At 43.2% G+C, this 72,089-nt stretch overlaps 1 long non-coding RNA gene across 1 annotated transcript; it reads right to left on the bottom strand.

The window, feature by feature from the left end:
- Positions 1-31,747: 31,747 nt before the first annotated feature.
- Positions 31,748-55,555, bottom strand: LOC133484788 (uncharacterized). Its single transcript, XR_009790495.1, has 3 exons — positions 55,154-55,555; positions 32,429-32,511; positions 31,748-32,332 (listed from the first exon to the last, which is right to left on the bottom strand). It is a non-coding gene; the product is annotated as an uncharacterized LOC133484788 (long non-coding RNA).
- Between the last annotated feature and the right edge of the window lie 16,534 nt (positions 55,556-72,089).

Here is a 72,089-nt window from a genome sequence, read left to right as displayed (position 1 = left end):
AGACTCCATCTTCGACTTCCGCATAGGGCGCCCGTTGCGCAAATAGAACGTGATCACTAATGTTATTTGACTCTAATTCACCAATAAGATGACGCAAGGCAGTCACATGACCGCGTAGCCTTCGCGAGCCAATCAAAATGACTCTTTTTTGCACACACAATTACCAAGTCTGGTCAGCAAACAGTTTCTTCATTAAGTCATTTAAGTGAATAAATCAAATCATGTTTCTGTAGAGTTTGCATGTTCTGCGTGGGTTTTCTCCGGGCACTCCGGTTTCCTCCCACATCCCAAAAACATGCATTAATTGGAGACTCTAAATTGCCCGTAGGCATGACTGTGAGTGCGAATGGTTGTTTGTTTCTGTGTGCCCTGCGATTGGCTGGCGGCCAGTTCAGGGTGTCATGAACATGGTTAGGGCGACGGCGAGGAACGCAAGGCAAGAACATGGTGGACCCAATTGCAGGGAAGCAGGGAGGCAAGGCAGGAGTGCGGGAATTTCAAAATAATAATATTTAATCCCAATGATAAAACAACAGGCGACTATGACAAAAACAACTGGCGACTATGACAAAAACAACTGGCGACTATGACATGGCAAGACATGTGACAACGACAATGAACCGACAAGGACTGAAAGAACCCAGGGAACTAAATACAAACAAATTGACGAGACAACGAGGAACACCTGGACAAGACACGAGTGGCTGGAGAGAGCTGATTGGTCGACACAAAATAGACGAGAACAGGTGGACACAACAACCTAATGAGCACACGACAAACATGGAACACAGGAAAACATGGAACAAAACTAAACACAACCCAAACCCAAAACACAGACCATGACACAGGGTGTACCCCGCCTCCTGCCCGATGACAGCTGGGATAGGCTCCAGCACGCCCGCGACCCTAGTGAGGAGAAGCGGCTCAGAAAATGGATGGATGGATGTTTCTGTAGAGCCCAATGCATTTGTTGCTGGTTTTTGGGCAGTTAAAAATTCTAATGGTGGCAGGTGTGTGTCGACTCCCATATATTATTATTTTTGTATTTTATTTGATGTTCATGCTCTGATTAAAAACAAAAAATCTGAATACTAAATACTCTTTATTTGAGTATTTTTATCATTGAGTACTTTCTTAGTCTTAAGTAAATATTTGGATGACTACTTTTTACTTTTACTTGAGTCATATTATTCTAAAGCAACAGTGCTCTTACTTGAGTACAGTATTTGACAACTCTACCCACCTCTGGCTCTGAATCAGTGTCATTTTCATATTTAAAAAAAAAGGTGCATACCAGGAAAATAACAGTACTCTTGCATAATGTCACACATTTGTGGAGCCATCTGTGACTATCTAAATTTTCCTGAGAGAAATGAAAACAAATAGTGGTGTTGTGTTGTAAAAGGGTAATATGGAGTCGCTGTTTCTTATTCCTTTGGCCTGAATGCAACTTTGCATTGGCCTGATACAACATGTTGCCTACAATCACTGGCTCAACCTGACAGCTGCTGTACACTAAAGAATGGAATACAAGTTGACAGTTTAAGTCTGTGAGCACAAACTCAGGGACACGCACATTTCCTACCACAAGTTAAAATGTCTGCATGCAAATTGTGGATTACCACAGTCACTTAGAGAAGTGTTAATGCGTGTGAAGACCTGCAATCAATAGTTGTAGAAAATCACAAAAATGACGTTTTAAATATACAAGAACAGCGGTTATGACTGCATATCCAGTAGGATAGCTTTTGCAATAATTAATTGGGTAGAAAATGAGACTAATGTGCATCATTTATGTCTTTTGGGTGGGGGGGGAATTGACCTCCCCCATGGCTTGATGATGCCATTTGATCATATAATAGCTTTAGCCCTTATTTTGAATGCAAGTCAGAATATGCAAGGAGGGAGGAAAATATGAAAATGTATGCTTTTTCAGAGGATTTAATTTTGACTGGGGATTATTTCTAACCAGTCACCCACCGTGCCGCCCATAAAAATATCATTTTTCTAAATTCAAATATAAATGTTATTAGGGCATCGAGCAAAAAGGAGAAGGTGAGAAGACAGAACAAAAAAGGATATCACATAATTTTTGTGACCAGCGTAAATCCTGTGCGCCATGGAAACGGTTTGACAGATGGTCATAATTTCATAGACCAGCACACCCTGGCAGCTTCGTGGTTGAGCGACTTGCGCCATTGTGGGTGTGTACAGCCGACTTCATTCGCTGCCAATCAAAGCGGCTCGCTCATTCCCTTTAAATGTGGAGCACTTGCAGTCTCACATGGAGACGTCTCTCTATAATAATAATAATAATAATAATAATAATAATAAGAAGAAGAAGAAGAAGACAAAGAAGAAGAAGAAGAAGAGGCGGCATGGTGGATGACTGGTTAGTTTTAGATGACTAGTGGAGTTTGCATGTTCTCCCCGTGCCTGTTTTCTCCGGGCACTCTGGTTTCCTCCCATCCATCCATTCTCTGAGTCGCTTATCCTCACAAGGGTCGCGGGCGTGCTGTAGCCAATCCCAGCTATCATCGGGCAGGAGGCGGGGTACACCCTGAACTGGTTGCCAGCCAATCGCAGGGCACATACAAACAAACAACCATTCGCACTCGCATTCACACCTACGGGCAATTTAGAGTCCCAAATTAATGCATGTTTTTGGGATGTGGGAGGAAACCGGAGTGCCCGGAGAAAACCCACGCAGGCATGGGGAGAACATGCAAACTCCACACAGGCGGGACCGGGGATTGAACCCCGCTCCTCAGAACTGTGAGGATGACGCTCTGACCAGTCGCCCACCGTGCCGCTGGTTTCCTCCCACATTCCAAAAAACAAGCATGGTAGGTTGATTGAACATTCTAATTTGCCCTTGGCATGAATGTGAGTGTGAATGCCATCCATCCATTTTCTTTACCGCTTATCCTCACTTGGATCACGGGCTGCTGGAGCCTATCCCAGCTATCTTCGGGCGGGAGGTGGGGTACACCCTTAACCGGTGGCCAGCCAATCACAGGGAACATAGAAACAAACAGCCATTCGCACTCATAATCACACCTACGGACAGTTTAGAGTCTGCAATCAACCTACCACGTATGTTTTTGGGATGTGGGAGGAAACCGGAGTGCCTGGAGAAAACCCACGCAGGCACGGGGAGAACATGCAAACTCCACACAGGCGAGGCCGGGATTTGAACCCCGGTCCTCAGAACTGTGAGGCAGATGTGCTAACCAGTGAGTGTGAATGATTGTTTGTTTATATGTTCCCTCATGATTGGCTGGCAAGCCCTTCAGGATGTACCCCACCTCTCACCCAAAGTTAGCTGGGATAGGCTCCAGCACGCCCGCGACCCTAGTGAGGAGAAGCAGAGCAGAAAATTGAAATAACAACAATAATAATAATAATAATAAGAAGAAGAATGCATTCAATAAATTGATTTGTACAATGATTAAGAGGGTTTCATTCTCGCTGTTCACATAATTAAGAATGGAATACATCTGACATCCACCACACATGCCCACGGATCTCAATATGTGTTTGCCTTTGGCCAGATAAAATTCACCAAAATCGGGCTAGACCAGCTGTCTACCTAGTGTGCAAAATGTTAGACGTGGTCTGAGCAGGCTTAAATTTAGATCTACGTTGCACCAGATCGACCAACATGTCACAGACTGGTCTGGCAAATGAACGCAGCGATCTTTACATTTGCACGAAAATCAGGAAAAGCCATTATTTGCGGCCCGCCGCAGATGCGCTCTCTATGGACATAGACAACAAACAAACAAACAAACAAAAAACGCTTTTTCCCTTCTTTTTAAATTGTTGCACTTTAGAGGGCTGTATTGTGAATTTGACTTGTTTAATGGATGGTCTCTGGAGTGCCTGCCCACCGATCAAGTGTTAAATTAAACAACCAAGAAAATGTTTTGTCATCTGCCTATTTCTGAAAATGTCTTTGTGAGCGATCTGTTTTGCACTTCTGTTTGGCCTTGCAGTGTATTGAGCAGGGTTTACAGTCACTCACTTACATGAGACAGGGCCCTTAAGAGGACTCTAAAGGGACCCCAAAAAAAATTTACACCCCACAGAGGAGAGTGTTTTTTAAACGTGGGCTAGCAAATGTAATAAACAGTTAACTTACACCACAACAGATTAGCACAAATAACACACACCACTTCAGGTAAGATGGATTTTTCGGGTTGTAGGCAAAAGACACACATTAGTTTTAATATTATGTGTCCTTGTAATATTGCAATCTAATGAGGTTTAGATTAAAAAAAGCAAAATTAATTTACTTCTAAATCATGTGCTTAATATCATGGCTGTGATGGATGTTTTGTTTTGACACTTCAGCTTTAAGAAAGTACTTTTCACTCGTGATGTTACGAGATGTGCCGTGTCTTCGAACCGTGTGTCGGGTAAGGGAAGAGGAAGAGTGTAATCGATGCTTGCTTCATTTAGGGGAGAAGCCGGAAATGACGACGTCCGAAGCCTCGCTGCCCGCCTGAACTACTTGACCAATTAGGGAAGTTCTTCATATTTTGCCGCAAGGTTTGACAACAACATAAACCCTTCATGCGAGCTCCATTCAAAATGTGTTTATATATATATATAGTTTTGCAGTCAGCTCAGTTTGGGCATTTCATAGTTATAGGCTACTAGTTTGGAGAGTTTATAACATTTATTGAGTTTGGAGATATCTTAGACAGTAGAAAGAGCAGGCAAGTGTAACGGATTACAACTCGTGCGGTGCCGTCACTCCTCAGAATCCTTAGAAACAGGATACTGAGCCAGCACCCTGGGCTCGTAGCCCAGCGCTTCATGCACTCGAGCCTCAACCTCGAGGATGGAGTTCATCTGAGTTCAAACCACAGGCAGGACCGTGCTGGATAAATAGCTATCATGACTTGAGGCTTATTATTTTGGTTAGTTTATCAGTAACTGTTTTTCTTCAAAGGTGAGCTATTTATTGTGTTCCAAGGAAGTAGGGTATAACAAACAACACCGTACTGGGAGAGGGAAAATTACTGTACCCCAATTTATATAATCCTACCTCTTTAAAGTACCACTTACACAAAAAAAACAAAACAATAAAGCTGTTGAGAAACTGTTATTTCTGAATTTAAAAAAAAATACAAATTCTCCCATTCTATACACCATTGTCCAAGTTACACAAGCTAATGCAGAGCCTTCTTCCTGGTTCCACAAGCACTTTCACACCTTTGTCTGCTTAAAGTGACAGAAAAACATTATACAACCTGACATATCAGATGATCCTACCATTTTGCAAACATTCTATGCACACAAAATAGATAAATTCAATAATAATGTATCATACACTTTATGTCAAGAAATTATTTGGTCCAACATTATTTTGCAATACATTGTTACTGACAAGAAACAAAACAAAAACAAAAATGCCACGCATCACACATTATGTGGTTTAAATACAGCTGCCTGTGATTATACACATGGCTAGCAGATGGTTTTGTGTACACATGAAACATTAAGAAATGAAACCATTACTCAAAAAACTTGGCTGAAGTGCTACAATGCCTCACGAAGCTTTATCTCACCATCACTACTTTTCACCTTCCACGTGGACATCGACACATGAGCTGACTTCCGTAATGTAGTGAAACCTAGACAGGTCATGAGTCTAGAGGCCACTTTCACTCCTGGTGCAACATAATAATAATAATAATAATTTTAAAAAGTTAAGACGGAAGCAACAAGATGCAGAGGGGATAAACACACAAGGTCTAATTAGCAGTGGGCATGGGAGTTCTTTTGAGTGTACTGAATCACTAGAATCAGTTCGTGAAAAAAATCTGTTCAAAAGATTCATTGGCCGAATCGTTCTTTTTCACACAATCATTCAAGTGCTTCCTCATTTAGGTCATGATTCAGCCCCGAGGTTCACGTTCACGCAACACATTCACTGAAGTTGTTGTCACGTGTTGTAAACTAGGAAAGGCGGGAAGATTAGGAAAAAAAATAAAACTTTAGCTAAGTTATCACCTACCTATCGCTCTCTCAGGAAGCTCTCGAACACCGAGCTTTGGTCATGACTCGTGAACATGTGTGTGGCGAGCTCAGCTACAGCACATAACCTTCTGTGTCCCCTCTACTTCCACACAGGCTCTCGCCGGCTGGCGAGACTTTGTCTGCATTCCACTGCAGTGGACCGTCGCTGAGACCTTCCTGCTCACCCGCCTTACTGTTATTGTCGTCTGATTAGTGTAAAGCGTCTTTCAGCGTCTTGAGAAGCGCTATATGTTTGATTTATTATTATTATATTACATTATTATTCACAACAAACAAAAAGCTTCAATAATCACATTAGAGACACACGGGATGATATGAATGTGTAGATATATTGACCCTTTCAAAAAAAAATTTATATCATGGAAAAGTTTATGTATTTCCATAATTCCATTGAAAAAGTTTCATAAGATATAGATTTAGGGCCCACAATATAAACAATTTCAAGTATTTATTTATTTTTACATAATTTGGGCTTCCAGCTCATAAAACCGAAGAAATCAGGAATTCAAAAAATTGGAATACTGAGAAGAAATCATTTACTTCTCAGTCTTTGGCTCACATTAAATCAATCAAAATATGGTACTTTCAATCTTCAATACTTGGTTGGGAATCCCTTTGCTTTAATCACTCCCTCGATGCACCGTGGCATTGAGGCAATCACCCTGTGGCATTGCCTGGGAGTTATGGAAGCCCAGATTTCCTTGATGCTTGCTGTCAGTTATTTTTTTTGGCCTGGTGCCCATCATTTTCTTCTTGATAATACCCCATAGATTTTCAAAGGGGTTTAGATCCGGCGAGTTAGCTGGCCAGTCAAGCACTGTGATGGCATGGCCATCAAACCGGGTTTTGGTGCTTCTGGCGGTATGGGCAGGGGCCAGGTCCTGCTGGAAGATGAAATCTGCATCTCCATACAGATCCTCAGCAGAAGGAATCATGAAGTCCTCTAAAACATTCTGGTAGACTGTTGCGGTGACCTTGGATTTAAGAAAGCAGAGTTTACAAACACCTGCACTGGACATTGCACCCCAATTAATGACTGACTGTGGATATTTCACACTGGATCTCAAGCAGCTTGGATTATGTTCTTCACGCGTCTCACTCCAAATCCTTGGACCTTGATTCCTGAATGAAGGGCACACTTTACTTTCATCAGATAAGAGGACCTTGGACCACTGGTCAACAGTCCAGTCCTTCTTCTCCTTGGCCCAGTTGAGACGCTTCTTACATTGGCTCCGGCTCAGAAGTGGCTTGACACGAGGAACCCGACAGCTGTAGCCCCTCTCCCGGATGCGTCTGAATGTGGTGGTTTTGAAGCTATGACTCATAATCAGAATCATCTTTATTTGCCAAGTATGTCCAAAAACACACAAGGAATTGGTCTCCGGTAGTTGGAGCCGCTCTAGTACGACAACAGACAGTCAATTTACAGAGAACACTTTGGAGACATAAAGACATTGACAAAAAAAAAAACAGTCACTGAGCAGTAAAGGGTTGCTAGTTATCTGGTAATGCCGGTGCATTTATTTATTATATATTTTTTTTTGACAATTGTGCAAAAAGATGCAGAGTCCTCTAGCACTTAGAGCAGTTCGAATGACTAATATTGCAATAGTCCGGTGCAATGACCATTGTGCAAAGGGCGCCGAGACTTCAAGGAGTGTATGCGGTTTAAAGTGACGAGTAGTGCGATAATCTGGGACAATGTTGGTTGTGCAAATGTTTCAGATACTCCTCAATCAGTGTGCAAATGGAGCAGATGCTACTCTGGCATGAGTGGCCATTATATGCAAATAGTGCAGCATGGCGAGACAACTACAATGAGTGCACGAGTAATGTATGATTGGCCCCACAGAAATGTGACAACGAACTCAAGTCAAAAAATTGCCAGCATGTTGTAATGGAATTGTAGGTTATGTGTTTAAGAAGTTGATCGCAAGACGGAAGAAGCTGTTGGAATGTCTGCTAGTTCTAGTTTGCATTGATCGGTAGCGCCTACCTGAGGGAAGGAGCTGGAAGAGCTGGTGACTGGGATGCGCATGGTCCGAGAGGATTTTGCATGCTCTTGTCTTAGTTCTGGCAGCGTGCTGATCCTCAAAGGTGGGTAGGGGGTACCGACAATCTTTTCAGCAATTTTGATTGTTGCAGTCGGAGTTTGTCCTTTTTTGTAGCAGCACCAAACCAGACTGTAATGGAAGAACACAGGACTGATTCGATGATTGCTGTGTAGAACTGTCTCAGCAGCTCCGGTGGCAGGCTGTGCTTTCTCAGAGGCCGCAGGAAGTACATCCTCTGCTGGGCCTTTTTGAGGACGGAGTTGATGTTGGTCGCCCACTTCAGGTCCTGGGAGACTGTAATTCCCAGGAACTTGAAGGTCTCGACGGTTGACACAAGGCAGCTGGACAACGTGAGGGGCAGCTGTGGCAAAGGATGCCTCCTGAACTCCACGATCATCTCTACAGTCTTGAGCGTGTTCAGCTCCAGGTTGTGTCGGCCGCACCACAGCTCCAGCCGCTCCACTTCCTGTCGATATGCAGACTCGTCACTGTCCTTGATGAGGCCGATGACAGTGGTGTCATCTGCAAACTTCAGGAGTTTGACAGTCGGGTGCGCTGAGGTGCAGTCGTTCGTGTAGAGAGAGAAGAGCAGCGGAGAGAGGACACAACCTTGGGGCGCCCCAGTGCTGATGCTGCGTGTGGATGAGGTGGCCTCCCCCAGCCTGACCTGCTGTGTCCTGCCCGTCAGAAAGCTGTAAATCCAATGGCAGATGGCAGGTGAGACGCTGAGCTGGAGAAGCTTGGATGAAAGGAGTTCAGGGATGATGGTGTTGAACGCTGAGCTGAAGTCCACAAACAGGATCCTCGCGTAGGTCCCTGCACTGTCGAGGTGTTCTAGGATGAAGTGCAGTCCCATGTTGACTGAAACATCCGCAGACCTGTTCGCTTGGTAGGCAAACTGCAGGGGTTCCAGCAGGGGACCTGTGACACTCTTGAGGTGGTCCAGCACGAGATGTTCAAAGGACTTCATGACCACAGATGTCAAAGCGACAGGCCTGTCTGGAATGATGGTGGAGCGTTTGAAACAGGATGGAACTTCGCACAGTTCCAGAGATCTATTGAAGATCTGAGTGAAGACTGGAGCGAGCTGGTCCGCGCAGACTTTGAGGCAGGATGGGGACACATGGTCTGCCGCTTTGTTTATATTTTGTTGTTTGAAGATGCGTCTCACATCCTGTTCATGGATGGTTAACGCAGAAGTCAGAGGTGTGATTGTGGTCGGGGTGTGTGTGGGGTGTGAAAGTGGGGTGTGAAAGTGTCCTTTTCAAATTTGCAGTAGAAGATGTTCAAGTCGTTGGCTAGTGTCCTATTGTTCTCAGCTTGGGGGGATCATCGCTTGTAATTAGTCAGCGATTGGAATGCATGCCATACTGATTTCGAGTCGTTAGCGCTAAACTGTTTTTCCAACTTTGCTGCATAGTTCCTCTTTGCAATGTTAATTTCTTTAGTCCGCTGGTTTCTAGCTCGATTATACAGGGCCCTGTCCCCGCTCTGATATGCGTCCTCCTTAGCTTGGCGAAGCTGCTTAAGTTTAGCAGTGAACCACGGCTTGTTGTTGTTGAATGTGCGAAATGATTTTGTTGGTACACACACATCTTCACAGAAACTGATATAGGATGTAACAGTGTCCGTATATTCATCCAGGCTGCCAGCTGTATTTTCAAAGACACTCCAGTCTGTGCAGTCTAAGCAGCTTTGAAGTTCCATCTTTGCTTCATTGGTCCACTTTTACACTGTTTTCACTGTAGGCTTCGCGCATTTAAGTTCTTGCCTGTACGTCGGTATTAAGTGAAGTTCCATCTTTGCTTCATTGGTCCACTTTTTCACTGTTTTCACTGTAGGCTTCGCGCATTTAAGTTCTTGCCTGTACGTCGGTATTAAGTGAATTAAGCAGTGATCAGACGAGCCCAGGGCTGCACGAGGTATAGCACGGTATGCGTTTTTTAGCGTAGTGTAGCAGTGGTCTAAAATGTTATTTTCCCTGGTAGGACCGTCGATGTGCTGCTTGTATTTAGGGAGTTCATGGTTGAGTTTAGCTTTGTTAAAGTCCCCAAGAATAATGAGGGTTGAGTCCGGGTGTTTTTTTTTCAATTAGGTTGACTTGTTCGGCAAGCGTTAGCAGTGCGGCGTTCGTGTTAGCTTGAGGTGTCCTTTAATTGCTGGGGGCTGGGGGACCCGACCCAATCAATCGAGGGGCGGGATCGGGTCCAGGGGTCAACCCGAGAGCAGTCCGCCGGCCCTAGCCAGGCGCCCCGACCATCGGGCACCCAGAGAAGGCCGCAGGAACCCAATGCCTGTGAGGCAGATGTGCTAACCAGTCGTCCACCGTGTCATTATCTTCAAACATATTTCATGTATTTAGAAACAAAACAGGAAATTGACTTTACAGTCCTTTAAAAAAAAAAACAGGCCTGCGCAAGACAAGAGGTGTGTAAAATTTACTATGATTCTTGATCTTTGGGTATTTTTACAAAAGCATGATTTTAAAACACCTGGGAACCAAAAATCTATTCAGTATTCTGTACTTATATGCTGATGCAGACCACTCAGTCAGGGCAGTTTATTGACTGTACATAGGGAAGAAAAGTGACAATGGCACTTTCTTCAATGTCCTTCCATATCCTTTTCTGTGCCTACGAGAGCCTTACCTGTTTCTAAAGGGTGACTAAAACTGCCATAACAGGAGACATTAAAAGATATTCAAATACAGAATTTGTTGAGCAAAATTGATGACAAAACACAGTGGTTCTCAGACGTTTTACACCAAGTACCATCTACAAAACTACTTGGCTCTACATGTACTAATATTAATTTTATCTTACTAATATTACAGTAGCGTATGAGGGATAAGTGTTCATCTAAAACAAGGCACGGAATGTATTCCTAAAAGGTACAGTTAATATTGTTGTAATCCACTGTAAGATTATGAATAGTTTCAACATTAACATTGTGCTTAAATGATGTAAGAAAATGAAAAATAACTTAATGTTTCAATTGTATTGCATGAAAAAGTTAAATAAGAATTGCACCTAAAAAAAGTTGGAAAAAAAAATGTAAGTGTAATGCAAAGTATTACATTTTAAAGTTAAATACAAATCTACTTTATTTAATGTACTGTACAAGATTTAAAAATAAAAACAGTTTAAACTAGTCTAACATTATGCAGGGAGCCCACATACCCACTTGTGGTACTCGTACCAAACTTTGAGAACCACTGTTCTAACAGAGAGTGGGCATGTTGCAAGTGATCTACAAAGAGTGCCATCATTTACTAAGATCCCAGTTGCCTGCTGGCAACAGGTGTGAAAGTGTTGGACAGCACCGAATTTAAAAGATATTGCGTTTTAGATAGTTCTGAGGGTTTTCACTGTCGAACAATTGGGAAAGCACCGCAAGTACAAAATGAAGTTGGAAGTAATGCAGTTGGAGCTGTTAGTGGAAGAGGCGAACAAACACATTACTGAGTTACAGAAAAGAAATTGATTGTTTCCGATAATTTTGGGGAAGCTGCCAGAGTATCACCTGCAGGGTATAGTACAAAATATTACTGTAGGGAGACAGGCAAAAAAATTGGTTGAACGGCTTGAAACAAAGAATCAAGAGGAACAATCTCTTCCAGGTGTGCATCCAGCGCTGGAAGATGATGACCAATTGTGCCTCCTTGCGCACTCCACCCAGCTCAAAGTGCCCCTTAAAGGACACAGGTGAGAGCCAGTTGACAGCAAAAAGAAAACAAAAGTTTGCACGCGCAAACTTTTAGTTTGTTTTTTTCCAGTTACTGTTTGGTTACTTTGGTTCCGGTCTCTCAAAACTTGTGGCTAGATTGAGTCCTTAGGTAGTTTCTCTTGGGTCACGTGTAGGGAGTAGTTGGACCCAAGACCAAGCGGAGGCAGATGTAAAATGATGAACAGTTTATTGAGAAAAGGTTATGGAGGTGGTCCTTGATGTGTTGGCAGGCGGCGGCGTGGACAGGTGGCAGGCAGTGGACAGAACAGGTGGCTGGCTTGGTGGCAGGAATGACGTGGGTCAGGAACACAGGGGAGGACTGAGAACGAGGAGACACCAGAGTTAACAAGGGAAGCGAGGAACAGTATAGCTTACTTGACATAAGGTGGGCCGTGGCACTGCTAGGAGAGGCTGCAATACTTGGGCAAGGATTTCCAGGAACAGGCAGGCTTGTATACACCGGTGGTGATGAGGCTGATTGAAGACAGGTGCTGAAAACAGAGACGGGAGGGGAGAGAGAGGACACAAAGCGCCCTCCTGGCTCCAATAATGGAATTGCAGGGCAGTATATGACAGTACCCTCCTCTCAACGGATGCCTCCCGGCATCCTGCAAGGCTTCCCCGGGTGAGCCGCGTAGTAGTCGTCCAAAAGAGTAGGATCGTGGATGAGCTTCCGGGAAATCCAAGAACGCTCCTCCAGCCCGTACCCTTCCCAGTTGACAAGGTACTGGAACCCCATCCCCCTTGGCCTCACGTCGAGGATGTGCGACACCGTGAAGGCCGGATGCGGAACTGGTGAGGGAGTTGTGGGCGTACTCAATCCATGGGAGGAATGAGCTCCAGTAGGAGGGGTTGCGTGCGGCAACACAGTGGAGGGCAGATTCAAGGGATTGGTTTGCCCGCGCCGTCTGGCTGTTGGTCTGCGGATGATATCCTGAATACAAGCTGGCTGCTGCGCCCACCGCTTTACAGAATTCCTTCCATACCAGGGATGAGAACTGAGGACCTCTGTCAGAGACAATATTGATGGGAATACCGTGGAGTCTAAAGACATGCTGGACACTGAGGTTAGCAGTATCAAAGGCGGATGGTTGTTTGGGGAGGGGTACGTAATGGACGGATTTGGAAAAGTGATCGACAATAGTGAGAATGATAGAGTTACCTTCAGAAGGAGGTAAACCAGAGCAATATGGGACAAAGGGCGGCTAGGGATAGGCAATGGACGCAGCAGCCCAGCTGGGGGCAGGTGTGAAGACTTTCCTCGGGCACAGACGGAGCAGGCTTGGACGAACTCCCGGGTGTCTTGAACAAGGCTGGGCCACCAGAAATGCTGCTGGATGAACTGAATGGTGCGGGTGATGCCAGGTTGACAGGTGAGTTTGGAGTTGGGAGCCCACTGAAGAACGTCAGAGCGTGCAGAATCGGGTACCAACAGGCTGTTTGGAGGCCCAGTCTTGGGATCCGGGTGAGTCAAGTTGGGCCACCTAAACCACCTGTTTGATCTGCCAAGTGGCTGCTCCAAGAAAGCATGAGGAAGGAAGGAAGACAGCGGGGGCATTAGTCAATCCAAACGGCATGACCTGGTATTCGAAGTGTCCGAGAGGGGTGTTGAAAGCGGTTTTCCATTCATCCCCCTCTCGGATATGGATGAGGTGGTAGGCGTTCCGTAGATACAACTTGGTGAATATCCGGGCGTCGCAGCGGGGTTCAAACGAGGGGAAGCGGAGATTTATTTTTGACCTTGATGTCATTGAGACCACGGTAGTGGATACATGGGTGAAGAGTGGTGTGTTTCTTTTCAACAAAAAAGAAGCCGGCCCCTACTGGAGAAGAGGAAGGTCGTATGAGTCCGGAAGCCAGAGAGTCATGGATATAGTCCTCCATTGCCTTTTTTTCAGGTCGGGAAAGGTGGTAGAGACGGCTGGAAGGAAGAGGGGCCCCCGGCAGCAGATTAATTGCACAGTCATACGGGCGGTGGGGGGTTAGCGAAATGGCCAGGTCTTTGCTGAACACCGGAGAGAGATCATGGTATTCTTCAGGGACTCGGGAGTGGTCAACGGGCGTGGAAGAGGGTGGCGATTTATCAGAGGGCGGTATAGCTGAGAGCAGGCAGTGTGAGTGGCAGTGAGGGCTCCATCCGGTGATGGCTAAGTGTATCCAGTCGATGGTGGGGTTGTGTTTTTTGAGCCAGGGAATTCCGAGGACTAATGGGGAATCAGGGGAAGGGATAACAAAAAATGAGATGTTCTCACCGTGATTACCCGAAATGAGCAAGGTGAATGGCACAGTTTAGTGGGTAATGTGGGAGATGATTTGACCATCCAGGGCTGTGACTTTCTTCGGGGACGCAAGTGGTTGGAGAGGGATTTGGAGCTGGTGAATTATTGCTTCATGAATGAAGTTGTCATCGGCACTGGAATCTATAAGGGCAGTAATGGGGGTGTTCTGAGCAGAAACTATAAAGCAAGCGGGAACGGTCATGCGAGAGGGAGAGCTTGAGGGAATGGAGGTTTGGCTCACCACGACGGTCTCGGGTTGCGGTGAGCGTGGTCTTTTGATCGTAGGGGGCACGAGGAAATAAAGTGACCGGATTGACTGCAGTAGATACACAGCTGCTGGATGACTCGACGCTAACGCTCCTGTGGGTCTAGACGCGTTTTACCAATTTGCATTGGCTCTGTGGGGAACTGCAGGAGACGGTGCGGGAGGCGGGTGAGAAGCCGACGGCGTGGTGCTCTCTCTCATGCTCTCTCTCGCAGTCGGTTATCAAGCCGAATGGAAAGGGCGATGAGATGCTTGAAAGAGGAGGGCTCATCCCGGACCACACACTCATCATTGAGTTGGCCGGAGAGGCCATTTGAAAAAATCCCCCCAAGTGCCGCGTCGTCCCACCCGCATTCACCTGCCAATATCCGGAACTCAATGGAATATTCCCCTGCTGATTTAGCGCCCTGCGTGAGCGTGAGGAGGCGACGGGTGGCTTCTTTGCCCTGAACTGGGTGATCAAATACTTTGCAGAGTTCGGCGGAAAAAGAATCGAATGAATGAAGTACCGGAGAGGAGTTATGCCATCATGAAGTGGACCATTTTGCTGCTTTGCCGCGGTGGGATAACTGTATGGTTGGAGATTGAATTCGAGTGAGCAATTAACAATAAATTGGCTACATGCATATAAGTCCCCGGAGTAGGGCTCAGGCGGAGGGACCTGAGGTTGGCTCGGAGGCTGCGGGCTCGGAGGAGTACTTATAGGGGGTTGAACGGATTGCATCTATTGGGAAAGGAGGGAGACATTTTGCAAAAGGGAGTGGAGCGTTTCGGTGATTTCTTGCAGGTTTTTGTCCTGTCGTCCAATGTGGGCGCCTTGGAGGGTTAGTGCGTTCTTCAGAGCCTCCGGAGTTGCTGGGTCGATAGTGGCCTAAGTATTCTGTCACGTGTGGGGAGTAACTGGACCCAAGAGCAGGCGGAGGCAGATGTAAGATGATGAACAGTTTATTGAGGAAAGGTTATGGAGGTGGTCCTGAATGTGTTGGCAGGCAGCGGCTTGGACAGGTGGCAGGCAGTGGACAGAACAGGCGGCTTGCTTGGTGGCAGGAATGACGTGGGTCAGGAACACAGGGGAGCACTGAGAACGAGTAGACACAAGAGTTAACAAGGGAAGCGGGGAACAGTATAGCTTACTTGACATAAGGTGGGCCGTGGTACCGCTAGGATCGGCTGCAATACTTAGGCGAGGATTTCCGGGAACAGGCAGGCTTATATACACCGGTGGTGATGAGGCTGATTGAAGTAAGGTGCTGAAAACAGAGAGAGGAGGGGGGAGAGAGAGGACACAAAGCGCCTTCCCGGCTCCAATAATGGAACTGCAGGGCAGTATATGACATCTTGTTTGATTTCCTTTTCTTAGTTTTGTAGTTTAGACTTTGCATGTTTTTGCACAAATTTTTTTGGGTTAATTAGACTGTTACACTAGTTTATTGTTCTTCCTGTATGGCTGAGTACTTTAGTTATTTTACCTTGTTGTGCTTTTGTTTTCCTTGAGTTTGATTTATTTTACTTTTCGGTGTCTGCCTCCTGTTTCTCTCCATCCATCTACATTTTCCTTTTTTATTTTCATTTTTTTTCGTGATGACACTTCTGTCATTGTTGCTTTACTTTTTTCTTGTTGTTTACGCTCACTGTCTACTGCTCTTTAGTTCAATAAATTCCATGTTACGTTGCCTGTTCGTGGTTGTTTGCTTTGGGATCCTATTTGTGCCTCAATAAAAAGCCCTGAAACGATCTGGCCTATTCTTTTATTTTTGCTGAACTGTACATGTGGGGGCGGCACGGTGGACGACTGGTTAGAGCGTCAGCCTCACAGTTCTGAGGACCCGGGTTCAATCCCCGGCCCCACCTGTGTGGAGTTTGCATGTTCTCCCCGTGCCTACGTGGGTTTTCTCCGGGCACTCCGGTTTCCTCCCACATCCCAAAAACATGCATTAATTGGAGACTCTAAATTGCCCGTAGGTGTGACTGTGAGTGCAAATGGTTGTTTGTTTGTTTGTATGTGCCCTGCGATTGGCTGGCAACCAGTTCAGGGTGTACCCCGCCTCCTGCCCGATGATAGCTGGGATAGGCTCCAGCACGCCCGCGACCCGAGTGAGGAGAAGCGGCTCAGAAAATGGATGGCTGGATGGATGTACATGTGGGTTTGACAATAATATTATTATTACAAAACTTAGAAGTCCTGACTTTTGCCCCACTGTGACACAACAGTCTGGCTAATTTACTTAAAAGAAACGCTTCCACACCGAGTTTCTCCAAGCATGACTTGGCAGCTAAGCTGGTCAAAGATCGGCCACATTCAAGTCAAAGTCAAGTCAAGTTTATTTGTAAAGCCCTTGATCACAAAAGAGTATCGAAGGGCTTCACAGGCCCACGGTTGGCAATGACAGACGACATCCCCTAATCTAAACCCCCCAATCGGGCAAGGAAAAACTTAAAACCCCATTTGGAGAAAAAAAAAAAAAACAACTTGAGAAGGGATCGCAGATGGGGGCGATCCCCCTTCCAGGATGACCAAGCTACAATGGATGTCGAGAAGACAACATTAATCACATAGTCTGGTGCTGTACAATTGTAATTAAGATGGCACACAGTAAGAATCCATTTAAAGAGATGAGGCGCCGCAGGTAGACATCTTCGGAAAAGTGCTTCTGCCCGAGGACGTGGCCCGGTTGGTCAGAGCAGAATCTTCCATACCAATGACTCCAGGGAAATGGTCCACCTCAGATCTCGTCCCAGTTGGTCAGTGCAGAATCAAAACAGCAACAGCCTGAGATTCGGTCAACGTCACCCAGCTCTCTCTCTCTTAGCAGGAGAGGAAGGCAAGGGCGGACTGGCATACGGGGAGACCAGGGATATCCCCAGTGGGCCAATGGGCCAGTGGGCCGGTGGGCCGACCCTGCCACAAGACAAAGAAGCAAATGAAACAGAAGGGTGGGGGGGACAGAGGGTGCCTCCAGCTGCCCAGTTATTCGAGTAAGAAAAAAACATTCCCGTGACTTGAAAGCAGACACACAATGGGTTTCATTGTGGTCTCTAAACCAATCCGAGGTAGTGAAGAGCGGGGACCCTCCATCTGATTGGCTAAGTGCACGCCGATGAAATGCGGCCGCAAGCGTACACAAAGTTAAGTTTTCTGATGGCGAGCCGGCAGCTGTAGTTACAGAAAACTGAGCGGCATAAATTAAATTACCGTAATTTCTCGTGTATAATGCACATTACCCCCCCCCCCCCCAATAAAATTGTCAAAAGTCAATAGTGCGCATTATACATAGGTATAGGGGCAAATGGGAAAAACTTTCACATTTTATAAATGTATGCCGCCATCTAGAGGTTATGAGAAAGGTGTACACTATAATTCTAATATGCCACTGTCACCTCGTGGTTATAAAAAAGCTGTAGCCTACACTTTCATTCCAATATGACAGGGGTACGTATGACTGCATATTATGTACAGTAATAAATGCTCATAAATTTTCATATTCTGGCAGAATTTTTGAAATATTTTTTTTTAAATATGACTGATGACTGAACAACAACCATCATTAATTTCTTGTTTATTGATAATGCTTTTCTGAAATGCTTGACCGTTTAATTTGAATACCATTAAAATAAAATTAGCGGCACCGACTGGTTAGCACATCTGCCTCACAGTTCTGAGGACTGGGGTTCAAATCCCGGTCCCACCATTGTGGAGATTGCATGTTCTCCCCGTGCCTGAGCGGGTTTTCGGTTTCCTCCCACAACCCAAAAACATGCGTGTTAGGTTGACTGAAGACTCTATATTGCCCGTAGGTGTGAATGTGAGTGTGAATGGTGAATGGTTGTTGGTTTATATGTGCCCTGCGATTGTCTGGCAACCATTTCAGGGTGTGTCCCGCCTCTCGCCCAAAGATAGCTGGAATAGGCTCCAGCACGCCCGCGACCCTAGTGAGGATAAGCGGTACAGAAAATGGATGGATGGATAAAATAAAATTAAATGTGTTTCACCTGGTCCTTCATGTTTCCTTTAAGGAATTGGACCAATCTTACAAATTTTGCCTGTTATGAAACATATGAGCACAGCTGTGTGTTTTCTAATTTCCGAAATAAAAGTAGGGCTGTGAATTTCAAAAATAAGAGCAAGTAAATTTTAAAATGTATTACGTGTTCAAATAAAGTGCTTAACTTCGGCATAATTATTTGAAAGAAAACTCATAAAATACAGATAATACTTTATGTTTTGATCATATGTGTAGAAGCAAAATCATGCATTGTAAAAATGCATTATACATTGGTAGAAGGGTTTTCCAAAATGTTGAGGTCAACTTCCGGGGTGCATATTATACATAGGTGCGCATTATACACGATACACAATATACAATTACGGTAGTTCCAAAGCCCAAAGCCACCGCGACAATGTGGGAACATTTGGATTCAAGCCAGACGAACGCGGCTATCACGTTAACACCAACAAGCTGGTATGTTGAGTTTTTGTGGAGTCGGAGTATAAGACCACACAACTTAAAACCTCAAAGTGACAAAATAAATTTTAAACACAACCATCCCACCCACTGTCTTCAGTTGGGAACAAAAAACATGGTGGAACATTTCTCGTTTCCCATCAGCTTGCAAGTATGGAATACTTTGCCCAACAATGCAAATCCAAACTTGAATATGGCACACGTATGCTCACATTATATCCAGTATAGCGTTACTATTGTAAAGAGATGTAGCTATTGAACATGTTGACAAAGCAGCATTTAAAAAAAGGCTGCAGACCTTTAAAAAATAGTACACATCTGGAATCAAAACAGGTTTCTTTGATCTACTTGTGTTGTCATTAATGTTGCTACTTGGTACTTTTTCTTAATTAACTGAAAACTTGAATGGAAGTATATTGCCTGTTAAGGCATCAATGACTATACCTCTGTGCAAAATGTCTAATATTTGGTTAAGTGCAATCTTTGAGAACAGAACCTGATTCTGTTTTATTTTTATTTTTTTATTTAAGATATTTCATTTGTTTGTTCTACATTACAATGACAATGTTCATTATTCTTAAAACTAGAATTAAAAGTGAATTGTTCTTTTAAAAATGTACTTGAATTATTATGCTCTCATATTTTTATATCAGTGTCATAAAAAAAATATTGTACAACCCCAATTCCAATGAAGTCGGGATGTTGTGTTATACATAAATAAAAACAGAATACAATGATTTGCAAATCATATTCAACCTATATTTAATTGAATACACGACAAAGACAAGATATTTAATGTTCAAATTGATAAACTATTGTTTTCAGCAAATAATGATTAACTTTGAATTTTATGGCTGCAACACGTTCCAAAAAAGCTGGGACAGGGTCCGGTTTACCACTGTGTTACATCACCTTTTCTTTTAACAACATTCAATAAACGTTTGGGAACTGAGGACACTAATTGTTGAAGCTTTGTCGGCGGAATTCTTTCCCATTCTTGCTTGATGTACAGCTTCAGCTGTTCAACAGTCCGGGGTCTCCGTTGTCGTATGTTACGCTTCATAATGTGCCACACATTTTCAATGGGAGACAGGTCAGGACTGCAGGCAGGCCAGTCTAGAACCCGCACTCTTTTACTACGAAGGCATGCTGTTGTAACACGTGCAGAATGTGGTTTGGCATTGTCTTGCTGAAATAAGCAGGGGCGTCCATGAAAAAGATGTTGCTTGGATGGCAGCATATGTTTCTCCAAAACCTGTATGTATCTTTCAGCATTAACGGTGCCTTCAAAGATGTGTAAGTTACCCATGCCATTGGCACTAATACAGCCCCATACCATCACAGATGCTGGCTTTTGAACTTTGTGTCCATAACAGTCCGGATGTTTTTTTTCCTCTGGCCCAGAGGACACGACGTCCACAATTTCCAAAAACAATTTGAAATGTGTACTTGTCAGACCACAGAACACTTTTCCACTTTGCATCAGTCCATCTTAGATGAGCTCGGGCCCAGAGAAGCCGGCGGCTTGTTGATAAATGGCTTTTGCTTTGCATAGTCGCGTTTCAAGTTGCACTTACGGATGTAGTGCCGAACTGTATTTACTGACATTGATTTTCTGAAGTATTCTGAAGTAATATCTTGTCTTTGTAGTGTATTCAATTAAATATAGGTTGAACATGATTTGCAAATCATTGCATTCTGTTTTTATTTATGTTTAACACAACGTCCCAACTTCATTGGAACTGGGGTTGTACAAATATTATTAAAAAATAGAGTAACACCTGTAAAAGTGTAAGTAAAATCTGCAATATAGCGGAACCACAAAGCAAGAAACGTGATATAGCGTCGGATTACTGCATCTGTATTCCATGATGGGACTCTGTTCCCGGGTTGTGACTCATTGTTTCCATGACATGTGCATCTCGGGACTCACACAGTGTCAAGTGTAAAATTATCTATGGTCCTTACTCTTTTCCTTTTGTCTTTGTTTTTAGTTTTAGTTTTTTGAGTTTTTTTCACTCCATGAATTATGGTTCAAAAGAGCGTCAGTATTTTATTTATTTTATTTTATTTTTTAAATCATCGGCTTAACTGAAATTTGTGTTGCCGGCTGGCTGGTTCCCCATGGCGCGCATGAACTGGGCCAGTCTGTCACAGACACACTTTTTCCACCCAGTCCTCCCCTTGAGGAGGGTGGAGGAGACAGGACAAGTGGTAAGGAAACAATCCTACATGTACTTTAACTAAATTCCACAGAGTAAAAATAAGTCTTAAATCGGGATTTAAACATTTCTACTGAGGTAGCAGCTCTAATATCTCCAGGTATACGGGGTAGCTGAATGTAGGGCTGCAGCTAACGAATATTTTAGTAATCCAGTATCCTATTGAAAATTCTATTGAACAATTGAGTATTTGGATGAACTATATTTTTGCCTGGTTAAAAAGTAATTATGTCTGTTTTGTCTCTTTATACAAAAGAGAAAACAAGACCTTTCACTTAATGACATACGCCTAGTTGGTTTCCATCCATCCATCCATTTTCTCTTACCACTTATCCTCACTAGGGTCGCAGGCTGCTAGAGCCTATCCCAGCTATCTTCGGGCGGGAGGCGGGGTACACCCTGAACCGGTCGCCAGCCAATCGCAGGGCACATAGAAACAAACAACCATTCGCACATTCACACCTACGGGCAATTTAGAGTCTCCAATTAATGCATGTTTTTGGTATGTGGGAGGAAACCGGAGTGCCCGGAGAAAACCCACGCGGGCACGGGGAGAACATGCAAACTCCACACAGGTGGGGCCGGGGATTGAACCCCAGTCCTCAGAACTGTGAGGCTGACGCTCTAACCAGTCGGCCACCGTGCCGCCGTTTTGCACAAACATAACCTCTAAAACGGTTCTGTTAAAATTTGTTAAATTCAACTAAAATAGTTTGAGACTTCACTCTTGTGTTAAGATGTCAAACAGAAAAGCGGAAACGCAAACTTTATTTTTCTAAAGTTTAGCACTTTATTTGAACACTTGTAACTCTTTTTATTTACTTGATCTTATTGTGAAATGCAACCCTACTTTTATTTAGTAAATGAGAGCACATTACAGAGTCTTTATTACACTCTAATGTCATTATATCAGTGGCATAAAAAAAACATCCACGATACTATCGTTTCGGGAAAAGTACATTGATCTAAAAAAAATTTACTATCATGGCAGGCCTAAACACATAATATATTAATAGAGAGCAAGAGCAATGGATAACACAAAAATATTGCTCAAACAGTATAAAAGATTAAGAGTAACAACCAAGAACTGCGATGTAGCGGAGGATTACTGTATCTGTATTCCGTGATGATAAATTGCAGGGATTCATTGTTCCAGGGCTTGGACTCATTGTTTCCATAACATGTGCATCCCGGGACTCACATAGTCTCAAGTGTAAAATGATCTATGCATTGACATAGGTTGGATGAGTTCAGAATGCCGTCCCTTTGCAAAAATATATAGATAGATAGTAAACATATACAGTATGTGTAAAGAAAAAAGAGAGGTATGCTTAAACAGACACCTGCTCTTCATGTGATTTTGTGAAATTTACTAAACATCAACACGCTCTCTTGTTTCAAAAATCGTTCTCCTTTCCATTGATGTATTCTTTAAGGTTGCACTACTGAGTGGGAGGATTCACAACTGCGCCATCACATTTTTTCGTCTTCTCATTCCCTCGTCAAACTCATGTCACTTCTGTCTTTTATTCCTCTGTTTTGATCCCCAGTGTGTTTACAATTGGTCCCAGTCATTAGTGGGTGTCTCCATATGCTGTCATTTAACTAGAACACGATTTTATTTCTCCCCTGTGACAAGCGTCTTTTCTTCATACCACCTCCTCAAACCCAGCTCTTTTATTTAAGTATTTTATTGAATGGTGGTGCTTACTGTCTGTTAACTGGGCACGACAGAAAACTTCTTCAAGAATGAATTAATCGATCAATTAATCAATCAATCAAACAATCAATCAAACTTTATTTTTAAAGCTATTTTCATACAAAAAATGCAGCTCAGAGTGCTTTACATGCATCAACGCTCTCTCGCCACTTGCTCACAGACACACGTGCGCGCACACAAATACTCAAGGGTTAAAAATAATGACACCGGGCATATGGCCGGGTACAGAGGATCCAGGTGAGGAAATGCCATCTCAAGGAGCCGTGTGCACTATTAACAGATCACGGCCACGGGATACCGACACATTGCTCAGAGTCCAGTGACGTAATAGGGGCCACTTACGGAAACTGAGGAAGGGCGCATCACAGCTCCCAGTGTAGAGGGCTCCGTCTGAAAATAGAAAATAATGAAATCAAGTAAAATTATGTCAAATATAAATAACTAAGAAATCATTAAAACAACAAAAAAAGCATACCATTTTTTTTTATCTCATGTTGAAGCAATTTAGATTTTTTTTAGGGTAAGTTATCAGAATCAGAATCAGAATCATCTTTATTTGCCAAGTATGTCCAAAAGACACAAGGAATTTATCTCCGGTAGTTGGAGCCGCTCTAGTACAACAGACAGTCAATTTACAGAACACTTTGGAGACATAAAGACATTGATAAAAAACAATTGTGCAAAAAGATGCAGAGTCCTCTAGCACTTAGAGCAGTTCGAATGGCTAATATCGCAATAGTCCGGTGCAATGACCATTGTGCAAAGGGCACTGAGACTTCAAGGAGTGTATGCGGTTTAAAGTGACGAGTAGTGCGATAATCTGGGACAATGGTTGTGCAAATGTTACAGATACTCCTCAATCAGTGTGCAAATGGAGCAGATGCTACTCTGGCATGAGTGGCCAGTATATGCAAATAGTGCAGCATGGCGAGACAACTACAGTGAGTGCACGAGTAATACATAATTGGCCCCACAGAAATGTGACAACGAACTCAAGTCAAAAAAATTGCCAGCTTGTTGTAATGGAATTATAAATTAGCTGTTTAAGAAGTTGATTGCAAGAGGGAAGAAGCTGTTGGAATGTCTACTAGTTCTAGTTTGCATTGATCGGTAGCGCCTACCTGAGGGAAGGAGCTGGAAGAGCTGGTGACCGGGGTGGGGAGGGTCCGAGAGGATTTTGCATGCCCTTGTCTTAGTTCTGGCAGCGTGCAAGTCCTCAATGGTGGGTAGGGGGGGTACCGACAATCCTTTCAGCAGTTTTGATTGTCCGTTGCAGTCGGAGTTTGTCCTTTTTTGTAGCAGCACCAAACCAGACTGTGATGGAAGAACACAGTACTGATTCAATGACTGCTGTGTAGAACTGCCTCAACAGCTCCGGTGGCAGGCCGTGCTTTCTCAGAAGCCGCAGGAAGTACATCCTTTGCTGGGCCTTTTTGAGGACGGAGTTGATGTTGGTCGCCCACTTCAGGTCCTGGGAGATTGTAATTCCCAGGAACTTGAAAGTCTCAACGGTTGACACAAGGCAGCTGGACAACGTGAGGGGCAGCTGTGGCGAAGGATGCCTCCTGAAGTCCACGATCATCTCTACAGTCTTGAGCATGTTCAGCTCCAGGTTGTGTCGGCCGCACCACAGCTCCAGCCGCTCCGCTTCCTGTCGATATGCAGACTCGTCACCGTCCTTGATGAGGCTGATGACAGTGGTGTCATCTGCAAACTTCAGGAGTTTGACAGTCGGGTTCGCTGAGGTGCAGTCGTTCGTGTAGAGAGAGAAGAGCAGCGGAGAGAGGACACAACCTTGGGGCGCCCCAATGCTGATGCTGCGTGTGGATGAGGTGGCCTCCCCCAGCCTGACCTGCTGTGTCCTGCCCGTCAGAAAGCTGTAAATCCACTGGCAGATGGCAGGTGAGACGCTGAGCTGGAGAAGCTTGGATGAAAGGAGTTCAGGGATGATGGTGTTGAACGCTGAGCTGAAGTCGACGAACAGGATCCTCACGTAGGTCCCTGCACTGTCGAGGTGTTCTAGGATGAAGTGCAGTCCCATGTTGACTGCATCATCCGCAGATCTGTTCGCTTGGTTGGCAAACTGCAGGGGGTCCAGCAGGGGACCTGTGACACTCTTGAGGTGGTCCAGCACAAGACGTTCAAAGGACTTCATGACCACAGATGTCAAAGCGACAGGCCTGTAGTCATTCAGACCCGAGATTGCAGGTTTCTTGGGGACTGGGATGATGGTGGAGCGTTTGAAACAGGATGGAACTTCGCACAGTTCCATAGATCTGTTGAAGATCTGAGTGAAGACTGGAGCGAGCTGGTCCGCGCAGACTTTGAGGCAGGATGGGGACACGTGGTCCGGGCCTGCCGCTTTGTTAATCTTTTGTTGTTTGAAGATGCGTCTCACATCCTGTTCATGGATGGTTAACGCAGAGGTCAGAGGTGTGATTGTGGTCGCGGGTGCGGCCGGGTTGGTGTGTGGTGTGAAACTGTCCTTTTCAAATCTGCAGTAGAAGGTATTCAAGTCGTTGGCTAGTGTGCTATCTAGATGGATGGACAGACGGACGGACGTACGTGCGGGCGGGCAGATAGATAGATGGATAGATGGATAGATGGATAGATAGATAGATAGATAGATAGATAGATAAACCAAATGAAAGTGTATAACAATTTGTTGCAACAAATGGATTTAATTTAATGTAAATCTGCCAGAGAGAATGAAAGAGTGTGAGAGAAGTTCAATGCGTATCCAAAAGACAATGTCAAGAAAAGAAAGGAAAAGAGAATATCCCACTGTTCCACCCTCCTTAACAGCCTGGACATTTAATGAATACTTTACACCAGACTGCAGCAACATGACGTATGCCAATCCATAATTTAACATGATTTGAGAACACATTTCGGGGATTTACAGTACTGGAGACACAGTTTTTATGGTCATAAATCCAATTTAAAATCTCCTTCCCCCTGAGCTGCTGATGCCTTCTCAATTACTTTGAGACTTTACTTTTCGAATGCGTGCTGTTAGGGAAGCCTAACGTATATTACTTTAATCTGAGATTAGTTTGGCACTGTCATTCTAAAATGAAGTCTAGTTTTGTGAAGTGCACATTTTTTATAGAAATATACAGTTGGTGTGTCTTGAAAATTGTCTAGAAACTTGACTAACTTTGATTTTGTCTGTTCATGCCTTTATTTTTTGTAATATTTGTATCCGTGAGCAGTCAGACATATTTGTATAACGATGTTTTTTATCCATACACCAAAGCATACATTTCCAGCAGCAACAGCAGAAACAAAGTACTGTGTTCACCACTTGGGCATTCTTTTAAGATTTACTGTTTCTCTATCAGCCAGTTAGGCATTCTTTTCAAATATTATATAGAGAATACATTTTCTATGCATGTCTGATGTAAAGGTTGTGCAGCAATGCATCAATCCTGTGTATTTAGTGTAAAATTTCTGTTCATTGATATTTAAAGAGAGTAAGATGACCACCACAGGATGACAAGTGGAATAAAACAAAAAAAGATGGGTGGTTGATTTGTGGTCCCCGTTGTGGCACCACTATTATAACATATAACGATTAGTTTTTACTCTTATAGCTATCATTAAAAGATGAGAACAACATACAGGAGACTGGCATATTACCGTAATTTCTCTTGTATAATGTGCTCCCATGTATAATACGCACCCCCAAAGTTGACCTAAAAATTCTGGAAAACCCTTCTATCTATGTATAATGCATTTTTACAATGCTTCTACACATATGATCAAAACATGAATTATTATCTCTATTTTGTTAGTTTTTTCAAAGAATTAGTCTGAAGTTAAGCACTTTATTTGAACACATAATACTTCATTTTTATTTACTTGCTTTTATTTTGAAATTCTCAGCCCTACTTATATTTAGTAAATGAGAAAATACACAGTTGTGCTCATATGTTTAAATACCCAGGCAGAATTTGTAAGATGTGTACAATTATTGAAAGAAACATGAAGGACCAGGTGAAACACATTGAATTTTATTGTAATGGGATTCAAATTAAACTGTCAAGCAGAAAAGCATTATCATTAAACAAAACATAACCATGAAGAAATTAATGATGGTTGTTGTTCAGACATCAGTCATATAAAAAAAAAAAAAAAACAATATTTCACAAATACTGCCTGGGTATGTAAACTTATGAGCACAATTGTACATACATGCAGTCATACGTACCCCTGTCATATTGGAATGAAAGTGGAGGCTACACCTTTTTTATAACCTCTAGATGGCGGCATACAACTTTTTCATAACCTCTAAGGGGCAGTGGCATATTGGAATGAAAGTGTATAACTTTTTTATAACCTCTAGATGGCGGCATACATTTATAAAATGTGAAAGTTTTTTTCATTTTCCCCTATACCTACATATAATGCGCACTATTGACTTTTGACAATTTTTTTGGGAAAAAATGCGCATTATCCCCTTAATTATAAATTACGGTACCTGCCGGTTTGTCAAGCTCCCATTTCTGAATTTCGCTTAAAAATTTTTAAAACATTAATGGTGCCCTTCAATCACTTTGTATCACTGTTTTTCTATGTAATTTTGATCATCTTTGATGTCCTTTTATCTGGTTTTCATCATAATTTTGGTTGAAAATGCCAAAAAGGCCAATTTTCAAGCTCTTCTAGATGGTCTTTTATGCCTGACATTCAAGACGATCGTATTTGTCATTATTATGTGACATGTAAATGAGCTTTGCTTGGATTGGATCGCTCATTTTCCCTAATTTAAACATGAAAAACAGCTTGGGTGTGATTGGTCTATATCACTGCATCTGCTCGTTAAATACAGTGGGTACGGAAAGTATTCAGACCCCCTTACATTTTTCACTCTTTGTTATATTGCAGCCATTTGCTAAAATCATTTAAGTTATTTATAATGCACACACATCACCTCATTAATGTACACACATCACCCAATTGTTGAAATTTTTGCAGTTTTATTAAAAAAGAAAAACTGAAATATCACACAGCCATAAGTATTCAGACCCTTTGCTCAGTATTAAGTAGAAGCACCCTTTTGAGCTTATACAGCCATGAGTCTTTTTGGGCATGATTTCACACCTCTGCCATTCCTCCTTGCAGATCCTCTACAGTTCTGTCAGGTTGGATGGTAAATGTTGGTGGACAGCCATTTTCAGGTCTCTCCAGAGATGCTCAATTGGGTTGAAGTCAGGGCTCAGGCTTGGCCAATCAAGAACAGTCACAGAGTTGTTCTGAAGCCACTCCTTCGTTATTTTAGCTGTGTGCTTAGGGCTCATTCTCTTGTTGGAAGGTGAACCTCGGACCCAGTCTGAGGTCCTGAGCACTCCGGAGAAGGTTTTCATCCAGGATATCCCTGTACTTGGCCGCATTCATCTTTCCTTCGATTGCAACCAGTCGTCCTGTCCCTGCAGCTGAAAAACACCCCCGCAGCATGATGCTGCCACCACCATGCTTCACTGTTGGGACTGTATTGGACAGGTGATGAGCAGTGCCTAGTTTTCTCCACACATACTGCTTAGAATTAAGGCCAAAAAGTTCTATCTTGGTCTCATCAGACCAGAGAATATTATTTCTCACCATCTTGGAGTTCTTCAGTTGTTTTTTAGCAAACTCCATGCGGGCTTTCATGTGTCTTGCACGGAGTAGAGGCTTCCGTTGGGCCAGTCTGCCAAATAGCCCTGACTGGTGGAGGGCTGCAGTGATGATTGACTTTTTAGAAATTTCTCCCATCTCCCGACTGCATCTCTGGAGCTCAACCACAGTGATCTTTGGGTTCTTCTTTACCTATCTCACCAAGGCTCTTCTCCCCCGATTGCTCAGTTTGGCCGGACGGCCAGCTCTAGGAAGGGTTCTGGTTGTCCCAAACGTCTTCCATTTAAGGATTATAGAGGCTACTGTGCTCTTAGGAACCTTAAGTGCAGCAGACATTTTTTGTAGGCTTGGCCAGATCTGTGGCTTGCCACAATTTTGTCTCTAAGCTCTTCAGGCAGTTCCTCTGACCTCATCATTCTCATTTGCTCTGACATGCACTGTGAGCTGTAAGATCTTATATACACAGGTGTGTGGCTTTCCTAGTCAAGTCCAATCAGAATAATCAAACACAGCTGGACTCCAGTGAAGGTGTAGAACCATCTCAAGGATGATCAGAAGAAATGGACAGCACAGAAAAGGGTCTGAATACTTATGGCTGGATAATATTTCAGCTTTTCTTTTTTAATAAATCTGCAAAAAATGCAACAATTGAGTTTTTTTCTGTCAATATGGGGTGCTGTTTCTACATTAACTCATTTAATGACAGCTATTTTTCAGAAATTGTGAGAGCCGGGTGCCAACCATTTTTGACAATTGTGCCTGATTTTGAAGGCCTACAGAAATTTGTGTTCTAACCCTAACCCTTTGTGTAGCTATGGACACATGGAACCCACCAAAAGAAAGATTTAACCCTCTTCTTTCATCAGGAAAAAACTACATTTCTACCTTCTACTGTTCTTTTGTAAGCAGCAGTTGAACATAGGTAAGTTTCTTGAAAATACCTGTTTCCAAGAAAAAAAAACTGAGAAAAAGAACTTTTTGTGAAACGATGCATTTCAAGCAGAACTTTCGCTTTGATGCTATTTTTGTTACTTTTATGATAGCTCAAATATCTAAATAGTGTTTTCCTCTTTTATTTTGATTGCAAAGTAAGTTTATTTACAAGTCTAACACATGCATTTTCAACTTGATGATGCATGAACTGGTGGCACGGTGGACGACTGGTTAGAGCATCTGCCTCACAGTTCGGAGGTCCGGGGTTCAATCCCCGTGCCTGCGTGGGTTTTCTCCGGGCACTCCGGTTTCCTCCCACATCCCAAAAACATGCATGGTATGTTGATTGACAACTATAAATTGCCCATAGGTGTGAATGTGAGTGCAAATGGTTGTTTGTTTGTAAGTGCCCTGCGATTGGCTGGCAACCAGTTCAGGGTGTACCCCGCCTCCTGCCCGATGATAGCTGGGGTAGGCTCCAGCACGCCCACGACCCTTGTGGGGAGAAGCGGCTCAGAAAATGGATGGATGGATATATATATATATATACTCACAGATGACACATTCAAATACAGTCTATAAGTATACATACACTATATTGCCAAAAGTATTCGCTTGCCTGCCTTGACTCAGATATGAATTTAAGTGACATCCCATTCTTAATCCATAGGGTTTAGTATGACATCGGTCCACCCACTGCAATTATAACATCTTAAACTCTTCTGGAAAGGCTTTCCACAAGGTTTAGGAGTGTTGTTTATGGGAATTTATGACCATTTTTCTAGAAGCCCATTTGTGAGGTTCCACACTGATGTTGGATGAGAAGACCTGGGTTATCCGTCTCTGCTCTAATTCATTCAAAAGTGTCCTATATGCTTGAGGTCAGGATTGTGCAGGCCAGTCAATTTCATCCACACCAAACTCTCTCATCCGTGGCTTTATGAACCTTGATTTGTGCACTGATGCACAGTCATGTAGGAACACAAAGGGGCCATCTCCAAACTGTTCCCACAAAGTTGGCAATGTCCAAAATATTAGCCTCGGAAAGCTGAATGCTTCAGCATCCGAACAGATTTTGGACAGCCAAACAATTTGGGGATTACTCCTTCCTATTCCAACATGTCTGTGCACAAAGCAAGGTCCATAAAGACATGGATGAGATAATTTGGTATGGATGAAGTTGACTGGCCTGTACAGAGTCCTGCCCTCAACCTGATAGAACACCTTTGGGTTGATTTTGAATGGACAGGCCTTCTCGTCCAACATCAGTGTGTGACCTAACAAATATGCTCCTGGAAGAATGGGCAAAAGTTCCCATAAACTCACTCCTAAACCTTGTTGAAAGACTTCCCACAAGAGTTGAAGCTGTTACAGCGGCAAAGGGTAGACACACATCATATTAAACCATATGAATTTAGAATAGGATATTTCTTAAAATCATATCTGACTCAAGGTAGGCGAGCAAATACTTTTGGCAATATAGTGTATGTTGCAACAACACATACCCACATATGCAACCGTGTTGGGTGAAATAGCGAGGCCCGCACTCATTGTCGCCTAGCGATGGTCATCCGCGCACCTCCATTCACATGAATGGGAGCAAAAGACAAGCTCAAAGTAGCCCGCTCTCCCATGTCACCCACACGTCCAATTTCACCTCTCAGCCAGCCCACGCTGCCAACAATTACACCCATGAATTGTGAACTGTGCCTCATAATGACCTATACACACACTGAACGGGCACCCGAGCAGTCCCACATGTGGAGCGGTGCCACACCAACATGCCACCCCAGTCCTCCTTAGTGGTGGTGACAGAGCACTCCACAGCACTGGGCGTCCACCGCAGAGGCCCAGAAGCGCTGTCCGACCGGGCGCAGGAGCTCCACCACAGCGGCACTCTCGCCGTGCTGTGGGTGTCCACGGAGCACTCCCTTGCCGCCGCCGCCGAGACGGTACGTTGGCGTGGCGCAAGCAAGATGAATGCCCAGTGTGCACAAATCACTGTGAAGCACAATTCACCAACCGCTAAACCACTGGCCCATCAATACAAAATGGGAGCCGGCCAAGACTCAAGTGTAGCGTATATTGGTTGAAAGATATGAAGGAAGGTAAAGGCCAGCGTTACTTCCAGTTTAGCGTAATTTTAAGATTAATCATTAAAATCAAACTAATTTGTCTCGTAAAGGGGCACCACGTCTCTTTTTATATGTATAAAATTTAGGGAAAATGACGAGAAACCTTTTTATCAGTCTCTTAATCTGAAGGTTGCTACATTTTATGAAATACGAATCCTAGACGACAGAGGTTCATTGTTAAACTCAGAACACACACAAAAAAAACCAAGAGTGGAATTTTATAGAATATTTAATGACATCTACAAGGGATCTCGAGGGAAACACACAAGGGGGTCTAACTAAAGAAAGAAAATAACACTAATAATGGTAAAAAGAAGGAAAATAGGTTTACGAAAAGGGAACTAGAACATCATGTGTTGGACTAAAGTGGAAAACTCGAGCGTTTAACGCGTCCATTCCGGACTAGAGCGAGAGAGTACAAAATTGAGATTTTGTCTGAAGCTAGTAATTTCCCTGAAATTATTAGGCACTAATATTGTACAGTCTGGCAAACGCTTGCAGTGTCTACTCATGAACGTAGATCAGCTGGTCTCTGGGAGTGGTCTCTCTCTGCGCGCGTCTCAGGAAGCACGGAGACAGATTTGGTTGAAGAAGAAAAAGATGTATAATAAAAAACTAAACAAAAGAGGCAGAAGACAAAAAATGGTTGTTCGTCACGCCTCCTTGGGAGAATATGGCCGTCTCTCTCCCCGCCTTGGGTCCGGGTCTGCTAGCACGTTCGGAAAACTCACATTTGGCTGGGAGCTTATCTGGGTAGCTCAGCAGCCACTGTTCCAGAGGCTAAGCAGCGGCGGTCCACGGAGGCTAGGGAGCCGGAGCTCCATCCGAGGGGGTGGCTTTGCGTGTGCAAAAGGGATGGAGAAACCTGGAGAAGAACACACCCATCAGGTTGGATGTAGTGTCCAATTTTGACCCATAAAATGGCTTTAAAAATAATTTATTAATATAAAATAAACTCAACTTTGTCTCCGATTGGCTCGCGACCAGTTACGGGTGTAACTCTCGCCCGAAGATAGCTGGGATAGGCTCCAGCACGCCGCGACCCTAGTGAGGATAAGCGGAATGGAAGATGAATGAACCTCAACTTTGTACTCTCGTTACACCTAGGTCAAGCATATCGGGTGTCTGTTTATACTTTAGTCTTGGCAAATCAACGACTTATGGTTCAAACACATTTCATGCTGCTTGGAGTCAAATCAAGACAAACCGTTCTCAAAATCTCGCAGCTGCTCTTGTAAAGTTGACACACTGACACAGACATCAAGGCATACATTTGGAATATTTCTGCAGAGTTCGTGAAATATAAAAACAAACATTTAGCCTTGGTTAAACATCAAATGAGAGTTCACGGGTCGCAGTACTCTCAAACGCCAGTGGGTGGCCCCTTGCGTGCATGTTTGGATATTAAGCAAATAGTTTGTTGCTGTATTTCCATCCCATCGTTGATCGGTCCCTTCTTGGGCTGCTGCCAGTTCAAACGAAGAAAAGGACTCTTTGATGACTGTAAACCAAGATTTCGAGGGGACCTGCTAATTACTTTAGGGTCCACTTGGGGAGTCTCACAGCAGTGCGGCTTCGAAGAATGTAGTTTATCAAGCCGTCAGGAGTCACTGTGTCACCTACGTTTGCGGGGAGCATGTCCGCTACACAAGACAGGTGGCCACGCTGACCTCGTCCCTCGCTCCCACCCATGTGAATGGAAATGGTGACAATGAACGCAAGCCTCGAGAGTCAATCATAAGCGTCAGCTTTAGAAGGAGGAATAAAACAACTATTCAACCAAGCTGAGCTTTTGCGATGATGTAACGCAAATTGTAATAGTTGAAAATTCCAAAAGCATTTGCAATTTTATTACATACTTTCTCCCAGTAATATAATGGAATAAAATTATTGAAATTTTGTAATTAAATTACGCAATTGTTTATGTGCCCTGCGATTGACTGCCGACCAGTTCAGGGTGTGCCCTGACTCTTGCCCGGTGTCAGCTGGGATAGGCACGCCCATGACCATAGTGAGGATAAGCAGGACAGAAAAGGGATGAATGCATAGACTTGTGACTCGAAAACTAGGGAAACTCCATGTGTTCATACAACTCCAATTCCGGTGAAGTTGGGACGTTGTGTTAAACATAAATAAAAACAGAATACAATGATTTGCAAATCATGTTCAACCTATATTTAATTGAATACACGACAAAGACAATATATTTAATGTTCAAACTGATAAAATTTATTGTTTTTAGCAAATAATCATTAATTTAGAATTTTATGGCTGCAACACGTTCCAAAAAAGCTGGGATAGGTGGCAAAAAAGACTGAGAAAGTTGAGGAATGCTCATCAAACGCCTGTTTGGAACATCCCACAGGTGAACAGGATAATTGGGAACAGGTTGGTGCCATGATTGGGTATAAAAGGAGCTTCCCTGAATTGCTCAGTCATTCACAAGCAAAGATGGGGCGAGGTTCACCTCTTTGTGAACAAGCACGTGAGGAAATAGTTGAACAGTTCAAGGACAATGCTCCTCAACGTACGATTGCAAGGAATTTAGGGATTTCATCATCTATGGTCAGTAATATTATCAAAAGGTTCAGAGAATCTGGAGAAATCACTGCATGTTAGCGGCAAGGCCGAAAACCAACATTGAATGCCCGTGACCTTCGATCCCTCAAGCGGCACTGCATCAAAAATCAACAATAATGTGTAAAGGATATCACCACATGGGGTCAGGAACACTTCAGAAAACCAGTGTCAGTAAATACAGTTCTGCGCTACATCCGTAAGTGCAACTTGAAACTCTACTATGCAAAACAAAAGCCATTTATCAACAACACCCAGAAACACCACCGGCTTCTATGGGCCTGAGCTCATCTTAGATGGACTGATGCAAAGTGGAAAAGTGTTCTGTGGTCCACATTTCAAATTGTTTTTGTCCACATTTTAAATTTTTGGGGGAAATTGTGGACGTAATGTCTTCCGGGCCAAAGAGGAAAAGAACCATCCGGACTATTATGGACACAAAGTTCAAAAGCCAGCATCTGTGATGGTATGGGGCTGTGTTAGTGCCAATGGCATGGGTAACTTACACATCTGTGAAGGCACCATTAATACTGAAAGGTACAGGTTTTGGAGAAACATATGCTGCCATCCAAGCAACGTCTTTTTCATGGACAACCATGCTTATTTCAGCAAGACAATGCCAAACCACATTCTGCACGTGTTACAACAGCGTGGCTTCGTAGTAAAAGAGTGCGGGTAATCGACTGGCCCGCCTTCAATCCAGACCTGTCTCCCATTGAAAATGTGTGGTGCATTATGAAGCGTAAAATACGACAACGGAGACCCCGGACTGTTGAACAGCTGAAGCTCGACATCAAGCAAGAATGGGAATTAATTCCACCTACAAGGCTTCAACAATTTGTGTCCTCAGTTCCCAAACATTTATTGAATGTTATTAAAAGAAAAGGTGATGGAACACAGTGGAAAACATGACTTGGATTTGAACCAATGACCTAAGGATACAATTCAAGCACTACAGTCATCTGCTCTGCCAACTGAACTATCCAAGGCCACTTCCAATGTCACTGTACTTTACCTGTCCGTCATTACCTGAACACTCACTAGTCAACCATTTTCTACACCGCTTATCCTCACTAGGGTCATGGTTATGCTGGAGCCTATCCCAGCTAACCGGGGTAACTGGGCATAGAATAATGGGAAAGAATAAAAGGGCAAGGGTAAATTTCACTTAATGAAAATACTTTGGGATTCACATCGAACTCCTTAAAGCCAGATTTGAAGCAGCGACGTAAGGATCACTACTACACCTTCTACAGTCCTCCACTATAATCACTGAAATATCACAAACCACAGTCACTTGTGCTACAGCTTGCATGTTAGTCATTACCAGAGCTAATCGTGTAAAGAAAAATGGGACTAGAAAACTAGGGACACTCATGTGCTTGAGAATTATCTGCACCATTTGCACAATTGTCACTGTTCCAGATTGTTGCACTAATAGTCACTTTAAACGTCTTGAATTTCCAGAGATCTCTGCACCATTTGCACAATTGTCAGCATACTAGTTATCGCACTATTAGTCATTTCAAACTGCTCTTTATTGCTAGGGAACTCTGCATCATCACTCTCCGTAGTGTGCTCTTATGTCCTAAGACAGCCATGGGGCAGCCGTGGCCCAATGGTTAAGATCATCGCCTGCCACCGTGGGGGACCTAGGTTCAAAACCCCGACTGGACCATCCGCCAACATCCCCGGACTCACGGCTGTGGTGTCCTTGAGCAAGACACTGATACCCCGAAATGCTCCCCGGGCGCTTCAGCTGCCCCCTGCTCCAGTGTGTTCCACTAACATGTGTATGTGTTCACTGTGATGGGTTAAATGCAGAGAACAAATTTCATGTGCATGCATGCATGTTCATGACAATAAAAGATGATTCGTCTTCTTCTTCTTCTTCTTCTTCTAAATGTATGTTTTGTTACAACGGCTGTCTGTTGTTGTACTACCGGAGACAAATTATTTGTGTATTTCTGGCACACTTGACAAATAAAGATGATTCTAACATGAAAAAAGTAATTCAAACCAACAACCTAAGGATCTCTGCTTTAGCTTCTCCAGCCCACTGTTCTGCCAATTGAGCTATGGAAGGAAGCCTATTGACCTGCATTTAAACCAGTGACCTCAGGATCTCTAGTCAGCCGCTACAGCGCACTGCCAACTGAACTATAGAAGGCCACATTCACTTATGCTATAGGTTGCATATTAGTCATTACCTGAAAATCATGTAAGGATTTACTCAAAAATAGGCTTGGGACTAGAAGGTTCATAGTTGGCATAGTCATGCCATTCTGGAGTGCATATAGGGAAACGTGTCAGTCCATCTATTTATTTTCTGTACTGTTTATCCTCACTAGGGTCGTGGGACGTGTCAATTTCACTTTATGAAAACATCTGGGATAGTATTCACGAAGAAAGTCATTAGTCATTTCTTGAAGACCATTAGAGCTAGGATTTACTCAAAAATAGACTTAGGGCAAGAAAACAAGAGAAACTCCATGGGCTCATACTTGGCAAAAGGCAGGCCATTGTGGAAGGCATAAAAGGGAAAGGGTAAATTTCACTTAATGAAAACATTTTGGGACGGGATTCACAGAAAGAATATCCTTTGAGCCAGATACCTAAGGTTACTCAATCAAATACTACAGTCCTCCACTCTGCCAACTGAGCTATCGAAGGCCTCTTTCCCTTTATCTGTAGGTTACATGTTCATCATTACCTGAACATTGACTAGGGATTTACTCAAAAATAGACTTGGGATTAGATAACACAGGAAACTCCATGGGGTCATACTTGGGAAAGGGAAGCCATTGTGGAAAGCATAAAGGGGAAAGGATCAATTTCACCAAATGAAAACATTTTGGGATGGGATTCACATAAAGAAACTTCTTCAAACCAGCAACCTAAGGTTCTCTGTTGTAGCTTCTACAGTCCTCTGCTCTACCAACTGAGCTATTGAAGGCCAGGTCGGTGTCCTTTGTAGGTTGCATCTTAGTCATTTCCTGAACATTCACTAATGAGTAAAGATTTACAAAAGTTGGGACTAGAAAGTAAGTCATTACCTGAGCGCCTTCACAAGAAAAGTAGGGGGCAAGCCACTGTGGAAAGTATGAAGGGGAGAGGTTCAATTTTACTTAATGAAAAAGTTCTGTGGAAAGGGTATTCATTCATCAACAAACTTCTTGGAGCCAGATTTGAAATGGGCAAGCAAAGGATCTGTGCTTCAGCTTCTACAGTCTTCCACTCTGCCAGCTGAACTATTTTAGGCCAAGTTCACTTGTCCTATACTTTGCATGTTAGTCATTACCTAAACATGCACTAAGGATTTACTAAAAGAAAAATATTTGGGACTCAAAAACTAGGGAAACTCCATGGGTCCATACTTGGCAAATGCCTAGAACAGACTACAGGATTTTAGCCCCGTTATTAGCCCAATTTGCTATCGTGGCCAATTTCCGAGATTGTACCCGACACATTTTTGTTGGGAAGGACAAAACCTCTTGTAGTGTGACATAATCCACGACCAACGATTTAGCCCTACGATAGCCCTATGAGACCAAAATGAAAAGTCCAGTATGTTTGATTTTTTGGAAATCTTCCGTGGAGTGTGACATATCAACAACTCTCTGACAGTGCACATTGATGTTGACCAATAGGATTTCGCATTGTGACCGGCGCATTGACTCCCATGGTCGTCGTTGCCAAAAATATTCACATGCCCAAACCAATGTTTACCGAAGCTTTAGAGTATGATTTGACAGAACACCAACATGTTTACGCGCAAACGTTAGTGCTAGCATTAGCTGGCTCCATAAAGTTTTGCTGCCTGCTTGTGAGCCATATTAAAATTATGTGAACCTACCTGTACCTCGAGCTCTCCTTGATTGAACAGCCCAAAACTCATCTCCGGAACACTTGGTGACGACACCTCATGTTTTTTCCCCTCTTTTTGTTCTTTTTCCCAACACACATTGCCATAATCCATTGTTGTTGTTGTTGTCGCCATGGTAACGTGTACATCCAGTCACGTTTTTGCCCTGTCCCACCTCCCCGACAGTGTTTGATCTGACAAGATAAAGCCCAGTGATTGTAAAATACGGGATACGGTGATATCGTAATAAATGTTGTGTAGTGTTGCCAGTGGCTGACCAAGATACGGCAACATTTTAAGTACTCTGACGTTGTGCTATCATGAAAGACCAAATTTGTCTTGTAGTCTGATCCAGGCAAAAGGCAAACCATTGTGGAAAGAATAAAGGGTTAATTATCAATTTCACTTACTCAAAACATTCTTGGACAGTATTCACATATAGAAAAGTTCTTTGAGGCAGGTTTGAACAAGAGCCCTAAGGATCACTGCATCAGCTGCTACAGTCCACCACTTTGCCAACTGAATTATCAAAGGCCATTTTCAACTACTCTGTAGGTTGCATGTGAGTCATTACCTGAACACTCACGAGGATTTACTCAAAATAGTCGCGAGACTAGAAAACTAGGGAAACTGTGGGTTCATACTTGCCATTGTGGAAAGCATGAAGGGGAAAGGGTCAATTTTACTGAATGAAAAAGTTCTGTGGCGGGATTCACACGACAAGTCCTTCAAGCGATACTTGAACCAGCTCCCTGAGGACATCTGGTGCAGCTTCAACAGTCCCCTGTTCTGTCAATTGAGGTACTGAAGGTTACTTTCATTTATGCTATATGTTATGTATATGCTATTAGGTTAGGTATATGTTAGTCTACTTGAGCGTCTTCACGATTTACTCAAAAAAAGACCTGGGACGAGAAAACGGGAAATTCCATGGGTTCATACTTGGCAGAGCCAAGCCATTGTGGAAAGCATAAAAGGGCAAGGGTCAATTTGACTTGATGAAAACATTTTGGGACAGGATTCACGTAAAAAGAGCCCTTCGAACCAGTGACTTTAGAATATCTATTCAGGTACTACAGTCCTCCGCCCTGCCAACTGAGCAGGCTGTTTTAATGAGACGGCTGTTTTTGTTTATGCTATAGGTTACATGTCAGTCATTACCTGAACACTCACTAGTCAAGGATTGACTGATAAATACACGGGACTAGAAAACTCAGGAAATGTCATGGGTTCGTACATGGCAAAGGCAAGCCATTGTGGAAAGTGTAGTGGACATGCCAGCCGGCACCCGAGCCTCGCACTACCGCCGCTCCCCGCCGAGGTCGACGATAACTGCTAGTGAGACGCAGTGTCACACGCAGACGCTAAACGAATCAGCCACCATAAACTATCAAAAACAAAGACACAGACATTTGCTTTGCCATGCCGACGCTAAGTGAATAATGACTGCCTGGCGCTTCAAAGTGGAGACCCAAGGATGCCGAGTTCGCCCCCGGACGTCGGGCAACAGAGACACCCGAGAGACATCCTGCCTGGGAACTCGTTGGCCTCCTGCTTTTCCTCCTTTTTTTTTCTTCCTCCCTTTCGTCGAATCCACCTGTTCCTGGTGCGGACCGGGCCGGCCGAACACTCGGGAGCCTGACTCGCCTGCCTTAAACGTGTTCCAGACACGTAAGTCCAACATTGTGGTCTACTAAAAGTACAGATTAGTGCATATTTAGGTTTATATTAACGAGAACAGGAGTCCTCAGATATATGCATTCACTACACACCCATTCTGCTAATCTCACGTCACAAGACCCTTCCTTTGCCAATGTTCGTCTGTACCTTGTTTGTTTTGTGTTTGTCTGTGTTTTATCATGTAGAAATACTTTTTTATTATTACATTTTCTATAAAATTCACCACTTGCATCATTGTTTTGTGTGACTGGGTTCGGAACAAAACCTCTGGAAAGTCTAGAACTCAAAGTTTCTAAAGTGGAGCCACCTTCCGATAAGAGACTGATTAAAAAGGTTTGTCGTCATTTCGCCTAAAGTTAAACTTGTAAAAATATGACGTGGTGCCCCTCATATATATCAAATATCTTGATTTATAACATTGTAATTTAAAATTAAGATAAGCCGTGACGCAGGCGCCGCTTCCAACTCATTGTTTCCTTCTAAATTAAGCACAATTCTTATTTCATCCATAATCGTGACAAAAACCTCAAGGGAAAAGGGTCAGTTTCACTTAGGGCCATATTCTCCCATATGTTTAAGTCAGGAAAGACATGCAGTTTCATGCTTTTCTGACTGCGCCCATTCTGTCGTCCACTTAATCCTATCATATGCACACTTTCTGGCCATGTGCGTACTCTGTGTAACCCTAAAGTGTTGCCGTTCCCTCTCATATCTGGCCTAACGCATATTCTCCCAAAGACTTAAACTCGTTTCCACATGCGCACTCCAGAGGCTGTAGTGTCTCGTGCCCCAGGAAGTTTTAATTGAGTTAACTGCTCCCATGCTCAAACAACAAGTGACAGCCAACCGAGCATGCCCCGATGAGACAATCGTCCTCTGCCCAAACATGCATCCATGCATTCAGTCATGAGTAAAGTATTCTGATTTCTGATTACATTACTTTTATTGGATTTATTAAATCCGGAGACAAAAACAAAGTAGCCCCTTCAAAGTAACATGTTAGATGAGCAGTGTGCACGTCTCACTGGTAACGATTAACTTCCATCCGCCAGAGGAGTTAATTTCACATTTAAAGTATAACATATTTCAAAGATTTCAGACGTGGTATTCACGTCTTAGGAAAATTCAACATTCCACCCTGCTCCAGACTTTAATGACTCCCACTTCTCAAGCCATTACACGGAAACCAGCTAGGTACACGTGGTGGGTGTGTCAGAAGTCAGGATGGCTCTAAGGTTCTCGACTTCATTGGGTCCCTGCGGCCTTCTCCGGGTGGCCGGTTGTCGGGGCGCCTGGGTGGGGCCGGCGGACTGCCCTGGGTCCCTCGGTGTGGGACGTGTCTCCACCGGGTTACTCTCGGGTGGACCCCTAGGCCCGATCCCAACCCTTGATTGATTGGGTGGGGTCCTCAGCCTCCGTGGTGCAGGCACAGCAATTACAGGACTCTTCTGTCCGACATTGTGCATGCGAAACTGTGTCAATTCACTTGCATTTGTCCGCAGGCACACACCCCTGTGACTTTTTTGCTGGATGTGGGGCCACTCACTTATTGCGACAAATAACTCATGAATATGCAAATTGCTTGCCACCTGCTGCCTCACCACAACAATGACAATTTATCGAGTCCGCAAAAACTATTGTTTCCATTTTATTTATCGAACGATAAGTCGATATAATAATTATCGTGACAGGCCTACCAACAAGTCTCCAGGCCAGTGAGATAAGGGTCTTAGTCACCAGAGTCCTCCACTCTACCACACTAGACTAACTAATATGCAGGCGGCACAGTGGCCGACTGGTTAGCACGTCCACCTCACATTTCTGAGGTGATGGGTTTAAATCCAGACTCAGGCCTTTATCAGAATCAGAATCATCTTTAATTGCCAAGTAAATTGACCCAGTTTCATTGTGTGAAACTGACACCCTGTTCAACACAGGGGCAAGATATGCATGGCAAGATGTGAATGGCCCCCACAAATCAAACACGCACAAGCTTCCTTTGTGCTGTGTACCTGCTGTCTGTGATCTGCAATGAGACTGTAGAAACTACCCCGAAGTTTCTCACTTTCAGAGATAATATATTTTTCCTTGACAGCACGTTCCACAACTCTTTAGCACATCCAACTCACAATTCTGAGATTGTGGATTCAAATCTGGACTCCAGCAATCTTGTGTGGAGTTTGCATGTTCTCCCTGTGCATGTTAGGTTAATTGAAGACTCTAAATTTTACTTAGGTGAGAATGTTAGTGTAAATGTTTTTTTTTTGTCTATATATGTCCTGCAATTGGCTGGCGACCAGTTCAGGGTGTACCCTGGCTCTTTCCGAAAGTCAGCTGGCAAAGGTTCCAGCACAGCTGCGACACTGGTGAGGGTAAGTGGTACAGAGACTGGAAGGATGAATGTAATTAATTTCCTGCTGCTTCATGATGCCAAAAAACTGGTTTGTGCTTTTCTAAGCTTGAGGCTAGATTTGTTAATAGGTTGCCCAAGTACTGTAAGTCTGTAAAGACTCTGCAGCTGGTCCAAAACACTGCACGAGTTCTAACCAGAACCAGAAGACTTCAAATTTCTCCTGTACTGGATTTGATCCACTGACTACCTATAAAAACTACACTTGAAGATAAAATCCTCCTCCTTACATACAGAGCACTACATGGCCAGGCACCATCGTACCTTGAATAGCTTGTCGTGTATTGGCAATATACTAGAATGCTACGCTCCCAGAGCTTACAATTACTTGTGGATCAAAAAATGTTTTCAGTAGAATGGGAGGTAGAGCCTTTACATTCCAGGTTCCTCTCCTCTGGAACCATTTTCCTGATGCAGTCTGGAGGGTAAACTTAAAACTGAACTGAAATATCAACAATCAAAAGTCCAGTTGCCTTGTTTCAACTTTTGCGGTCTACCATGACCTGGATGGCTGAGAATCTACACAGATAGAATGGTTAAGTTAACTAACTTGTACAAGAGTTAAGAATATTCAAAATGTTACCTAAAAACGTACTGTTGTATAGTAAGGTTTTTTCATGGTGAAAGTTCTGTGTATCTGGAAAAAAATATTCAAAATAAGCCTAGTCCTCAGGAACAGGTTATGTTTAACTTTGGAATATGCAACATGCATTGAAAATTGGGGGTGGGCAGACGTTTTTGGGGGACTATGACAATAAAACTTCGCCATAAACACATAGTACCAAATAATTTTGGGTGTCTTGAGAAGTTGAGAAGCTGAAGCCCCCCTAAAATAAGCCAAGCGACACCCCTGTATTAGACATGTCATGAAATTAGAGAGTACATTTTGTTCAAGGGTCATTATATTTAATAATTGTATTAAAGATTCTGAGGCACAAGGCCATTATAAAAACACACCTTAATTAATACAATAACAAATGCAGCCCTATAGGGGGCACAAGTCAGTGTAAACTGTAGGCCGGTCCCAAGCCCGGATAAATGCAGAGGGTTGCGTCAGGAAGGGCATCCGGCTTAAAACCTTGCCAAACAAATATGAGCGTTCATCCAAAGAATTCCATACCGAATCGGTCGTGGCCCGGGTTAACAACGTCCGCCACCGGCGCCGTCAACCTGCAGGGCGCTGTTGGAAATTCAGCTACTGTGGGTCGAAGTCGAAGTCAAAGAAGAAGAAGAAGAAGAAGAGGTGGAAAGCGGGTTCTTCGGCAGAAAGAGAAGAGGAAAACACAGAGCCTAGAACTGAATGTGGGGACTTTGAATGTTGGGACTATGACAGTAAAATCTCGGGAGTTGGTTGACATGATGATTAGGAGAAAGGTTGATATATTGTGTGTCCAGGAGACCAGGTGGAAAGGCAGTAAGGCTAGAAGTTTAGGGGCAGGGTTTAAATTATTTTACCATGGTGTAGATGGGAAGAGAAATGGAGTCGGGGTTATTTTAAAAGAAGAGTTGGCTAAGAATGTCTTGGAGGTGAAAAGAGTATCAGATCGAGTGATGAGGCTGAAATTTGAAATTGAGGGTGTTATGTGTAATGTGATTAGTGGCTATGCCCCACAGGTAGGATGTGACCTAGAGGTGAAAGAGAAATTCTGGAAGGAGCTAGATGATGTAGTTCTGAGCATCCCAGACAGAGAGAGAGTCGTAATTGGTGCAGATTGTAATGGACATGTTGGTGAAGGTAATAGGGGTGATGAAGAAGCGATGGGTAAGTACGGTATCCAGGAAAGGAACTTGGAGGGACAGATGGTGGTAGACTTTGCAACAAGGATGCAAATGGCTGTAGTGAACACTTTTTTCCAGAAGAGGCACGAACATAGGGTGACCTACAAGAGCGGAGGTAGAAGCACACAGGTGGATTACATCTTGTGCAGACGATGTCATCTGAAGGAGGTTACCAACTGTAAGGTAGTGGTAGGGGAGAGTGTGGCTAGACAGCATAGGATGGTGGTGTGTAAGATGACTCTGGTGGTGGGGAGGAAAATTAGGAAGACAAAGGCAGAGAAGAGAACCATGTGGTGGAAGCTGAGACAGGACGAGTGTTGTGCAGCTTTTCGGGAAGAGGTGATACAGGCTCTCGGTGGACGGGAAGAGCTTCCAGAAGACTGGACCACTGCAGCCAAGGTGATCAGAGAAGCAGGCAGGAGAGTACTTGGTGTATCTTCTGGCAGGAAAGGAGAGAAGGAGACTTGGTGGTGGAACCTCACAGTACAGGAAATCATACAAGGAAAACGGTTAGCTAAGAAGAAGTGGGACACTGAGAGGACCGAGGAGAGGCGAAAGGAATACATTGAGATGCGACACAGGGCAAAGGTAGAGGTGGCAAAGGCAAAACAAGAGGCATATGATGACATGTATGGCAGGTTGGACACTAAAGAAGGAGAAAAGGATCTATACAGGCTGGCCAGACAGAGGGATAGAGATGGGAAGGATGTGCAGCAGGTTAGGGTGATTAAGGATAGAGATGGAAATATGTTGACTGGTGCCAGCAGTGTGCTAGGTAGATGGAAAGAATACTTCGAGGAGTTGATGAATGAGGAAAATGATAGAGAAGGGAGAGTAGAAGAGGCAAGTGTGGTGGACCAGGAAGTGGCAATGATTAGTAAGGGGGAAGTTAGAAAGGCATTAAAGAGAATGAAAAATGGAAAGGCAGTTGGTCCTGATGACATTCCTGTGGAGGTATGGAAGCATCTAGGAGAGGTGGCTGTGGAGTTTTTGACCAGCTTGTTCAATAGAATTCTAGTGCGTGAGAAGATGCCTGAGGAATGGAGGAAAAGTGTACTGGTGCCCATTTTTAAGAACAAAGGTGATGTGCAGAGCTGTGGCAACTATAGAGGAATAAAGTTGATGAGCCACACAATGAAGTTATGGGAAAGAGTAGTGGAGGCTAGACTCAGGACAGAAGTGAGTATTTGCGAGCAACAGTATGGTTTCATGCCTAGAAAGAGTACCACAGATGCATTATTTGCCTTGAGGATGTTGATGGAAAAGTACAGAGAAGGTCAGAAGGAGCTACATTGTGTCTTTGTAGATCTAGAGAAAGCCTATGACAGAGTACCCAGAGAGGAACTGTGGTACTGCATGCGGAAGTCTGGAATGGCAGAGAAGTATGTTAGAATAATACAGGACATGTACGAGGGCAGCAGAACAGCGGTGAGGTGTGCTGTCGGTGTGACAGAAGAATTTAAGGTGGACGTGGGACTGCATCAGGGATCAGCCCTGAGCCCCTTCCTTTTTGCAGTGGTGATGGATAGGCTGACAGATGAGGTTAGACTGGAATCCCCGTGGACCATGATGTTTGCAGATGACATTGTGATCTGCAGTGAAAGCAGGGAGCAGCTGGAGGAACAGTTAGAAAGATGGAGGGATGCACTGGAAAGAAGAGGAATGAAGATTAGCCGAAGTAAAACAGAATATATGTGCATGAATGAGAGGGGTGGTGGGGGTAGAGTGAGGCTACAGGGAGAAGAGATAGCAAGGGTGGAGGACTTGAAATACTTGGGGTCAACCGTCCAGAGCAATGGTGAGTGTGGTCAGGAAGTGAAGAAACGGGTCCAAGCAGGTTGGAACGGGTGGAGGAAGGTGTCAGGTGTGTTATGTGACAGAAGAGTCTCTGCTAGGATGAAGGGCAAAGTTTATAAAACAGTGGTGAGGCCAGCCATGATGTATGGATTAGAGACAGTGGCACTGAAGAGAAAACAGGAAGCAGAGCTGGAGGTGGCGGAAATGAAGATGTTGAGGTTCGCTCTCGGAGTGACCAGGTTGGATAAAATTAGAAATGAGCTCATCAGAGGGACAGCCAAGGTTCGATGTTTTGGAGACAAAGTTAGAGAGAGCAGACTTCAATGGTTTGGACACGTCCAGAGGAGAGAGAGTGAGTATATTGGTAGAAGGATGATGAGGATGGAGCTGCCAGGCAAGAGAGCTAGAGGAAGACCAAAGAGAAGGTTGATGGATGTCGTGAGGGAAGACATGTTGGCAGTTGGTGTTCGAGAGGAGGATGCAGGAGATAGGCTCTCATGGGAAAGGATGACGCGCTGTGGCGACCCCTAAGGGGACAAGCCGAAAGGAAAAGAAGAAGAATTAATACAATAACAAAAGACAATGATTCTGAACGCTGTGGCTGTTTAAGGATGGCATATGACACAAGCTCCATTGTTGTTAATAAGCTATACAATAAAGCCTGTCTTATTTGCGATTCACTATTTGCGAACTCACCTACTCGCAATGGTGTCTGAGGAACCTAACTGACTATTCGAAGAAAAACTCCCCAGTGTATTTCTGTGATCTTTCTGTAATGCCACACGATACTTTTAAAATGTCCTGCTACTTCTAAGGCACCATGTTAGGTGAGGAGTAGCTTGCGCTGGTCTCCATGAAATAGACGGCTGGCTGGCCGGCCAGTCTACAGTTGACAGGAGAATGCTGGAAGATTACTAACAGGTCTAACAGGTAGGCAATGCTCCTTGTGGGTTTGACAGTGCAGAAAGCAGGGTGGTAAATGTTAGAATAAATGTACATTTGTTATCCCATATTTACTCTTATAGTATTTTCAAAGCATGCATTTAGCAGTATAATGCTGATTGTATCATAAAAGTTGACGTCTGTGAAGAGGACTGTGCCCTCATCAAAAGATAGCGGCTGGAATTTTTTGCGGTCAAAGGTCAAAGGTTGAAGCAATCAGCACTGATGAAGAACACATCTGCACAATGAGTCATATATGTGATTGTTTTACATTGCTGCTGTGTGTGCCCTTATCTCAAGATAGCAGTAACATCTGTGTAACTAGGAACCGCCCTAAGAAAATAAAAAGACAGGAATCGACAGAGTGTGTTCAGAGCGGTAGGAGTTTGTAAACTGCGAACAACTCTTAGCGTTCTCCTCGCGAGTATATAAACCATCTCTTGTCTTCCTTCCTTGTTTATTGTTTATTAAATGTTCTAGGTTGTTTGAACCTGACAGTAAACATCTCAAGATGATGCAAAAAAAAGGTCGAGATCGCTATTGGCAGTGGTGGACGTAAGCTGGTAATGGCTCTGTGTAAGGCACGGTAAGTACGTAACTAAAGACAGATCGATTGTATGTATTTAAAAAATGAGGGTATCTATGGAATAATGCTGGAAGATGAGTTAAAATTTATATACATGTAATTTGGAATTATAGTGTTAGGTATATTTAGGGTTCAAAGTATTAATATAAGCAATTTTATAATATTTTTAGGATTTTCGCTATTCACTTTACGGCATGATGCCTAAACCCCGTGAATAGCTGGGGTTCACTGTACCATTACTTTTTTGCATTATCCTACGCCGTCTATGTGAATATACTGTATGTTAAAGAAAAAAATATACTGCAAAAAAAATATGTGGCTGAAATACAAATCTGAAAATATATGGATTTCAAAAGATAATGCATCATAACACTCAAGTGAAGTTACAATAATAATCATCATCATAATCATAGAGAGCTGAAATCAAGGGCAAAAGTCAAAGAGGCAAGCTTGCAATCCTAAGGAGGCAACACTGAAACAGTTGGCTTTCACAGATGTGTTCATCTGCCTGAAACAAGTAAATGAATACATTTGTTGTTTGTGTAAAAGCATTTTGATTTAGCTGCTCATTGATTTTACACAGAATGTCATCATCCATGCAGTCACATGAGTAATTGGTTTGTGCAGCAGTGATTCAAGCAACTGAACGCCTTTTTCCACTGCTGTAACACTCAATGCACACAACACCAAAGTGGAAAGACATATACTGTCCAAGATAAATGTACTTGTACTACACACACACACACACACACACATATATATATATATATATATATATATATATATATATCCATCCATCCTTTTTCTGAGCCGCATCTCCTCACTAGGGTCGCGGGCGTGCTGGAGCCTATCCCAGCTATCATCGGGCAGGAGGTGGGGTACACCCTGAACTGGTTGCCAGCCAATCGCAGGGCACATACAAACAAACAACCATTCGCACTCACATTCACACCTACGGACAATTTAGAGTTGTCAATTAACCTACCATACATGTTTTTAGGATGTGGGAGGAAACCGGAGTGCCCGGAGAAAACCCACGCAGGCACGGGGAGAACATACAAACTCCACACAGCCATGGCCGGGGATTGAACCCCGGTCCTCAGAACTGTGAGGCAGACGCTCTAACCAGTCGCCTCCTATATATATATATCCATCCATCCCATCCATTTTCTGAGCTGCTTCTCCTCACGAGGGTCACAGGCGTGCTGGAGCCTATCCCAGCTATCATCGGGCAGGAGGCAACAGTACACTACTACACTACACTACAAAGACAAGATATTTAATGTTCAAACTGATAAACTTGATTGTTTTTCGCAAATAATCATTAACTTCGAATTTTATGGCTGCAACACGTTCCAAAAAAGCTGGGACAGGGTCATGTTTACCACTGTGTTACATCATCTTTTCTATTAACAACATTCAATAAACATTTGGGAACTGAGGACACTAATTGTTGAAGCTTTGTAGGTGGAATTCTTTCCCATTCTTGCTTGATGTACAGCTTCACCTGTTCAACATTCCGGGGTCTCCATTGTCGTATTTTACGCTTCATAATGCGCCACGCATTTAAACTGCGAGACAGGTCTGTACTGCAGGCAGGCCAGTCTAGTACCGGCACTCTTTTACTATGAAGCCACGCTGTTGTAACACATGCAAAATGTGGTTTGGCATTGTCCTGCTGAAATAAGAAGGGGTGTCCATGAAATGACGTTGCTTGGATGGTAGCATATGTTTCTCTAAAACCTGTATATACCTTTCAGCATGAATGGTGCCTTCACAGATCTGTAAGTTACAGATGCTGGCTTTGGAACTTTGCGTCCATAACTGTCCGGATGGTTCTTTTCCTCTTTGGCCCGGAGGACACGACGTCCACAATTTCCATAAACAATTTGAAATGTGGACTCGTCGGACCACAGAACACTTTTCCACTTTTCATCAGTCCATTTTAGATGAGCTCGGACTCTGAGAAGCCGGTGGCGTTTCTGGATGTTGTTGATAAATGGCTTTTGCTTTGCATAGTAGAGTTTCAAGTTGCACTTACGGATGTAGCGCCGAACTGTATTTACTAACATTGGTTTTCTGAAGTGTTCTTGAGCCCATGTGGTGATATCCTTTACACATTGATGTCGATTTTTGATGGAATGCCGCCTGAGGGATCGAAGGTCACGGGCATTCAAAGTTGGTTTTCGGCCTTGCCGCTTAGATGCAGTGATTTCTCCAGATTCTATAAACCTTTTGATGATATTATGGACCATAGATGATGAAATCCCTAACTTCCTTGCAATTGTACGTTGAGGAACATTGTCCTTAAACTGTTCGACTATTTTCTCACGCACTTGTTCACAAATAGGTGAACCTCGCCACATCTTTTCTTGTGAATGACTGAGCAATTCAGGGAAGCTCCTTTTCTACCCAATCATGGCACCAACCTGTTCCCAATTAGCCTGTTCACCTGTGGGATGTTCCAAACAGGTGTTTGATGAGCATTCCTCAACTTTCTCAGTCTTGTTTGCCACTTGTCACAGCTTTTTTGGAACGTGTTGCAGCCATAAAATTCTAAGTTAATGATTATTTTCTAAAAACAACAAAGTTTATCAGTTTGAACATTAAACATCTTGTCTTTGTAGTGTATTCAATTAAATATAGGTTGAACATGATCTGCAAATCATTGTATTCTGCTTTTATTTATGTTTAAAACAACGTCCCAACTTCATTGGAAATGGGGTTATATATATATATCGCCAGGCACGGAGAGAACGTGCAAACTCCACACAGGCGAGACCGGTTTTGAGCCCGGCTCCTCAAAAATGTGAGGCAGATATGCTAACCAGTCGTCCACCGTGCCGACGTCAACAAATTTGATAAATTGATAACTTATATATACCTGTCTATTTGAGTTCAATACAAATCTGGGATCAGACTTTATATGCTTTTCTCCTTTCGCTTAATATACATTTTCCATGCAAACTAACACAAATGCATCTTAGTGTCTTAAGAGTTCCTTTTTTTGTTGTTGTTAAAAACACTCCTTGCATGTCACTCATGTTGTCTTAGGCTAAGGCAAGGCACATTTATTTATATAGCGTGTAACTCAGTGAGCTTTACATGGTTAAAACCATTTAAAAACAAAGCGCAAAAGACATTAAAAAACAACTATATAATATTTTGTGTGTGCATATGAACGGGTAAATTATTAAACTGAAAATGTATTTAGTATTCACAAGTGAGCTGCACACAAAAAGGCATTTGCATCTCGACTTATATTCCACACACCCTCGGGGTGAGCCACTATCACATCGAAATGGTTAAGTGATGCAGGATGCCCAAGAACAAAGCTCACAAACACACACACACACACACACACACACACACACACGCACAAGTCTTTGCATATGTTATGGACTTGTCACCCCAGTTGATGGATTGGGTTCCTCATGACCCGAAAATGGCAGGCTCACCCTTTTCAAAAGTATCATTGCTTAAATCAGACCCATATTAGTGAATGAGTGGGTTTGAATGTGTGTGCATGTACCCACGTGGCAAGCCTTTTATCATCTCTCTGAACGTATTTCTGTCTGTGTGACAATAAGAAAGATAGAAAATATGTGTATGCAATAACTGTCTTTCAAGAGACACCATATTGTGTGCACTCCAGGGGCTAGTCGAGGTCGAGTACTTTGGGTGGGCTGAGCCCATGACCTAATTTTGGAAAGTACACTTCTGAAATTTGATAAAAATTTTCAGACCTTGAAAAAGACCATTTGGTGTATGACCCAAAATAGGGCGAGCCTCACCACTAATAATAATAATAACAATAATGATACTAATATTATTATTATTATGAGAAAGATAGAAAATTATTATTATTATTATTATTATTATTATTCAATGCATTATAAAAGTCTGGTTTATTGTCAGAAAAGCACAGACCTTTTGTAACAGTATGAAGACATTATGAGTATTTCATCTCAGAGGAAAGGAATATTAATAACATTTTGGCTTGTCTCTAGCTCTATTAGAGAAGAAATAAGTTGTTCATAAGGTCACCTTTTGATTTGAGTAATAGACAACACTGTTGGAAATGTAGTATATACCAGTTATTTCCAACCTTTTTGGAGCCAAGGCACATATTTTACAATTGAAAAACCTCACGGCACACCAACAAACAAAAATGTCACAAAAAGTGGATACATTAATTACTGTATGTACTTCCTGCCATCTTATAGAATAGTATTTATTTGTATGTAAATATAAATAAAACAAAACACCATGTACGAACACAGCCTATCTTGGCATAAGATACTTCACGGAGACTGTTCATATCGTATCAGAAACACTGGGCAAAAAGTCTTTGCTATTCAATTAGCTAGCAATAGCTCCAAGTGCCTAATTAGCTTATTAGCGAATAGCTACGCAGTACTCACTATTACAAGCCCCCGCAGAGTCAGTGCCAACACATAACATATAGCAATTCAAGTGGAGACACTGAAGCATTGCCGTGTGGTCAACTGTCATTTCATAGATAGTGTCAGGGTTGTAAATCAAGCATTGCCTGATCATTAGCGTGAACGCAGCTGGAAATATGTGTTGCGGTTCTGACCGTAGTTATGAAGACTATACATACGCCAGTGCGCTGTAGCCGACATGCCTACATGGTGGTCATGTTGGGAAGGTCGATGTTCCCTTCAAATGCATGAAAATTGAAATTAAGTCATAACTTGCTCATTTCTCAACCGATTTTCATGAGTTTTACTTTTTTGTCAGCATGTGCTATCACCAGAGAATTTTTTTTTCTCCCAAAAACAATAAAATGAAAATATAGATTTTTTCAAATTGATTTGAGGACGAATTCATAGGGTGGGCTAAGGCAAGTTTTGTGCGGGCTTGAGCCCTTTGCTCTTAGTAGAATAGTTGAAGTTAACATTAACCCTTGCAGCCATACACACAGCAACATCTCTTGCATTACGAAAGTATTGTCGGCCTAAAGTGCTTCAGTGATAAGCAAAGTACAGCCCAGCAAAGATACCTGGGCTTCAGCCCCATTTCCCGGTTTTTACTCCCACTGATGGAATGAGGGGACAGTGACGGGTTTTGTGGTTTTCTCTCTGTGGAGCCAACTACTTTATTGTTTATGTGCAAAATGCACACACATTGCTACTACTGCTTCTTCACTTTCACTTTCTCTCTCTCAATCATCCCTGAAAGCCGGGGTGTCCAACGTAGGGCCTGCTGGATAGAACTACCCCGTCAGGGGGTCCAATCAGGCCCATAGGGATAGAACACATTAGCAGCAATTTTTTTTAATAATATGAACTGGTTTTTCTCATTTTGTCCTGTGGAGGGTGCACTGACAACCACTTAAATGACCACTTACCACTTAAATGACATTCTGAAACTGGTTATTAGTCAGGATTTTGACGCTTGATATTGAGGCACTTTTGAAAGCTAAAAGATCCCAACTTTCAGGAATAAAGTTAGTCTACTTCATACAAAATGTTGCGGCACCTATGCACTGTGACGAATATAGTTCTGTGTAAATTATTACCTCCTGTAGGAATATTTTAAGAGACTGACTATTGCAAAACATGAGTCTCCAGCTTCAGTTCAAAAGAGGTTGGTTTGGTGGAACCCTAATATTTTTTCATGCACTCCCATGTAATTAAATTTGTAAGTATACATACAGAAGGGCGGCACGGTGTCCGACTGGTTAGAGCGTTAGCCTCACAGTTCTGAGGTGCGGGGTTCAATCCCCGTCCCCGCCTGTGTGGAGTTTGCATGTTCTCCCCGTGCCTGCGTGGGTTTTCTCCGGGCACTCCGGTTTCCTCCCACATCCCAAAAACATGCATTAATTGGAGACTCTAAATTGCCCGTAGGCATGACTGTGAGTGCGAATGGTTGTTTGTTTCTATGTGCCCTGCGATTGGCTGGCAACCAGTTCAGGGTGTACCCCGCCTGCTGCCCGATGATAGCTGGGATAGGCTCCAGCACGCCCGCGACCCTAGTGAGGAGAAGCGGCTCAGAAAATGGATGGATGGATGGATGGAGTCTCCAGCTTCAGTTCAAAAGAGGTTGGTTTGGTGGAACCCTAATATTTTTTCATGCACTCCCATGTAATTAAATTTGTAAGTATACATACAGAAGGGCGGCACGGTGTCCGACTGGTTAGAGCGTTAGCCTCACAGTTCTGAGGTGCGGGGTTCAATCCCCGTCCCCGCCTGTGTGGAGTTTGCATGTTCTCCCCGTGCCTGCGTGGGTTTTCTCCAGGCACTCCGGTTTCCTCCCGCATCCCAAAAACATGCATTAATTGGAGACTCTAAATTGCCCGTAGGCATGACTGTGAGTGCGAATGGTTGTTAGTTTCTATGTGCCCTGCGATTGGCTGGCAACCAGTTCAGGGTGTACCCCGCCTCCTGCCCGATGACAGCTGGGATAGGCTCCAGCACGCCCGCGACCCTAGTGAGGAGAAGCGGCTCAGAAAATGGATGGATGGACATACAGAAGGCAGGGGGACAGCTACACCCTCATTCTTGAGGTTGTCAAGATTTCCAGATGGATGTGGACATTTTGTCGTGAACGGAACAGAGGATAGGACCCAAAAATGTACGACTCCAAAACAAATGGAGAGTTTCAAAAAGAGAGGTTTAATATACAGGCAGAGGTCGGTACACAGGCAGGCAATCCAAAAAAGGCAACAGTATCCAAAAAGGTGAGGTCGATAATCGGAACAGGGTCTAGTCTTGATTAATGTCTTAAAATGATTTCTAGATCATAAATTGTTTTATAAAACGTACATAAGGTATTTCGCTCCACTGTGATCTGTAAGTTGCATGTGTAAGTGAAAATACTGTTTCATAACATTGTAATTGCACTCATTTTTGTAAAGCAATTTCAGATTGCAAAGATGATTTGAAACAAGATAATAATCAATAAATATTCATATTATCCAAATGTGCAAATTATTTGCATGCAAAAAAACAAACAAATGGAATTTGTCATGATTGAAACCACCTGTGACAAGACATGTTTTCTGTTTTGCCTTCCTCTTTGACTTTTTGGTGTCCAAATTTCTTTTTACTTGGTGTATTTCTATTGGATGCACACTGCACACCTGTTTGACTGTGTTCACACAGTTTCTGACTAGGGGCTGGGCGATATGGGCAAATAAAAATATCCACCCATCGCTTATCCTGTTCAGGGTCATGGGGCGCTGGAACCTTTCCCAGCTGACCTCGGGCAAAAGGTGGACCACACCCTGAAATGGTTGCCAATCAGTCGCAGGGCACATATAGACACGGCGACCATTCGCACTCACATTCACACCATCACTGAATGGGAACTGAACCCACGCTCACACACCATAGTCAGTCAAATGTACCACTACACCATCAGTGACTTGTAAAAATATCTCAATGTTTTTATTTAATTTTATGAAAATGATAATTTGATGATATACAAAAAAAAAAAATAGGTGCAAATCTCTACTTGCTTCCCAGGACATTTATCCAGGACATTGTGCAAGAATATTGTATGGCAATATTTAGGTATGTCCAAGCTGTGTACAGGAGAATATGCCAAATCAGGTTTGCGCAGTAGTATTTCAGTTAAGCTTTTGTTTAAAATAAAATGTAAACAAATTTTACAAAAATTATCATGACACCAAAATGTAACCCGAATTAAACATTCTAAAACAAATCGACAAGTTTGTCACTTTAGCACAAACTGGGATACAAATTTGGCTTGAACACTGCACAAAGAAATGTCGTTGATGGCGTTCTACTAGCTTGGCGTTTTACTAGCTTCATAACAAAGTTTTAAAACCTTTTACATGACGAGGTGTTTCTTATGAAGAGTGTCATGGAAAAAAAAGATCAAGCTTTACACACACACGTAATTTTGAAATGACACGTGACATCACGACCGCGGAATCTTTTTTTTTTTTTAATTCCCGGTGACAAGTTTAGCAGCTGATATTGGTAATACAGCACAGGCTTCAAATATGTAAAGCAGTGGGTGATTGGTGACGGGATAGTAAAATACAGTATTTACTTACAAATAGCTGGGACAGGAGTAGGACTATGCTAGCTAGCTCCTCGAATAGTCTCACCAGCAGTCGAGATGACTCTGAGAGTGCACAGTTTTCTTTGTAAACCTTATCCAAAATGAATAAACCATCCAGTGAATATACGATTGACACAGCGCCATCCATTCTCTGGCAGCGTTTGGGAAGCCAGCACGTACATCAGTGGTCTGTGTCATTTTTCTGTTGGGCAACAAAACACTATGCATGCGTTTCACTGAGGTCCATTGTTTCAATTCATCCACTTGTTAAGCTGCTAAACTCCTGAAAAGGTTGTTCAGCCTGCTAGTTTGAGAGCGAATAATTATTTTGCTTGCCACTGAGTCACGTGACTGAATCATGTCCATTGATTTGGCAAAGGACGACTGTCATGCACTTCCTCGTTTCTCTCCCCCTCATATGCCGTCCATGCACCAGTTCAGTAGTTTTCTTTTAAAGAAGTAAGAATACTCGATCATGTCAAATTGCACATCGTTAAAGGAATGTTCACGATTATATCGAAGGTGATATACTGTATGTCGCCCACCCCTAATTCTGACACAAAATTACTTTTCATTGCTACTGTTAATACTCAGAGGGGGGCAGAGTAGCCAAATATACTATACTATACTATACTATACTAAGAGTACAGTTACTTGACAATAATGTGACTTGAGTAAAAGTAAAAAAATTGTCCTCCAAAAAAATTGCTTGAGGAAGTGTAAAAAGTACACAGTGCAAAAACGACTCAAGTACTTTTTGATCAGCGTATGAACATCAATTGAATAATAAAAATAATAATAATAAAATGTGAATGTGTAAATTCTGTTATTGCTGTATGTGTGTATGTGTGCAACGTGGTCAAATTTGCTGGTTGTTCTTGTGAACACACAAGTGTGGCTTCATGCATGCCGTGTTTCTCTGACCACTGTCTTCTTATCATTTGTCTTGAGCACCAAACAATGATAAATTACATGAACAATGGAATCTGTCTGCCTGTCACTTAAAAACGCATCGTTTATGAAACTGGACAGCTTAGGCATTTTTAAACTTTAATAGACCAGCAGAAAAATCAATGTTGTTTTCCAAGCCGAGCCCATTGTAATGAGAAATCCCCCTTTGATTGTTTTTAAAAAATCAAAAACACTTCAGGGTTGCTTTTCATTGCACCCATGCGATGGATTTTCTATGTTTGTAAACAGGTATACGTTAATGGGTTTGCAAAAGCATGAAAAGCATGTTAGTAGTCTAATAACATAGCCAATGCTCACTCAAATTATCTCAAATTTTAACGAGATGTGTACAAACTACATTATGTTTAATGTTAACGTGAAGTTTGAGTTTAATATTAGTTTACTGTTTTACGTTTACATTTGTCAGGGGTAAAAATTGACTTACAGTCAGAGTCGTGCTACATTTACTCCATTACATTTACTCAAGTAGCATTTTGGATAAATTGTACTTGTCAAAGTAGTTTTAATACTGAATACTTTTAACTTTTACTCGAGTATTTTTACTCCGTTACAATGATCAACAAATGTTGCTCGCTACTTTTATGTATCAATTATTGCTCATTTATCAACTATTTAGTGCGTGACATATCCGTTTAGACTACGACTTCGACTTCCGCATTGGCCGCTGTTTGCTCCAAACCGAATCAAACGCAAGTGACGTTTTAAGTCCAGTTCACCAATCAAATGACACAAGGAAGTCACATGACCACACACAATATCTTCTATTGGGCTTCCCGGTAATTGGTATTAACACTCGATAAGCCAGTCCAGCTAATCGACATGCCTACGTCGCATGAATGCACACACACACACACACACACACGATCCATCTGCATTAAAATTTTTCATTTTCTGAATCAAATATGACTGTTTTATTCAGCATCTCATCTGTCAATCCCTCCCCATTGCTTCTCGGATAAGATCTAGTATCATCACCATAAATGTCTGCACTTATTCTATCTATTTGGGTCACTTCAATTCAAATGTGGATGGCAAAGAAACACTTCACCATCCTCAGTAGAAGATAAACACATTTCACCTTTATCTGACGGTCCTTTCCACCAATATCTGAGTCATACACAAATTAAGCATCCATTAGTGCAGCTATAATGTAGATGAGGACCAAGGAGGTCATAAAGTCTTTCAGCCGTCATCATCCCACTTTGCAGATATGGTCGAGTGAACAGCAATGTGTTGTTGATTTTCTTTCTAGATTGATAAAAAGCTAACAGGTGAGGTGCACACAGTGAAGGGTATGGGAATCATTTAAAGTCACCATTTTGCTCATCTCAGCCTGCGGCCTGGGCTTAATTAGAATGCAAATGGAGAAATGGGAGAAGAGGAGAGGAAATTTGATGAGAGCAAACACACACTCCGACAGCTCTGAATTGGCTTATTCATTAATTAAAGTAGGATGGATGGCATAAAAGCAGCCAAGAATGTGCAAAGCTTGAACCTCTTCACTTTTCAGTTACACTTTTCAGTTATTTGAACTGTAAATATATGTTTCAAATCATTTTTCCAATGATCAAGTTAATATAGTGTATTAAGAAGCAGGACACAATTCTTGGCTGCTCGACCGTCGTCGTGGGTTAAATGATGGATTTATGGATGGAGACTTTGGATACGTGGAGGGTGAACTCGCCTCTTGCCCAAAGTCAGCTGACTCCAGCTCACATGCAACCCTAGTGAGGATGGATGGATGGATGGATGGACGGATGGACGGATGGATGGATGAATTACCAGTGGCAGTTGTAGACCAATTTTCCTGGTTTGGGGGGGTGTGGTGGGTGTGGTGTGGTGTGGGCTGGGCTAGGGCTAGGGCCAGTTTTGTGAGAGGGGGACAGTTTGAAAGAAATTGTATTACTCTAAATTGTTTCACTGTACTTATTTATTCATGGTATTTATTAATTGTATTAATTAGTGGTATTTTTTTATTGTATTCAGTACATTATTTCATTGTATTCTAAAGCCTGACCATGGACAACGTATTCAAGTCAGCAAGTGATGCGCCCGTTAAAATTCATGCAATCTAACACAAATCTTTCTACAGTACTGTATTGTAACTGTACGAGTGGGGGTATTTTAAACAAAACATGACATTTCTCAAAGTTATTAAAAGTGAAGACAATTTTCAATTTTGATATTCACAAGAAACATGAAGTTGACGGACATGATTTGCTCTCTCGGGCCACATAAATAGATGTGGCGGACCGGATCTGGCCCCCGGGCCACCATTTGGACACCTGTGGTCTACCCAATTGTTGACGAACACTTAAACCCACTACGTTACTGTATTTTAATGTTGGTGATTAGAACCACTGCTTTAGCTGAATGATTGATATTAATGATCTTTATGTAATAATAAATTAATAAATCTGCAAAAATTTCCACAATTCCGTTTTTTTTTTTTTTTCTGTCAATACAAGGTGCTGTCCGTACATTAATTTGATTTAAATGATTTTAGCAAATGGCTGCAATAAAGCAAAGAGTGAAAAATGTAAGGGGGTCTGAATATTTTCCGTACCCACTGCATATGCAGTATGTGTGTATCCACTGCTGGCTGTCTCTTGGCAGTGATCACTCAAAGAACAGGTTGCATGAGCACATGCTTTGATCATGCAAATTGAACAGTGATCGAACCGCTCGCATTTCTTAGTTCATCCAAGGCTTCAAAGTTTTTGTATCGACCAAGTGCACACGCTGTGTGATTCTGTAAAATATTATGTAAAATGATCGATTCGCCCTCACATCGCCTCTGGCCTGGTTGCTTGTGATGTCGCTTCCGGCACAAATTTCATGAATTTAATAAACTCTACATGCTTCTTTGCTGTGCTAGATTTATTCCTTATGTATTTTAACAATTTATGCAGTATTTGTTCATTCTTGGCTCTTAATTAGTTTCTTTCTATCAGCATGTTTTGTGCCACATTCTCTTATTTAACTTTGAAATTAATTATTATATGTTGTCAGTTTTAGTGTTTAGCAAGTTTCCCAATGATATTAAACTTTTAAAAATAGGATAAAGATTAGGTAAGTTAGGAAAGTTTTGGGGGCATCTCTAGCAACTTTTAACCTCCCTGCATTGGCTTAGATGCGCCAAACACATGCTTTCTTTTATAGCGAAATAGTTTATGCGGATTGTAGCTCGCGGGCACAAGCTCGTCATTTAGACTTAATTCTGATACTCTACCGTGCAGGTGGTAGTCAGTGCACATGTATCATGAATCTGACAGTGATTTTAAAGTAAGAACATTTCTACGGATTATTTGTGAGTGAGGCCCAATGTCACTACTATTATAGTTCATGAAAGAGAAAAAGACAACAAGAGTTGTTTCTAGATTCACAAAATATGGGGAAAAGAAGAAAACTGATTGAGAATCATACAGAAAGGATAGTAATGAAGTCAAGGTAAAGAGATATTATTGATGGAAATTGGAACATAGAAAAGGATTAATAAAATACAAATTATTTTAGGCTATTTATTACATTAATTACTATAAGAAATAAACCAAGTGAAGAGAAAAAACTAAACATAAAAGTCACATTACTAACACCCAATTGTGTTTTTTTTGACAGATTTGTTTTTCCAGGTCCCATTAAAGTGACTGTTCAAACAAACCCGATTTGATCTTGTAAAGGTTCTGCTTTTTACAAATAGATATAAAAGCAACAGGGCACAGAAATGCAACATGGGCATCATTCGGTGATTGCCAACCAATCAAAACTTGAAATAAGCTACATGAAAAAAAACAGACATTGTTACATGCAAAACAGCGAGAATGCTATGAGAAATGGTGAGGATAACATGATGATGATTGCCATTGGGAAATGGAGATCAAATAATCCCATCGATCAAAGGCTGCGACATACATCCATCCATCCATCCATCCATCCATCTTCTACCACTTATCCGGGTCGGGTCGCGGGGGAAGTAGCTTCAGCAGGGATGCCCAGACTTCCCTTTCCCCAGCCACTTCATCCATCTCTTCCGGGGGGATCCCGAGGCGTTCCCAGGCCAGCCGAAGGATGTAGTCTCTCCAGCGTGTCCTGGGTCGTCCACGGAGTCTCCTCCCGGTGGGACGTGCCCGGAACACATCACCAGGGAGGCGTCCGGGAGGCATCCGAATCAGATGCCCCAGCCACCTCAGAATCAGAATCATCTTTATTTGCCAAGTATGTCCAAAACACACAAGGAATTTTTCCCCGGTAGTTGGAGCCGCTCTAGTACAACAGACAGTCAATTTACAGAACACTTTGGAGACAGAGACATTGACAAAAAACAATTGTGCAAAAAGATGCAGAGTCCTCTAGCACTTAGAGCAGTTCGAATAACTAATATTGCAATAGACCTGTGCAATGACCATTGTGCAAGGGGTGCTGAGACTTCAAGGAGTGTATGCGGTTTAAAGTGACGAGTAGTGCGATAATCTGGGACAATGTTGGTTGTGCAAATGTTACAGATACTCCTCAATCAGTGTGCAAATGGAGCAGATGCTACTCTGGCATGAGTGGCCAGTATATGCAAATAGTGCAGCATGGCGAGACAACGACAGTGAGTGCACGAGTAGTACATAATTGGCCCCACAGAAATGTGACAACGAACTCAAGTAAAAAAAAAATTGCCAGCTTGTTGTAATGGAATTATAGGTTAGGTGTTTAAGAAGTTGATCGCAAGAGGGATTGATTGTCCGTTGCAGTTGGAGTTTGTCCTTTTTTGTAGCAGCACCAAACCAGACTGTGATGGAAGAACACAGGACTGATTCGACTAATGCTGTGTAGAACTGTCTCAGCAGCTCCGGTGGCAGGCCGTGCTTTCTCAGAAGCCGCAGGAAGTACATCCTTTGCTGGGCCTTTTTGAGGACGGAGTTGATGCTAGTCGCCCACTTCAGGTCCTGAGAGATTGTAATTCCCAGGAACTTGAAAGTCTCAACGGTTGACACAAGGCGGCTGGACAACGTGAGGGGCAGCTGTGGCGAAGGATGCCTCCTGAAGTCCACGATCATCTCTACAGTCTTGAGCGTGTTCAGCTCCAGGTTGTGTCGGCCGCACCACAGCTCCAGCCGCTCCACTTCCTGTCGATATGCAGACTCGTCACCGTCCTTGATGAGGCCGATGACAGTGGTGTCATCTGCAAACTTCAGGAGTTTGACAGTCGGGTTCGCTGAGGTGCAGTCATTCGTGTAGAGAGAGAAGAGCAGCGGAGAGAGGACACAACCTTGGGGCGCCCCAGTGCTGATGCTGCGTGTGGATGAGGTGGCCTCCCCCAGCCTGACCTGCTGTGTCCTGCCCGTCAGAAAGCTGTAAATCCACTGGCAGATGGCAGGTGAGACGCTGAGCTGGAGAAGCTTGGATGAAAGGAGTGCAGGGATGATGGTGTTGAACGCTGAGCTGAAGTCCACGACCAGGATCCTCGCGTAGGTCCCTGCACTGTCGAGGTGTTCTAGGATGAAGTGCAGTCCCATGTTGACTGCATCATCCGCAGATCTGTTCGCTTGGTTGGCAAACTGCAGGGGGTCCAGCAGGGGACCTGTGACACTCTTGAGGTGGTCCAGCACGAGACGTTCAAAGGACTTCATGACCACAGATGTCAAAGCGACAGGCCTGTAGTCATTCAGACCCGAGATTGCAGGTTTCTTGGGGACTGGAATGATGGTGGAGCGTTTGAAACAGGATGGAACTTCGCACAGTTCCAGAGATCTATTGAAGATCTGAGTGAAGATTGTTAATCTTTTGTTGTTTGAAGATGCGTCTCACATCCTGTTCATGGATGGTTAACGCAGAAGTCAGAGGTGTGATTGTGGTCGCGGGTGCGGCCGGGTGGGTCGGTGTGTGGTGTGAAGGTGTCCTTTTCAAATCTGTAGTAGAAGGTATTCAAGTTGTTGGCTAGTGTGCTATTGTTCTCAGCTTGGGGGGATTGTCGCTTGTAATTAGTCAGCGATTGGAATGCATGCCAGACTGATTTAGAGTCGTTTGCACTAAACTGTTTTTCCAACTTTGCTGCATAGTTTCTTTTTGCAATGTTAATTTCTTTAGTCAGCAGGTTTCTAGCGCGATTATACAGGGCCCTGTCCCCGCTCTGATATGCGTCCTCCTTAGCTTGCCGAAGCTGCTTAAGTTTAGCAGTGAACCACGGCTTGTTGTTGTGCGAAAAGATTTTGTTGGTACACAAACCTCTTCACAGAAACTGATATAGTCATCTGGCTCCTCTCGATGTGAAGGAGTAACGGCTCTACTCTGAGATCCTCCCGGATGACCGAGCTTCTCACCCTATCTCTAAGGGAGAGCCCGGACACCCTGCGGAGGAAACTCATTTCGGCCGCTTGTATCCGGGATCTCGTTTTTTCCGTCACGACCCACAGCTCGTGACCATAGGTGAGGGTGGGAACATAGATCGACCGGTAAATCGAGAGCTTCGCCCCTGAATAGACCTTACCAGGGAGGCTGAGGAGTGTGATCCCCCTGTAGTTGGAACACACCCTTCGGTCCCCCTTCTTAAAAAGGGGGACCACCACCCCAGTCTGCCAATCCAGAGGCACTGTCCCCGATGTCCATGCGATGTTGCAGAGGCGTGTCAACCAGGACAGCCCTACAACATCCAGAGCCTTGAGGAACTCCGGGCGAATCTCATCCACCCCTGGGGCCTTGCCACCGAGGAGCTTTTTAACCACCTCGGCGACCTCAACCCCAGAGATAGGAGAACCCGCCTCAGAGAACCCAGACTCTGCTCCCTTATGGGAAGGCGTGTCGGTGGAATTGAGGAGGTCTTCGAAGTATTCTCCCCACCGGCTCACAACGTCCCGAGTCGAGGTCAGCAGCGACCCATCCCCACTATACACAGTGTTGATGGTGCACTGCTTTCCCCTCCTGAGACGTCGATGGTGGACCAGAATTTCCTCGAAGCCGTCCGGAAGTCTTTCTCCATGGCCTCACCGCAATCCCGAGTTTTTGCTTCAGCGACCACCAAAGCTGCATTCTGCTTTGCCAGCCGGTACCCATCAGCTGCCTCAGGAGTCCCACAGGCCAAAAAGGCCCGATAGGACTCCTTCTTCAGCTTGACGGCATCCCTCACCATTGGTGTCCACCAACGGGTTCGGGAATTGCCGCTACGACAGGCACCGACCACCTTACGGCCACAGCTCCGGTCGGCCACCTCAGCAATGGAGGCGCGGAACATGGTCCACTCGGACTCGATGTCCCCCGCCTCCCCCAGAACATGAGCGAAGTTCTGCTGCGACATAGTCTAAAACAAAAGAACAGGCCAGAAGAATAGGGGGTTGACTGTATATGCGAAAACTACACATAATTAGGTTAGAGAGTATGCTACTTTGCATGCTCTAGTTGCCAGAAGACGAGAAAATGTATGCAGTGTACTTTTTAACTGTAAAATGTAAGAATGGTGAGACAGGTAATTTTTGAAAAAAAATTCAGTATTACTTTTATCAAAGAATTTACATACAAGTTAGTTGGCAGGTGAAGTCTGTGTATATTGACTTGCCTCAGTCTTTCAAAGCACTTTTCCTACTTTCTAACCTTCAAGTTTTCTGGAATGCACCATGAAATCCCTTTTTGAATACCGCCTCAGGGCCTTTCTATGTAAAGTTGGCATGTTCTCTCAATTGGGTTAAATGCAGAGAACCAATTTCACATAGTGGGCGAATAAAATATATTCTTCCTAAAAAGAACATGCTGTCTCGACGAACTAAAGCATTGAAGAAGAAAGATGAAACTATGGAGTTTGTCTTCCCTTTTGCAACAACAATAGCTTAATCTGGGGAAAAAAAAAGATTTTGGAATGAACATTTTTATCCATACATCCGGGTGAGGTCAGATGCTGACATTGGATGGCACATTCATTTGAGTTCATCCTGAGCTATCTCTGTACTTCCATCTTTTGTGGATTCTTTCGCCCTTGGACCACGTTGACTTTGTTCCATCAAAAGATCCCATATTCGGCAATCCCGTTTGTATTTTTGCCATGGGCACATATGTGTCAAATGTCACTAAAGCATTCATTTTCTGCATTGGGGAGATGGTTTGCGCCACAAACGAACAATTAAACCTTTCTCGCAGCACTGAGCAAACCTTTTGTTGATGTGATGCATTATCATCATTTGCATAAAACAACTGGATAGAAGCCAGGTCATTTCTGCAGGCTGGAGTAGTGCCGAATGTGTCGTTTCATGGAAGGGAAGCCGATGCCAAATCGCTTAAATGTGCAGGTGCATGATTCAAAGTTGCGTAGGTGTTTGAAATAAACAGAGCCAAACAAACACTTTTACAGAGAAACTGTGAAATAACTGAAGCATGGCTGCAATTTGCAAAACTGCTGTCTCACGACTCTTTCATGATTCGGCTCAAACAGACAATATTTTTCAAACCCTTGGAGGACAGAAAATTGACTGATGAGATGTATCACGGATAGACACATATTTGAGTGCAGATGAGTTTACACCATGAGACGAATCTAGAGGCAGAAAAAACCTGCTGTATTGAGTAGAGGTGGGAAAATATAATACATTCTTAGATAATAATCAATTATTAAATGTAACGCTAGCAGAAAGAAAAAAAATAGAACTCAGAAGCGCAGCGCCTGCTGCACAGTCAATATGGCGCACAGAACACAGCGCTGTAGTGAGAGGACATGATACCCCTGTGCCATATAATACCATCCACGGTATTACAGATATTTCATGATACAAAAATGTTATGTTGTTGTGTTGATGCAATTGCAAGTGTATATGTGGATGCTTTGACAACAGTCAAGCCACAACATGTCTCAGAGCAGCGCAACAACATGTTTTTGTATCAAAAAGAGGAGCGACCCATTGTTGGGTCCCTTGACACACGGGCGTCTGCAAAATTATTTGTAATAGATAAGTAAAGGGTTGCCAAGATGTATATATTAACTTTGGGTGGATATAAAAAAAAAAACATGTTGATGATCACTGAGTGATCATGCAAATCACTCACCCACCAGAAATGTGTGTAGCTACACCCCAAAGCTTGTCTTGTTAGCACAATGAATACATATTCAAGTCCGTAAATGGCATCATATCACCTGAATGCAAAACAGCTAAACTGGGATGAATCTCGAGTTAGGTCTTTCTGTGATCTTCAGTGATTTCACATCACATCAAGTGCCTCAGCCTGCTAAACACCACACGATGCTGGTGAACCCGATTGGACTGGACAATCATGTAAAAATTTGATTTGCCAACTCACCCTTGCAGCACTTTGTCCGACTGGTTAGCACAGTTCTGAGTTCAAATCCGGCCTCACCTATGCGGAGTTTGCATGCTCTCCCCGTGCCTGCGTGGGTTTTCTCCAGGTACTCCGGTTTCCTCCCACATCCCCTAAACATGCATGGTAGGTTGATTGAAGACTCAAAATTGCCTGTAGGTGTGACTGTCAGGTATGTGCCATGCGATTGGCTGGCGACCAGTTCAGGGTGTACTCCGCCTCTCCCCCAGAGTCAGCTGGGATAGGCTCCAGGATAAGCGGCATGGAAAATGGGTGGAATGATGGATGGAACTCACCCACACACATTAAGATTGGATATACGGACACTCTGAACTAATTATAATATTAATTATTATTTATAATTATAATAATTAATTATAATTATTTACACCGACTGCGCGATCATCAATCGGTCATGACTCAGTGAAGGAATTAGAACACCTACTAAATAATAATATTTACAATGAAAAGTGAGAACTCTCAACTTTGTCTGTGAGCTGGTTGAACACGCTGCTCGGCTGACGTCACGTAGTAAGAAAAAAAGTCTTCTCGCTCTTTGCATCAAAATTACTGTGGTAGGACCAAGGGTGTGTGTGTGTGTCACTCACTTTCACGTTTACAAATACGCACGCACAAAGGCATGCACACACACACACTTGCTTTTATGGACCACAATCGGCAGTGTACTCAGAATGGTATGCTTGTTTACATTAAGGAACTTACCGTATATCGCCCGAAGATCGCTGGGATAAGCTACAGCACGCCCGTGATCCTAGTGAGGATAAAACAGTACAGAAAATGGATGGATGGATAATTATTTTGAAATCTAGTAATCAGCAAATCAGTAAAGTAACTAAGTTACTTTTTCAAGGTAACTGTGGCAACACTAGTGGCGACAGACTCCCACCCACCCATAGTTCTGAGTTTAAAAAGTAAGAGAGGAGGGGAATTTGGTACGTTCATGTGATTCTTAGTCCAGTGTGGGGGAAAAAATAAACTTTTGAAAGAGGGCAATGGAAATTAATGCACTGATCAGTAAGGTGAAGGTTGTGGCCATGACTAATTGTCCATAAGGCACAGTGGCAGCAGAGCCACAGGGAGCCACTCAGTGAAAGTGTTTCCGTGCATGTGTGTGTGTCTGTGTATGAGAGAGAGAGAGAGAGAGAGAGAGAGAGAGAGAGAGAGAGAGAGAATATTCTGTAAATATGCATTCTTTCCTTGTCAAATGGCAGGCTGCTGCAGCTTGCCAGATCCTTTCCCTGAATAGCAAAGGAAGACAGCTAACTAGGATCATGCATGCATGAACGCACACATGCACACAATTCATTCGTTTTCTATACCCATATCATGGACTGTAAGTATATACAATCCATCATTTATAAAAGTGTAAGCAGCAACACTTGTCAGAAAGCTATTGAAAATACTGACCATGGAAAACTTTTCAGTCGCCAATTGGCTGGCAAGCAATTGGCGACTCGCTCAAAGTCAGCCGGGATATGCTCCATCTCACCCGTGAACCTAATGAGGACAAGGAGAAGGGTGGACAATCCTTATCTTCTAACCATGGAGATTATATATTTACTGTCATTTGATTGAAAATGACAGAGAGGGGTTGGACTCTCTTCCACTCTGGAGTTGCCCACGGTGAGAGGCGCCAAGCAGGTGTGGGTATACTTATTGCCGACCGGCTCGGCGCCTTTACATTGGGGTTCACCCCGGTGGACGAGAGGGTAGCCTCCCTCCGCCTTCGGGTGGCGGGACGGGTCCTGACTGTTGTTTGTGCCGATGCACCAAACAGCAGTGTAGGAGTCCTTGGAGGGGGTGCTGGAGAGCGCTCTCGCTGGGGACTCCATTGCTCTGATGGGGGACTTCAATGCTCACGTGGGCCATGACAATGAGACTTGGAGGGACGTGATTGGGAGGAACGGCCCCCCCGCCCCCCGATCAGAACCCGAGTAGTGTCCTGTGATTAGACTTCTGTGCTCACCACGGATTGTCCATAACGAACACCATGTTCAAGTATAAGGGTGTCCACACGTGCACTTGGCACCAGGACACCCTAGGTCGCAGTTCAATGATCGACTTTGTGGTCGTGTCATCGGACTTGCGGCCGCGTGACTTGGACACTCGGGTGAAGAGAGGGGCAGAGCTGTTAACTGATCACCACCTGGTGGTGAGTTGGCTCCAATGGTGGGGAAGATGCCAGTCCGACCTGGCAGGCCCAAACGTATTGTGAGCGTCTGCTGGGAATGTCTGGCAGAATCCCCAGTCAGAAGGAGTTTCAACTCCCACCTCCGGCAGAACTTCACCCACGTCTCGGGGGAGGCGGGGACATTGAGTCTGAGTTGCCCATGTTGCGCATCTTCTTTTTTGAGGCGCCTGACCGATAAGGGGAGGAAAATGGATGGATGGATGATTGAAAATGCATAGACAACAGCAGTGTGGTAGGAGTTTCTGAAGGTCCCAAAAAGTGAACATATCTAGGAACAAGAGTATGTATCTTCTGCATGTATTTTTTGTCAAGTGCTAAACGCAGAAACAATGACTGCAATGCCTGAAAACAACCCAGTGTCTCATTGCAATCTTTTTTTTGTGATCCTAAATGGACAATTTATGGATCTATCTTGTCATTTATCCAATCTAGGAGAGGACCAAGACTAACCTGCTGAAAATAGACCACTTTGGTCTACTCTGTCTGCATAGCATTAAAATGAAGGCATTTAGCTTCATGATGTATCGCTCTCCTGCTATTGTTTATTGTATATTCATCTGTTTATCAATTCCCCTCTGCGACATTTCAGGGACCCCTACAAAGCAAAGTTTATATGCCAAAACCTGCCAATAGGAATAAGTTACAAGTTATTCGTCATAAATTTAACAAAACACACATTTTGTTAGGTACATAACGTACGTTTGGTATGTTTTGTTTTGACACGTATCGTATAAAAGAGTATCAAGTTGCCTGCCGGTATTATCCACAAAGATAGGCACATCACTGGACTGATAAGAGGGAATAACGCCGCTGTTGCATCTGACAGTTTATCAGCAATTACAAGAAAATCTGGCAGATTCAAACAATATTGACAAACAAAACGTGGACAAGTGTACAGTTATTGATCAATGACCAGTATCACAATCTAGTCACAACAATTAAGTAGCAATATGGCTGTCCTTTATTTCCTTTTTGTGAATATACCATAGTGAAAGAAGAGTGTGTTTATGCTAAACAGGCTTTTGAACAGAATGTTTATTCGCAACTTCAGAGATGATAAGGACAATAAGGAAATAGCCACCTTTAAAAATAATATTTTTAAAAAATAGCACATTTTGCATTGATATTGCAATACAAAATTGTGAACCAGATTGTGATATCAAAAAACAATAATACACAATGCTCATCTGACATGCTTTTTGCTACCTTGCCACCAGGAAGCAGAAGCATTTCCATATATATAAAAAAAAAAACATAAAACATGAACATGAACATGTACAGTACATTTCAGTTGTATATTAGCTAAACAAGTTGAAATAGGTTGAAGAAAAGAAAAAAAACTGGTGGGAAGCTATGCAGTAGTTTGTGTTCAGCACACAGATTTCCAACACATCCACACCCAGTGAGCCACTTGTAATGTCACTGCATAATACCATTTGACTGCTGAAACCCATATGAAAGAAAGAAACACAAACCGGGTGAATGGGGAATTGAGGCAGGCAGTTTTTGTGCAAGGAGAATGGATAATCTATAGGCATGGATTTACATTCATCTGCTCCTCTGTGGCACTGACTTGGCACTGAAAACAGAAGACTTCATCAGTTATGCTGCTTTTAGTCTATAGAGCTGTATCTTCCTTGGCGTGTCTGTGTGTCTTTAGGGGGAAAAACACTATGAAGATAGTAACAGATTGATTGATCAATATACATCCACTGAGAGAGAAAAAAATGTATCAGGATTAATTAATTAATTAATGAAGAACAAGATGACGCCTACCTGTGTGGAGGCCTCGGTTATGCGCTCTTAAGTATTGTTTTTGTGTTTTTCGTTCGTCTTGGGAGACATTACACGACTCATTTACACAAGGGGAGACTTGCTAACCATCAAGGAGGCTACTCCGGACTTTCTTTCACCAACGTACGCAAATCCGCTCAGTTTTTTCCCCGAGTTACTCACCGGAGCAGCGACCGCAGTCTTTGGCGCATGGAGACGGAGGCGACCCCACAGAGGGAAGCGAGCCGGCATCCAAGTGAAGCTCCGTTTCCGTCGATCCACCTCGCGAATCTACGCTCCCTACCCAACAAAATGAACAAGCTTCATCTTCTGATAAAGATCAGTAAAGGCTTTGGACGTTCCGCCGCCATGTGCTTTACGAAGACTTGGCTTTGTGAGGCTGTACCAGATGGCGCCGTCATGCTTCCTGGCTTCCATCTTCACCGGGCACACCGTGACATGGAATCATCAGGGAAAACAAAAGGCGGCGGGATATGCTTCTATATCAATGAAAAATGGTGTACGGACGTCACAGAGCTCAGCACGCACTGCAGCCCGCATTTAGAGTCGCTGTTTTTGAACTGTAAGCCATTCATTCTCGCTGGCGTCTATATTCCACCTCAAGCTAACACGAACGCCGCACTGCTAACACAGATCTATCGAACCAGAGGAAGAAAACCAGCAGGCAATAACTGAGATATGAAAAATACATAATTTTAACTATAGTACAGTGTATAGTATACTGTAAGTATATAGTTGGCATTTTGGAACATTTGAAAATGGATGGATGGAAGAGAGAAGGCTCCTGATCAGGCAATATGTTACATAAAATGGTTAATGTTGCTGCCTTTGTTTTGACAGAATATAAAGCTAAATGATAGGGTTTTCCCAGTCCAATCACTTAATTGGTAATAGGGACCAATCACATAATTTTCAGTATCATGTTGTGACACTTTTATTATAATAAATTTCTCATGTGTAATTCGCTCTCGAGTATAATGCAAACTTGACCCCAAAAATCAGAGAAACTCTTCTACCTATGTATAATGCGGTTTGCTGCTATCCATATGCTCATAACATGAAGAATTATCCATATTTTATTAGTTTTTTCAAAGAAATATTCTGTTCTGTGTGCATGCTCTGATGCAATTTTGTTTTTTTTGTTTTGTTTAGTTTTTTATTGCCGAGACAGGACAGTCCATGCCTTATATAAAACGAAACGGACCAAGTGCACAAAGTGTAGCACAAAGTTGAAATGTTTATCAGAATCATAATCATCTTTATTTGCCAAGTATGTCAAAAACACACAAGGAATTTCTAGTATATTTTATGAATGGATTTGAGGATGGTATGTGAATAGCTCTGACATGTTCATGCGAGTGTGTTTGAGGTGTATGTGTGCAAACATTTGAGGCGTGTATGTGAGCGTGTATTTATATGAGTTGAAAAGTAAGTGGTTTCAAAATAAAATATGGCATTGACCAACAGCGATAAAGTACAATAGTAAGCCTAACTTAAGCAGTAGCGTTACATAGCATTATACTGTATAGTACATACATATTTTTTTAATGTATATATGTCGTATACTTGTTGATTATTGTGTTTCAATAACGCTTTTCCTCATGTGTAAGTGCTGTAGGATATGACGTAATAGTCGGCCAATAAGAAGCTCTGTTGTGTATGACGTAGGGCTAGGCTGGCTTGTCTATCAAGAGCGAGACGCCATTATTCGGTCGCGGATTCTGGTGAATAATTGTGCAGCGGACGTGTGTTTGCTCCTGGACTCAAGGCAGAGTTTCAACGCTGCTGCATTACAATCTGAAACGTATACGGTTTGTTGCAGGCAGGATGGCCGTATAGTTGCATTTAAGCTCCCCTGCGCCGGTGTACCTAATGAGGTGTCCAAAGGGAAAGAAGAAATTTAATTGTCGTCGTGAAACTCGTATCATAGATATGCACTCCAGACTACACACAGTCAGAGTCAAATATTTCATGACTTTATTAAATATCGGTACCTCTCAATAAATTAGAATATAGGTGAAAAGTTTTTCTTCAGTACTCATAGAGTGATTAAACGCTGTAGTACTTTTCAGAGGACAAATTCCAGCCTAATTTTTACATTAAAAACTGTGTCCAGTGTGCCCTTCATCTCTATAATTTCACTTTTTGAATTGAACTACCTAATAAAAGATTTACACTATTCACGTGTGAGCATGATTGACATGAACTTGTGAATGCCAGTGATGTGTGCGAGAATGATTGACATGCTCGGGTGAACGCATTTGAGTAGTGTTGATGAGAGCAAGACGCGTGCATATCAGAATCAGAATCAGAATCATCTTTATTTGCCAAGTATGTCCAAAAAACACTCAAGGAATTTGTCTCCGGTAGTACGCTCAAGTACAATGCAGCCCTATGGGGGGCACAAGTCAGTGCAAACTGTAGGCCGGTCCCAAGCCCGGATAAATGCAGAGGGTTGCGTCAGGAAGGGCATCCGGCTTAAAACCTTGCCAAACAAATATGAGCGTTCATCCAAAGAATTCCATACCGGATCGGTCGTGGCCCGGGTTAACAACGTCCGCCACCGGCGCCGTCAACCTGCAGGGTGCTGTTGGAAATTCAGCTACTGTGGGTCGAAGTCAAAGAAGAAGAAGAAGAGGTGGAAAGCGGGTTCTTCGGCAGAAAGAGA

The sequence above is a fragment of the Phyllopteryx taeniolatus genome, chromosome 10 (genome assembly GCF_024500385.1).
Source record: "Phyllopteryx taeniolatus isolate TA_2022b chromosome 10, UOR_Ptae_1.2, whole genome shotgun sequence".
Classification (NCBI taxonomy): domain Eukaryota; kingdom Metazoa; phylum Chordata; class Actinopteri; order Syngnathiformes; family Syngnathidae; genus Phyllopteryx; species Phyllopteryx taeniolatus.
This window is presented reverse-complemented; position numbering and strand designations above follow the sequence as displayed.